The 72,089-nt window shown below is 41.5% G+C and overlaps 3 protein-coding genes across 9 annotated transcripts in view; 2 read left to right on the forward strand and 1 right to left on the reverse strand.

The window, feature by feature from the left end:
* Positions 1-4,176: 4,176 nt before the first annotated feature.
* Positions 4,177-52,073, forward strand: CSNK1G1 (casein kinase 1 gamma 1). 6 transcript variants are annotated; one of them, XM_053464746.1, is made up of 14 exons: positions 4,177-4,276; positions 29,185-29,591; positions 34,819-34,859; positions 37,067-37,136; positions 38,806-38,957; positions 39,659-39,893; positions 42,173-42,258; positions 42,419-42,503; positions 42,782-42,930; positions 43,062-43,169; positions 44,811-44,921; positions 46,175-46,281; positions 47,678-47,701; positions 50,028-52,073. In XM_053464746.1, exons 2-14 carry the CDS (start codon positions 29,411-29,413, stop codon positions 50,083-50,085), a joined length of 1,407 nt encoding a protein of 468 aa, XP_053320721.1. In that variant the 5' UTR covers positions 4,177-4,276; positions 29,185-29,410; the 3' UTR covers positions 50,086-52,073. The 6 variants fall into 6 exon arrangements, with proteins under 6 accessions (XP_053320721.1, XP_053320718.1, XP_053320722.1 ...); XM_053464743.1 differs by having other exon boundaries at positions 4,183-4,327; XM_053464745.1 differs by lacking the exon at positions 4,177-4,276 and adding an exon at positions 4,344-4,857.
* Positions 52,074-61,300: 9,227 nt separating this feature from the next.
* PPIB (peptidylprolyl isomerase B) lies at positions 61,301-64,219 on the forward strand. The gene is made up of 5 exons (XM_053464765.1): positions 61,301-61,488; positions 62,468-62,581; positions 62,899-62,992; positions 63,432-63,616; positions 63,739-64,219. The coding sequence occupies exons 1-5, from the start codon at positions 61,354-61,356 to the stop codon at positions 63,859-63,861; spliced, it is 651 nt and encodes a 216-aa protein (XP_053320740.1). The 5' UTR covers positions 61,301-61,353; the 3' UTR covers positions 63,862-64,219.
* A 1,788-nt stretch (positions 64,220-66,007) lies between these two features.
* The window catches only part of SNX22 (sorting nexin 22), a 26,045-nt gene continuing 19,963 nt past the window's right edge, over positions 66,008-72,089 (reverse strand). For both annotated transcript variants that reach the window (XM_053464767.1, XM_053464766.1), the window contains 2 exons: positions 66,748-66,815; positions 66,008-66,556 (listed from right to left, as the gene is read on the reverse strand). In XM_053464767.1, coding sequence (XP_053320742.1) covers positions 66,438-66,556; positions 66,748-66,815 — 187 coding nt within the window. In that variant the 3' untranslated portion in view covers positions 66,008-66,437. The remainder of the gene's footprint in view (positions 66,557-66,747; positions 66,816-72,089) is intronic.

Raw genomic sequence — 72,089 nt, forward strand, 5'->3', positions numbered from 1 at the left:
GGACATTTGTACACTTTAATGAAAAAGGGAGGTGTATGAATCAAAATGTGCAAGTCTAGCCAGCAGATTCATTGGCACTAATAGAAAAGTGGGGTTGTGGTAAATTTCCAATATATCGCACAAAATTCACAATAACATTGACGCATGGTGAGAGCTACTTGTACAGAAGAAGGGCCCTTATACTTTATTAGAAGCTAGCGGAAGAATGGTTGAGAACAAGAGAGACTGGATTGTAGTAAGGGTGATATGGTCAGTGCCGTGATAAGAGGTGTAGCAAAGTATAGCGAGCCCAGAACTAAACTCTGAGACACAACACAGAGCAGCAGAGATGAACAAGTGTGGGAGAAGGCGGCACTAAAGGTAGAGTTAGAGGTAGGATTTGTGTCAGGAGAAAGCCATGGATGTCATCAGAATGAAGGGTTTTTAGTAGAAGGGAATCAAACTGCAAAGATGTCCAAGAGGATAAGCAAGTCACATTGTTACATAGTACATAAGGTTAACCCATTAATGACAAAGCCCATACATGTACGGGCTCAAAATGCATTGTTTTCAATAGGTATTGGGACCGCCCATTGTCCTTAAGGGGTTAAAAAAAGATCTAAGTCCATTAAGTTCAACCCTTCTACCTAACCTTCCTACTCTTGATCCAAAAGAAGGCAAAAAAATACCCTTAATAAAGCTATTTTGAATTCTGTCATCAGGGGAAAAAATTCCTTCTTGACGCCAAGAGGCAGTCGGATTTCTCCTCGGATCAAAAAGCTCTAAAATATTAATGTTATTCTATTTATAGCCGTGTATGGCATGCCTTTCTAAAGTATATATCCAGACCCCTTTTGAAGGCATCTAGTGAATTCCATACCTTTATTGTCCTCACTGTAAAGAATCCCTTCCTTTGTCATCTATGAAACCTGCGCTCTTCCAGTCTCAGAAGGTGACCTCTTGTTCTTTGTACATTTCTGTTAATGAACAGGTTACCGAAGAGCTTGTTATATTGGCCCTGCATATATTTATATAATGTTATATCCCCTCTGAGAAGCCGTTTTTCTCGCGTATATGATTTTAACTTTTGTAGTCTCTCCGTAAATAGTATCTTCCAATCCCCTTATTAATTTTGAAGCCCTCCTTTGCACTTTTTCTAGTTCTATAAGGTCCTTTTTAAGGACCGGTGCCCAGAATTGTACCGCATATTCAAGGTGAGGTCTTACCAGTGACCTGTAAAAAGGCAAGATGATATCCTCCTCCTGTGAATCAATACCTCGTTTTATGCAGGTCAAGACCTTATTGGCCCTTGCAGCTGCTTGCTGGCACTGTGCACTGTTGTTAAGTCTATTGTCTACCATTATTCCCAAGTCCTTCTCATTGGTAGTTTTCCCCAAGGTTATTCCATTTGTAGGTTGCATTTTTTTTATTTTTACCATAATGCGTAACCTTGCATTTATCTATGTTCAACCTCATCTGTGATGTCCTGTTTTAGCGGTGAGGAGATCATTAGTGATTTGATGGAGGCTGTCTCAGTAGAGTGTTATGGATAAAAACCTGGTTGTAAAAGTTCATGCAGAGTTAGAAGAAAATTGGCAGTTCCAAATAAAATGTTCCTGTAGTTCGGAGGCCAGGAGCCTAAGAGACAGGGATGGGGATGTGAGGTCCAGGGAAGATTTTATTTTCCTTGTCATCTTAGCTCTTTGGAAATTTTATTTATTCATGTTATTTTTATATCAGGGCTCCAGGTGGCAGGACGCCATGGCGACAAGAAATCCCATTCAGGCACCTAGGGTTTTGCCGGGGAGCACTGGGTAAACTGTACAAAAGTACAACGCGCATCTTAGTGTTGGGCATATCTCGGGGCTGTAGGGCCCCGCTTCCTCAGGCCCAGGAGTCTGCTGAGTCTGAGCCTAGAGATATGATGTTATTTCTCAGCACAAGCAGCATTCGAGGACTGCAAGGGAGCAGGAAACAAGACCTGTACTGGGCTAACAAAGGTAGAAGTAAAATAAAGTGTATGTGTGTAATTATAAGGGGAGTTAAGCCTCTATCCCCAGAACCAAGAAGGAAGCCCTTAATGGGATCCCAGCCAGTTCTGATGGAGATGGCCTTATGCTGCCATGATCCTGAGGGCGGCAGTTTTGTAAAGCCCTGTTGCCTAAATAGCGCAGGGCGGCATGTAGTTGGGATAGGAGTTTGGGTTCAAGTAAAGGTCACCTATTAAGTCTATGGCAGGTTCAAAAGTTCAAGTCAAAGTTTTAAAAAAAAAATTGACTAGGTTATACAACAGGAATTTTCTGGGGTGCGCTCGTGCTGCTGAGAAGCCTCGCGCAGCGCAAAGGGCGCGAAACCACGCTATAAATAGAGGGGGTGGAAGGGGCAGCGTCTCAAGCGGCTTTTAGGGCGGTCGGCTTCGTATATATATACCGTATTGGCTCGAATATAGGCCGCACTTTTTTCCCCCACTTTAAGTTTTTAAAGTGGGGGTGCGGCCTATATTCGGGCTCTAGCGCCCGACGCCCGGGACATGCAGTCCCGGGCGCCGGGCAGGCAGCGGGGTTAAGATACAGGTCCCCCGCAGCGGTGCAGGGGACCTGCATCCTTCTCCCCGATACGCTCAGACAGCCTCCCCTGCCAGCACTTCCCACGGGGGGGGGGGTGCCGGCACGGGAGGTTATCTAAGCGCTTTACCTCTGCTTAAAAAAGCACCAAACTTTTAGGGTGCGGCCTATATACGGGGGCGGCCTATATCCGAGCCAATACGGTATATATTTGTGGTGTATATTGTATGAAGTTGAGACTCTGGGTTTGGGCCAAGAGTTTCGTTGGAAGAAAATGTTATGGTTTATTTAAACATGAGTTGTTAAAGCTTAATAAAAGTCCACGGCCTGGTTTTTCCAAATCAGTGTGTTTGTCTTTATTTCAAAACATTTGGTTAAAAAAAAGGTTAAATTATGTTGGTTACAATATCCCTTACAACTACATGTAGTAACTACATTGTTTTCCTTATCGTGGCTTTTAATTAGGTAAACGTTGTGAAGAATGCATGCTTTGGTGATCAACGTTTGAGTGTCTGCGTTTGCTTGGATGTTTTTCAGTTTAGTGTCTGAGTTGGATTATGCTTTTTTTGTTCTGCATGTGTGGGATCCATACCATAGTTCCACTGCTGCCTGGTAATGTCTGGTTGTATTCCAGGCCTGTTAAGGCTTCAAAAAAGTTTTTTTGCCTTTGATGTCTTCCTTTCTTGTTATTATTTTGAGAGAGGAACCTGGATTGGTTAAGGGGACGATGACATGTTCACTTTTTTGCTGTCCTATCACCCTGGAGGGTGACGTATGGTAAATATGATCAATGTTTCTTATCAGATACCACAATTAGATAAGTAAAATAGTAAAATAAAAGTGGTTTTCTTACTAATGCTCGTTTGCGCAAACTCCCACACATGGTCAATTGTCTTGCCAGTGGAGAATTTTGTTAGAAGTGATTAATAAAAATAAAAAAATAAGAAACAACAGATAAGTATCACAAGCGTTACTTTGAGGAGCATATGCAGTTGCTTGTGCCCTTAAATATGCCCCTTTGTCTTCATGGGGAATCCCTGATCACTGATATTTTACGTGTCAAAGCGAGCTCTACCACAGCGGTGCAGGTTCCACGATAGGCCACGATGGGGCGCTTCAGTGTTACTCGCAGGAAGTGGGGAGACACTTCCGCATGGTAACAGTACAAGCCGTTACTATGGAGAGATTAAAATACAGAAAGAGGAAGTCACCCGGAAGTAAGTAGCGCACGGAGGATTTAGGAAGCGCCAGCTTCATAGCTGGCAAATGGACTCGTTGGAAAGAAGGAAGGTGAGGCATTTCTTCCCAGTCTCCGTAATATGTGTCACTGATTATGCTTATTTTGCTTAGAGATATCTAATAAACGACAAATGCGACAAGTGAGGCGTTAGCGTACAAACTGATTGCACACAATATCAGTTTTATATCTGTATATCTGTCCTTGGTATCCCTCTACCCTATATTTAAAATCAAACCACCCGCCTCTCCATGCCTTCTTCTGTTTTTTGGAATAGAATGGTTAGTTTCCCGTATCAAAAATGGCCACCGTTAGGTTCCCCTACGATAATTAATGCGAACACACGTCATTCCGGTTGTTCCCGTAAATCCCACCCCTTTCCTTGTTGTGCAGGAGCAAAGGGCGGAGTCGTCGTTAGCGTTTCCGGCCCGGCTCCGCCGTGTGTGAGATAGAAACCGGGATATAGGAGGGCGGGCGAGATCCCGGAAGCCTCCAGGTAACAGAGGCGTATCGAAGAAGTCTAGAGAAGGCGGACAGGAGTAAAGGGGTAGGCGAGGGCGGCTTTGTATGAATTGGGAGGGGGTTATTTCCGGATTATAGGTGTCTCCGTGGTTTTGGAGTTGAAAAAAGCGATCGTGTTCATCACAGCCTGGTACCAAGGCGTTATCGGAGCAAGTCGCGCTGCTACCCGCCTCTAATAGGGCCAAGCTCCGGGCACCCACTGGTAGGAATCCCTTGACTAGCTGAGTATTGTAAGCCATTCATTAGCTTGTGGGGGACGGTGCTCCCGTTGCACCGAGGGACTTATAAGACCTAGCAGAGACCTTTCCGAAACCAGGGCTACGGCCGCATGCTTCATTAAGCTCCTCACTACGCCAAGTAGCCAGCAGCGGCTCTGCTTCCTGGGAGTATCGGGGCCGTGACACCCAGCACTTGGACAATAGCCGCACAGGCCATCGGCTGGGGAGACCCAGCACCGAATACTAAGCGATCTCGTACTGGAAGCAGAGCTATTGATTGAGCTGACGCAGCATAGAAGTTGGCACAGAACACCCGAGGGCCAATACAGACAACGAGGTGAGGGCACAACCCTTCCCCTGTAACAGAAGTCCCCCCCCCAATGCACACAGTGGCTTCTTCATGATGCTAACACACCCTAATCACTGCATGTATCTGACACACAGGGTATGGCATTGTCAAAAACCACGTTACCATCTGCTAGATCCAGTTCCTTTATGTCAATAAATAACCTACACGAATGTCACTGGGTTGTGAATACTGATCCTATATGTGAATATGGTAGATTACCCTTACCGCACCCCGAGTAGTCCGTATAGCCATTCATTAAACCCTCGCGTGGACAGCCATTCTTCTCACTGTATATTTGAGTGACCCATCCCAATGTCCGGTGCTAGAGGTTGGTCTGTCGTATAAGTGTGCTCCTTTACCATAGGGGGCACATAAGGCATAGTTATTGTCTGTGTGTATAGCGTACTTAAGCTTTTCATACGACGATAATCCTCCCAGTCTTCACGGCAGCCGGGTAAACCATGGAGGTGTCATGATGGGTGGTTATTGTCTGGACGGGGCATGGAGACAGCTGAAACATTTCTCAGGCTTGTGTTAATTTAGTTGGCTGTATCTTGTATATCTATATATCTGTGTATTCCATACCACTTTGAATTTGTTTTTTATTTAGAGACCTCTATACATTTGTACGTTGATATATTTTCCCATAAATAATGAGGCATTAGGGTCTTCAATAACCAGATCTGAAAATAGTGTTCTTCATGTAGGCAATATGACAAGATCTGTGCTGACATGCATTAATTCTACTATGACTTTGCACGTCGCGGATCTTTGGTATCATGTTGATGTGCTGTGGTCTATGTTCATTTTAAAATCTAATAATTAAAAAGGGTCATGCCGTTTGGAATGATTAGTTTACTGCATTATATCTGACCAGTTAAATGTAAAGTAGTATCAGCCTGGATCAGTGTTTCTCGGTGTTCAGTTTGGTTGTGTGTTTTGAAAACAGCGGAGGAAGTTCTTTCTTTCTTTGTTTGGTTTGATTACTAGTGATGTATAAGTGATCTATTTTGCATGCATGGTCATGATAACCATTTAAAAAAAAAATGTTTTTATGTAAAATAATGTACCTATATCTAAGCTATTTTCTGCTTTAGGACAACAAACCATTTGGGCTTCTTTCACCATGGAGGCCATTTGACTGTGGAGGGTGTACAGAGAAATGTCCTGTAGAGAACAAGACCTTGGTTAATTTCAGTGCAAATACTATGGTAGTTGGCTTTATTGCTGACTAACGTTGTATTTAGCCAATGTTTATATGCTGATAGATAGGATAGGTACTTTCCCATATTGCAGTGAATGCAAGCTGATGTAATTGAATCTCTATATTTGACAGTAATTTTCCTATTGTAATGTATAGAAGTAATTTCAATTTCTATTCAGAAGTAGACCTTCTCATTCACACAATTGAGGATGACCAGTTAACTTGCGTCATTCTCTTTGTTGCGCGATTTATGTGCCAGTTTTGGCTTCTTGAAGCAGCAAGTCACTGGCAAGCAAGTGCTCCCATTCAAATCAGTGGACGGACTTTCTGCGCATGCACACAGGGGTCTCATAAAACCCCATGGAAGTCTTGTGTGCACATGGGTAAGCAGGAGCTGTGTTCGGGCAGGGGAAGAAAATAATTTCACAGGGAGAATTCCGATGAAAGTTTCAATGTATTTGAAAGAGGATCGCTCTGCTGTATCATTATGTATAATGGCTGGAGCATCCCTTTAACTATCCACACTTTGGGATTTATTCACTAAGGAGTTACTAGGGGAGTTTGCTTGAGTCACTGGATACATTCACAGACTGTATGCATTATACAGGGCCATACTTGGCAACTTTCACCTGCAAAAGTTTTATCTGGCATTGCACAGTTCAATCAGTGAGCTGAATTTCCGGAACTCTTATTGATTTACCGATGTATTACGCATTCCTAACTCAGCTCATGAAGGAGCAGCGGAAAAGCTCAGTGGGATTGGCAATACGGTGACTTTTTACTGCATGCAAATTGGAGCACCCGTTTTTTGGTTAATGGAGTTAAAAATGAGACTTCTGTCTCAACACCTCTCCTGGCTACTGCTAATGGAATAAAACATGTGTATATAAAGTTGCACATGCTCAGTAGCTGTCTCCCCTCTCCTGAAGCTCAAGATGCTCAGTAGCACTCCTATTGAAGTCAGCCATGTATGCTAGCAAAGCAAATGTTCAGATAGTGTGTGTGTGTGTGTGTGCGCCCGCTCAGCTACCATTGACTATAACAAGAGATCTCTTGAGTTTGGGAAATAAGCATACTTGGGTATGCTTCCTGCTCTTAATAGAGGCTGCTTTGGGGCGGAGGGTATGGTTGATAAGCGAGACACAGGAAAAAAGCCTGCATTGGTTTGCATGCAGTGAAGGCAATGTGCATTTCCCATGGAAGTAAGACTAGAGTGCTGCTTTAAATAACAGGTTCAGTAGGTTTGCTGCCATACTTTGTGCTTTTGTTACACGTATTCAGAAAACATACACTCACAGTATAGGGGTCTACAAACCTTTCATATTGCTCAGATGTGTTTAATACCAAGGGACGTCCCTCAAAATCTGCAAACGCAATGTGATTAAGAATAAAGCCTTTATACTCTCATACTTTCATGATGGATTGCAAGACACAACAGAATCTCAGGCACCCCCCTGCTATGTAGTATTTCTGCCTTTAGGAATTTTTTTTTTCTCTGAATAATGTGTGCTTTGCAAGTGTTTGATACAGAGGAGGTGGAGAAAATGCTTGAGTTCCCCTTTTTCTTGTTACTATTCCTACTTTATATCTATTGGGCATTACGCGCCGATCATTATTTTGTTAGTTTTGTTCTGCGAGTTTCGTTCAGTGGTTGCTGCTAGAAGAGGCTTCTCTGCAGAAGGCTGTTAGACAGATGTGTGATTCAGTAAGAATGAGTAATCCCCCACTAATCTTGTATCCATGGACTCTGCAGATAATGGGCATTCATATTTTTAATTAATGTGGGTAGAGGGCTCATATTCTAACTGAAATAACTATGCTTGAGTTAGCATACAGTAAATGGCATTGGAGAACATGCATAATGCACTCCAACATAAGTTAAAAGTAAATGGGACTAGATTTTTCCCAGGGTACAATCTACTTAAAGCATGGCATAGTGATGTATGGAGTAATATAAATAAGTTCTAATGAACTTGATTTATCCGAAGGCATGGACATCTCCATTTTGGCCATTTTGAGATATTTGGGTGGCATATATCTTATTCATTGGTACTGATTTTTCAACCCTGAAAATTGCCATAATGGAGCCGGTCCCCCCAAAGATCCAGCTTTTTGGCAGGGAAGGTATGATACCCATTGTAGGGATCTGGTTTCCATTGTGACCTTAAACGGACATTTTGGCACCATTTTCCGTGTTTTTTTGTGTGTAATGTGGGAGTCGTTCTCGCTGAAAAACTGACCTTGAGGCTTAAAAATAAATATTATGTGGCATTCCATGCACAAACGCCACACTGAGATGATTTTTTTTTTGTCCTTTCCTTCTTAGACTGCCATTAGTCAGATGGTCCCTCTTGGGGAATTAAGTCTGGGCTATTGTTTCTCGCAAAGCTGTATGATAAGGAGTCAGGGTGTCTAGTAGACCGGGCTCGGATAACCGAGCTAGAACATACATGTCACAAATATGCCAAAAAAACATTGTATTATGTGAAAGCTGATGATTTTGAAACACACCATATTGTTTTAAAAGCAGCGTTATCAGTAGTAAAGAAAATGGTAGGCATTCCCGTAATTTTTTGTATATATTATGAATAGTGTGTGTGTATATATGTATGTGTGTGTATATATATATATATATGTGTGTGTGTATGTAAATATATATATATATATATATATATATATATATATATATATATATATATAAACAATGTATCGGGTGTTTGTAATTAAATCTATTTATTTTGGTGGTGTGGAGCTGTATGCATAAAGCCTTCCATTTCCCTGGGAATGAGTCTGTGTGTGACTGTTCTCTCACGCAGTGTGTGAGTGAGAGCGCCCAGTATCGTGCTTTCACATGGAGCCCCGCTACTCATTGTTCATCCACTAAGAGATTGGATTGTTCACTAAATCAAACCTTAACAAAGTAATGGCAAGCTGTTTGGAGGAGGAACATGTTTGGGGGGGACCAAAAATACTGTGCAGATGTTCATACGCATGACTATCAAGCGTTCCATGCAACTGTATTCCAAGCTTGGCGTACATGCCCGAACATGTTCCTGTGTCTAGCATTCAGGGGCTTGAAATCCTTCTGCAGATTTGTTCATACTATACTGATGCCCCCAAAATTTCTGTTGGCATTGGGATTTGTCTGTACATCAGGCTTTATATGTAGTTGCTTATATATATATATTTTTTTTGTGACATACTTGCTTGAATTAATTCTATTCATTTCTTGTTAATAAGGATGTTGTGTTGTGCTTTGGGTCCTGTATTGTATTTTTACTGTTATATAGGAAATTAACACTCCCACCAACAAACTCAGTTCCCTATAAGTGTTGTACATTTTCCTTTTATTTGCTGAAATGTATTAAGTCAAAACATTAGCCCACCGGCATTGTTTCACTTTTCGTCTTATTCTTTCCTTTTAAGGGTGAATTGGTCTACCTACTTCTGTATCACATGACCGTTAAAAGGAGCAGTCTAGTCTACAGAATTGTATTTCTTAATTATGTTTTGTGTCCGTTTCACAAGGACGCAAGCAATTTACTGCATGCAGATGGAAGTCCTCCCCTGCCTGCCACCACTGAAACTCAGGAAGTGTTGGTATGTAATCTGCTTGCACATGTCCAGTAGCACGCCCACTGAAACAGCAGCCAATCATATGTATGCTAGCATAACATCCATATCTGTGATTGGCTCCATGTGCTGCCACTGATTCTAACGGGAGCTTGGCTTTCAGTGATTAGAATTGGCGTTCTAATGATCACTTGCAAGAAGTATCAATGTATTGTCCTCGCTTTCAGTAGAGGCGGCTGAGGGACGAGTTCAGTGAGGCCGAGGAATAACCAAGCAATGCCTGCACCCAAGTTCAGCATGCATTTAACGTGAAAGCAGGGCCAGGTTGTTTGCAGCAGAAATGTAAAAAAGAGAGTGATAGCTCTCTGTGTTAACGTCATGGGAGTTGTAGTTGCTGTCTATTGGGTATCCCTGTCTTTAATGCTGTGAAAACTTTTGGGAAGACTTCTCTTTCCTTAATACACAAAAACCTGACTGGGCTGTGAAGCCCACTTGTAATTAAGCTTCTGTGGCAGCGGTCCCATCATAAAGAAGCATGTCTCATGTGACCACATGGAGACTCCCTGGGCCAGCTGCCTCTCAGATTTGTCTGTGAGCCGCCCCATCTGCCTACATAGACCCGTGTGATTGCCTTTAAGTAAGTGGTTTTCATTCTAGTATGACAACCAAAGTGAAGGGACCGATATTTATAGCGTGCATCGTCAAGGAAGATAATGCATAGAAAACGTACATCTTGTATATTGCTTCTGTGTATACTGTGACAGTGAGCTTTAGTGTCTGGGGTTACTCTTCTGTTTATTGGTACATAGAAACCTGTTTGCCCTTTAATGTTTTGATGTTGACGTACGCTAATGGATACCAAGTTAAAAAATAAAAATAAAATGCCTCTAGTCTTGTATTATAACCAATGTCTGACTTTTCCCAAAATAGAATGCTTTGCTATTCATTATGCTAACTAGACCTATATACTTGTTTATATTGGGTTAAATACATGCATCAGTGTAATAAAACTTGTGTATATCCCACTGAGCTATACGTTATTGGATCATTATTCCTCCCTTCTTCATGTCGCTGTCCTGCTTTGGTGGCAGCTGATTTTGGCTTCATTGGTATGGTGTGAAGACTAGAAGGGAGGAGAAGCTTTCACATTGATATGCTAATTCTGCCACTTCTATGCCACAGAGCTTCCATAAGGTGAAGTGTAAGCTCTTTCATAAATGGAATATCTATTGACCAAATTACTCTGATTATCAAAGAAAAATTGCACGTTTAACGCTACTTGAATGAATATAATATTTATATAAAACTTCCTCTATAATGGATGGTCATTGTGGTTTTTCTTAATTGTGCATTTATTTAAGATAATATTTTGCCTTACTGGCCTATTTCTTCTGATGTCTTATGATACTGTAGCCCGCTTCTCCAGGCACTGGAAAGTGTGTCGCCCTTGAAGGGGTTACGCGAATATAACTCTGAAATGTTATACTGTCATGTAATATTAATGCACTAGGGGGGTGAGGGGTTGTTAAAAGGCTTATATCGATTCTGTCTTCTGCATACACTAGGCCATTTTCTCCTCCCCCGCTGCACTCCCTTCCCAGCTCTCTGCTTGGCAATGCTGGGGGTGAGCTCTTTGTTTCTGTCATGCCGAGTGTTCGTCTTATAATATTCCTCCTATTGTGAAATCATGTGGGTAGGATAATTACCTGACAGCCCTTCTGTACGTTCTTCCTAGTCTTCCTCTGTGTGATGATTAACAGGGGAGGTAATTTCAGGGCCTTGCAATATTAACGCTGTAGTCCAAGGTAGAAGTAATGCCAACATATCTTTTGTCAAAGGGTATGGCTGATACCAAGCTGTGTGTTTGGAAGTATTGTGTTGACCCCATTCTGCTCTTTGTGCTATAACCGAGCTCTTGGGGTGAATGGCTTTCTGTTTTCGGACATGTGCCAAAATGAGACAACAGATGAGAAGCATTTGGCCTATATCGTCTGGGTGATATGGGTAAATAAGGCTTAACTAACAGAACACTGGCGGTATTAATTTCATCGTATAGGTACGCTCAGCCATCGGAGGCACGTTGATGCACGTGATAGCTGAGTGTTGCCTTATGTTTTATCCCTTTTTTTTTCCTTTGCAATTAAGTGCATAGCGAGAGTTTTTCAGAATCCCCTGTGTGTATTTGCGGTGTTTCCCTGCCCCCAGCCATTTGCCTTGCAGAGTATAAGCATGAATTTCCGAGGGGGTCTATGAAGACACTCCCACTAGTGCACATTTGGTGATCCCCTTGATTTCAGTATGAGTGTTTTAAGCAGCCAAAACTGGCTCAAGTCGCAGTATGCTGCTCCTGCTCGAGGTTGTAGAGACGGTGAATGATGTGGCTTTAGCGCTTCTTAAAATGCCTAGCAGTGGCTTGCTTTTCATGGAGATTCGAGCCCTTCCCTTTCCTGTGTGTGCTTCCCCCTGTGAGGCATCCATCTGGAGCCGCTCCTGTCACACAGCAGGGACTGTGCCTTTGTTCTCTTGAATAGACATAAAGATTGTTCATTTTAGAATAAAGTTTTGACACTGGCAATAACCCCCCCTCTTCTATTTTATGGCTCTCTATCGGTAAACCACGTGCATGTTTTCTCCCAGCCCCCAATACATTGCCAGCCTGGATCATGGGATATATTAAAGCTAACGTGAATCCCTAAAATCTTTGGGGGTAACATAAATGTGTGTGTGTGTTATGTAATTGGCGCCCTTAATAAAAGGTACAGCAAAGGCTTTAGGACATGAGCGACTAAACACGTGGTTCTGGCTGTTTGCCTGCGGTAAGTGCAGTTCAGTTTTTGTATTTAATTTAAAATAGTTTTATAAATGGGGTGACTTGTTTTAAAGATATAAATGTCTGCTGGTTTCCTGTTTAACGTAACGGTTTTCTTGCTGAAGAGTGAGATGGGAAGTTTTAGTTAGGGCTGTCTGTGTTTAACTACTGAGACATGCTTCAAGTGTAGAACTAATGGGTGGCCCAAATGGCCGGGGGGGGGGATACTAGCGTAGGCCGGTTATCAGTCCCTACACTGATTGACTTGGCTGTTTCATTTACATGTGTGGCTAGTCTCTTTTTTTAGTTGATTACATATCCTGTTGTAAGCATGCGATTGTGCGAAGCAGCGAGTATTAGACAGGAAGCGTTCTTGGTTTACGGAGGTGGAAGCTGTAGAGCTCTAGAGTTCAGGTGTAGGTCTTTGATGCCGTTTCTCTCAATCTGCTGACGTCAGGAGAGGCTTTTGTCGGAAGCCCTGGTACGCTGGTTAGGGGCGAAGTCACAACTTTCTGTTTGGGTGAAAGATCTTAGTTTTCATGTAGGCAGTCGGTGAATGCAGCGTGCTATTGATTGGTTGGAGATCAATTGTAGTTCTGCAGTCTGTTTCCTGGGCAAAGCTATATAGGGGACCTGGTCATCTTTACATGACGTGCCAAAATAGTCTGATAAAAGTATTTTAGTGGCATCTAGAGGTAATCCAGTCAACCTGGCATATTCAGTTGTATACTCCCTTACAACTGAAATATGTAAAAAAAAAAAAAATTCAATATATAATATATATATTATGAAAAAATGTAACACCGTTGCTGTATTCTTTCTGCTTTACATGAGTCCCCCCCCTTGTTTTTCTTGTTTTAAAGCAATTTTAAATTATTTTTAGACTACAGTAATAGATGTTTTGAACCTTTACAATAATGTCTTTCTTTTATTGAAATTTGTGCAATAAAACCTACCAAGACCCTTTCTTGCTGTATAATACACAATAAAGACCATGGAGGAAAATGTACAAAAATGTGTAAAAGGGCTGTTAGGAAACATTCTGTTATCAGTATTTCATTGCGGCAAACTGAACACAATTTTTGGATGTCCCATCTTTAACATAAGCGGTCCAATTAAAATTTAATTAAACTACTTTATTTCCAGCAGGGATACACAGAATGAATTCATGGCATGTTTGTGCCCCTTGAGGATTGTATTTGCGCAGGCCTGAGTATTTAGTGCTTTTTTTTTTTTTTTTTTCTTCTTCTTTCAAATCTAGTTACCTGATATACTGAACTGTAGCTGCACATTCCCCATTGTGATGTTTGAGCATTAAATACGCAATGTTATATTCAATATGCTGATCTGGGTTTTGCCATCTGTTGCTACAAAATCATCCAGCAGCAGGGTTCAATATAAACTCTATATATATATTTATATATATATATTAGCGCAAAATGGAAAGGCTTTCCTACACCTACATTTCTGTTCCGAAATCCATATTTCCTCTTTCAATCCAGAATTTTTTTCCCCCTTTATGGCACTCCTGCTTTCTTGTAACACAAAACATGTTATTTAGTCATGTGATGTGTGACCAACTGCTGCACAACATGATTTACATCCTCGCCATGCAGTGACAACACGGCTCCTTTCCTGTGTCTAATTCCCGTGTCTGTGTGCCAGTACGTTTAGCGAAACGGCAGTTGTTCAGATTGGGCCGCTTGGAGAGGATGGGCTCTCGCACCTGCCATCATCCATCAGTTTGTGTAGCTCGACCGTATCCTTTTTCATCCCACATTGTGTACTTCCTGTCCTTAAGTCTCTACCATTCCTGTCATTCTTCAACGCTAATCCTTCGTATTTCTCGTCTTCCTGTGCTTTGTACAGGCTGCCCAAACACACATTGAATTCGGTTGGCATCTATATCTGCAATAGCTGGTTGTAGGTGATTTAACTACCTGATACTTTTCCAATGCTCTCTGGATGCCAATTAAATTGTTAGAATGTTCTCTGTATATTTAGAGACTCCTGAAGGGTTCAGGGGGGATATAAATTAAAGGGACAGTCCTACTAAAGAAGAATGCATTTTAAGGCTCTCTCTGTACTTTATATGTATTTATAAAAAAGAAACACTGCTTTTCAGCTGTCCTCTGTTGTATTACGATGAAGGGACCTCCCGGTCATGATACACATTAAGGATCATATGATGGCTGGCAGTGTACTTTTAAGGATAGGTTTGTGTTCTTTAGGTCTGTTCTAAGGAACGTGTTAAAAGGTGTACATTTTTTGTATAAATACTCCATGATGTAAGAGAAAACCCTACCTCACCCCATCTCATACTGCCTGTTAGCAACCATCACTGATATTCCCAAATAGCGCATGTTTGACAAGGCCTTAGAGGTTCGCTCAGCTGCTGGCTGGAAGCATTTTTCACGAGTTTCCGGATAAACGGCACGTCAGCGCTGTCCCCTTTCTCATCTTGTTTATCATGAGATTTGTAGCTCTTTGCGAAAGCTCATTTCGCAGTTAACTTGTCTTCAATAGGAGGGAGGGTTACTATACACAGCCAAACAGGATTTTCAGGTACTACGAAGTGCAGAAACATCCATGTACTTTTTTGTGCACTTGCACACCTTTTGTGCAGTATTGTGGGATCACAAAATGCATTCTAATGTATACAGATGGCCCCCGGTTTACATATCTCCTACATATGTAGATCTAGACATAGATAAGAAAGTTCACTCACGTTTTCTCATACACTCTCGCGCTCTCAATGTCTACTAAAGGGCAGATCCTCCACAATTGGAGGAATGGGGGAAAGGCTATGCCCACAGTGCCCCCTCTTGAAGTACCAGTACTTTCTGGTCTTTTGGAGTATGTCCGCAAAAGGGTGGAGCCACTGGGGACAGCCCCCCAGTCCTCCAATAGGGGGAGAGGGTGTGTATGGAGACTCTGCCCTTATGACTTCATAGTTTCTTTCAAATTACTTTGAGGGTAATTGGAAAGATTAACGAGAACTATTAAAATGTACTTGTATAAATGTAATTTCCCACAATATAACATACGTGTCATGTACGTGGCTGCACTAAAAATAGGTAATAAGACTTTGGAAGGGCAAACATAGATGTTGCAGCATTAGCACTAAGACACCATTGGATGGTTTTAATGCTGATTTTTTTTTGGGGGGGGTTCGTGTGCAAAAATATTGTTTATTGTGAGAATGCTTGACTATTATACAGGTATTGTCTACTTTAATCTGTATACATTTAAGACTTTTATTTTCAGTATCAGGATCTTAATGTGGAGGAGTGATGTAGTTCATCAATGTTTTGTACTAGTCCTACCCTGGCTGTGGCTGCTAACAGATACATTATATGGCAGGGCTTGACAAATTTGTTTTGAATCTAGGAGCCAGCTAAAAAAGTTAGATTTGTTTTTAAACTAGCAAAGTTTTTTTATTTTCAACGACAAAAATTAATGATGCCCCAATGGAATCCCCCCTCTCCCTTTAAATATAGGTCCACTTTCCTAGAACCCCTATTTTTTTTTTTCTTTTTTCCTGCTCTCTTCCGACGTGATAATCCTCACCCCGTCGCGAGGAACTCTTCTGTGAGCCCGCCCCCTTGAGCATCATGTCTTGAAAGGGGCGGGACAAAGAGTCTCACTGAGGCACTGCCACTCAGGCGGCCAACTTGCACACACCTTGCTGCTAACCAGAGCCTGCGTGCTCTTACCACCTCACCGCGAGGCTGCACCGTGTGAACGTTGGTCTGCCAGCACACCCGGTGGGCCGGTCCTTGGGCTTTAATTTTACTAGGCGGTCGGCTTGCACACAGCGTGCTGCACCATGAGCAGGGCCAGTCCGGCCTTGCTCACGCGGGCCGCACATTGAAGTCCGGCGGGTCGCGCGTTGGGCGCCCCTGACCTAGGCGCCAGGACAAAATTCTCAGTCGCCATGGTGACCTTGCGTCTGGGATACGGCATATCTGGGGATGTAAGGCATATCTGGGAGGCAGTGTGGCAAGCGTGGGCTCAGATGTGCATGAAAACAAGAAAAGTACTCTCTTGTACATTGATCTGCCGAACCTCACTTCCAGCACACCTATCACAATGCACTCTCATTACTCCTATCATACCTCATTCCAATTACACACCACTCCTATGACCCCCAGCCAGCACATCTAATGCCCATTACACCCAGCCACCACACATCGCAACTCACTCCTATCATACCCCGCCACCACACATCCCTACTCACTCCTATCACACCCCGCCACCACACATCCCTGCTCACTCCTATCACACCCAGCCACCACACATCACAACCCACTCCTATCGCACCCAGGCATAACGTATCAGGTCCATCATACCCAGGTATTACACATTACAACTCACTCCCAGCCAGCTTCTTTTTCCCTCCTCCTTCTTCTTACCTTGAGCAGAGCGAGAAACTCCAGAAGATGCAAAAAAGGGCGGGCCAGGAATGGAAAGGAAGGGGTGTGTCAAGACAGACACTCAGGGGAGTGCTTGGAGAATGAGAGAGGTGGTAGATGGCAAGATAGTCCCTCCCCTGTGTCTCTATTGGTGCTGGCTGCTGCAGGGGAGGTTTTGCCTTTTTGAGCAAGTCTGTCACAAAACTGCGGTGCTCACACGGGCCGCATGTTGGACGCCCCTGGCCTAGGCGGATTTGTCGAGCCCTGCTATATGGGCAAAAGTACTGGGGCGCACCTTAATCAGTTCAGGTGTTTCAATCAGACCCTTTGCTGTCTGTATTTATGGGCATCTGTGGGGAAAAAAGGTGGTCGTTCTGAAGAGCTCAGTGAATTTTTAAGGATGGTACTGTGATAGGATGCCACCTTTCCAATAAGTCAGTTTGTGAAATGTCATCCTTGCTAGATATTCCACGGCTAACTGTTAGTGGTATTATTGGAAAGTGAAAGTGTTTAGGAATAGCAGCAACTCAGCCATGAAGCAGAAGGCCATGTAAAGTCACAGAGCGGGGTCACCGAGTGCTGAGGCGCATGGTATGTAGAAGGCGCCAATGCTTTGCTGAAGAATTCCAAATTTCCACTGACAATAATATCACCAATACTGTGGGGCGGGAGATTCATGCAATTGGTTTCCATGGGTGAGCAGCTGCATTCAAGGCTCATATAACTAAGTACAATGCCAAGTGCCAGATCAAGCGGTGTAAAACACGCCATCACTGGACTTTGGAGCAGTGGGAACGTGTTCTCTGGAGTGAGGAATCACGCTTCCCTGATTGGCGAGTCTGGGGATGTCAGGAGAATGTTGCCTGACTGCAACTATAAACTATGAAGTTTGATAGAGGAGGGATAATTGGTATGGGGCTGTTTTTTCAGGGGTTGGGCCCCTACTTTCAATTAAGGGAAAGCTTAATGCTTCAGCCTAGGCAGGGAATGAGGCTTGTGGGGACTGACACAGTTAGCCAAATAGAGCAGTCATGGCAAAAACAAATAACTTGAGTTTCTTAATGACATAAAGGTGCAAGATTTGTTACAGATACAGTGCTCCCTGTTTTTACAAGGACTTTACAGCCTTTCTGTTTGTCATAGTGTGCAACATACTGTCCATCACTTGGGACAATATTATTCCTTTTGTGATTTTTGTTTTGGAGATTCTGGTCATTATCTTGGTTTCTAGAAGACGTCTGATAGTTATGCACAGTGCTAGGTTACAACATGTGTAACATTTGTCATTTACACTATCAACTGCCCCAAAACATATTAATCTTCAAGTCCCTGGCTTTGTTAATCAGTAAAAGAATCATTGAATAGTCCTTTTAGCATTATAAATAGTTGTATACAGTAGTGTATTGCAAGAGAAGTGGAGTCTGGCTCATGCTGTCCCAATGAAGTTAATTTATCTGCCGACTTTGCCATTGTGGGCAGTCATCTGAGATTTGGATGATCTTCTCTACTTGAAGAGCTGCTGGAGACTTATAGTATGAAGTATATACCTTTTTTTATTACTCAAGTGGTCCCTGTCTTTTGTTTACAAAATGCAACATTAAGGGCATTTGTTTGTCTGGCCTAAAATGTTCTCAAATTTTGGACCAAATCGATTCAGGGAAACCTTTTCAAACCAGTAATGGAATCAGCAAATTGATACAAGCATGGGGCTTCTGCTACTGATGTACGCACTCAGACCCAGTATTGCGTATCATATCCAGGGGGCTGCAGGTAATAATAATAAAAAAAAAAAAGTCCTGTGAAACTTCCCTTTTCATTTCGAGTTTAAGTGGCAGTGGAACATGGAATGAGCTGGGGTTTCAGTGGTATATGTTGCACTCACCCCTGGCGCGGTGATGCCGGCAGCCAGCCGGTTCTCCTGACTTAATATTCACAATGCTTTCATTTTAATCAGAATTTAGATTTTAAAGGTTTAAACAATGGAACTGAAGTAGAATCCCCACTTTTCAAGCCGCTGTGCCCGTTTTAGGAAAATCTGTCAACGCCCTTTTCTACAAAGGGCCGTCCAGTGGGTTGGTGCAACTATACTATAGGTTTTTAGATATTTTAACCCAATCAAATTCTTGGCCCCATATTTGATGAATTATTTTCACTGTTACACATTAGTAGCGTTCATTAAAATGTTACTACAGGCTACTTGTGTGTTTAATTGGTACTGTTCTTATTTTGCTTTTGCCGTATAATCTGTATCTGCTCATGGGTGGAATATGCATATGTTCATTTAGATAATTGTGGGTTTTTTGTTTTTTTGGGGGGGGGGGTCTACAACTAAATTTCATCCTTCCGGCCTTAAGCTATAAAATGTGTCTATCAGTGGTATTGAGGAAACTGAAATTGTTATGGATGTTTAAAAAGGGGGCAGCCAAGCAAATTCAGTATTAGGCAAACGCCTCCAATCTTTCCCTGAGCTGTCCTGGGATAGCACGTTATTTATTTCAGTGTTAATGTGCTGTGGTATGGGGGTCCTGGTGATACATACATACATACATACATACATACATACATGCATACATACATACATACATACATACTCTAACAGCCCTCTCCATAATAAACCTACCCCTTAAACTGCACATCCATATTGGTAGGGAGGACTTGTACATGCCACAGAGAACAGTTATTCCCAGTGAATAAAGGTGTTTGTCATGTTGAAATGAGCAGCATTTCCTTGGGTCTGCTACCTGTTGCCCAACATGGCGCGCCGGTGGGCTTATGGATATGACGCTTCTTGCTCGTGGTTATTGGGGCACTATTTAATCACAGAATCGCTTTGCAGAGTTAAGTTGGTGAGGGGTTTTTACAGAAAAAAAATAGCATAGAACTGCCATGACTGTTTAATACTCATATCCTGTGGCTGCTGGTCTAATTTGCAATCACTTTGGTCACTTCCTTAAGATAATTTTAGGCACTTTCTGGACCTGAGGGATGTTAAACTATACTTGTGTATACTTAAGAAGTTTGTCTTGCTTTGGCTAGAGGAGAGCAAACTTTTTCTTACCGCCAGATATCCGTCATTGTGTAAACCCCCTCGCGCATTTTTGTTCTTGCAAGCCTAAATTATGTGATGTGTCCTATTCATGTATTGGACATTCATATAGAATGCTGTAGATACTTACATATTTATCCTATTGTTTAGTGTGAGAATGACAAAGAAAACCAGTGTAGTTAAATCAAAATATTCTTAAAATATGCTTCACTGAATTTCCCCCACTATCTGAAAATTAAACGAATAAAGGAAATCTGTCCACCCTCTACATGGTTACGGAGAGGCACAAAGCCATGTGCTGGGAGCCCACTGCTAGCAGTCTTGGTAGCTCGCCGCTCAGTCATAAGGTGTTATGCTCCATATTGTTGCAGTAGGTTTAATGGAACTTGAAAATGATCACGACATGGAAGAATATTACAGACTGGAAAATGTTACAGATCTCTTGTAGTCTAATTAGAAGATCTATAAACATGCACTTCCAGCAGGTGATGGTTTATTTTATATCATGTAGCAAATCACTTATGGTTTAGAAACCATTATTAAACAAACATTGTGAATGATATGATTTGTATTTCTTTATTCTGGACAGTTGATGGTAGAGATGAGGTTCCAGCATGGTCTGGATTTAGGAGGGACACTGGCTGAGGAACGCTATTCCTAAATTAACATTTCTTCCTTTTATATAATGGAAGTTTAGTATTTTTAAGGTTGAGCAGCCTTACAAAGCAGTGGGGGGGGCTCTTTTAGTAGAGGTGCCATGTGTTTGTATGGGGTGGGCTCTTTTAGGAGAGGCATCGGTGCAGTGTAGCTTCTTGATCAGTCAGCAGAGATTAGTGGGGTAAGATGCAGGGCCAGGGCGGTCATCAAGGAAATGGATAGAGCTGGGAAACCACCACCCAGGTTAATAAGTCCTTTTGATCTGTGGAATCAATCGGCGCTGCCTGCAGGGTAAGATTCAGAGGTTATTTATAGCTACACAAAAGGGAAGAATAAAGTGGCTGCAGCAGAGCTGCTATGGGGATGGAGTAGGGAATTATGTATTTATATAAAGGGAAAACGCTTGTATTTGGCGCACACTTGATCTGCACAGGAAAAGTGCAACTGAGCGTTTTATGTGTTAAATGGGAACAGTCGCGTTTATGATTAATCAACAATTGGATCCAGCACTCAAAAACTTGCTTTATCTCCAGTGTTGTTCAGATTCACACTTTTACCCCATCCGCGCAGTACAGCCATACATACTGTGTGTTGTCGGAAAAATGGCAGAATGCGCTCGCATTTGCAAAAATAGTGTGGGTTCAAGTTGTAGCGCACACAGAGAGCACTGCATGTAAATACCGAGAACTAAGAGGCTCCGATGCAAAACTTTATGAATGTTTTCCTGCCTGTCTGCTTGTAGTTACAAAGATCTACTTGGCAGACGTTAATGGCAATAAAAATATGCCACATACTGAGAAAACTAAAGATGAAGTTCCACTTTAGGTGGAGATTGCACTTGAAAGCCGGAAGTTTTTAAGTTGGAATTTGGACCCTACCTGCATTGTTTAAGCAGATTGTACGTGAGCCGGTAGCACTAGAGATTGGCTTTAGAGAGAGTGTTTACATTCTTGAAAAGAGGCAGTAATCATATATGTAGTTGGGGGAGTTGGGATTGATAATTTGTTGGTATGGAGAATTGCCGGTTTGCATATGTTAAGCACTTATATGGAAACGCAACATGTAATCTTCTTTATCTGAGAGAAAAATCCCCGCCTAAGGTTATTGACCTCGGCAAAAAAAAAAACTTCAATCGGAAAGGTTTGGTTGACGTATTACCGGTATCTAAGAATAGATTGCTCTCTCCCACTGGCCTGCAATGGGACACTGAGCAAGCATGCCGCAGTGAGGCGAGAGTACAGTTCTGTTATTTAAATCTTGTGTTTTACTTGTTTCAGAGATTGCAGGCAATGTGGATTATGGGCCAGTTTGGAGAATCTTCCCTGACTGGCCCAGGTAGCTGTACAGCCAATGGAGGTCAGTGCAGCACAGACCTCCATTGCAGCTCCTGCCTGGCCACCTCAACGCTCTACAGCTGAGTGCCTCAAGGTCGGTGACAATGCCTCTGGTCCCTCTTGCTCCTGACACTCTCCTGCCAACCTATGCTGCTGCTCCCTCCTTTGGTCCAACAAAGGTGTCTTGTTTTGGGCATCTGGAATGTTGGCCACAGGGATCGACAAACTTGGTTTGAAGCTTTTTTTTCTTTTTTTTTTTTCTTTCAATCATGTGTTTATTTTCCTTGCACCTGTTTTTTTTGTCGGGCCTTGCCATACAATTACACACTCCAGCACCATACAGTAGCAGACACATGAACTAACGTTCTTTGCTCATGCATACACTTGCTAACACTACGTTAATACTCACTCTCAACACTATATGCTGACATACACAATCATGCTAATGCCATGCTGGAACATAAACACTGTACTATAATACACATGCGCATGTACACACACTCACATTAAACTATATGTATATACAATTACACAAAGTATTACTATGGATGCATACACATGGAATCTGGCACTACGGTACAGTAGACACACTGACTCCAGCACTATACATTTACGCATGTACACATTGACTCTGACACTATAATGTACACACACTTGCATACACTATCCCCCACTCTCGCCTGGTGGAGACCAGGGTTTTTTTTTTGTTTTTCTTTTTTACATTGTGAATGCGGCACCCTATGCTTTCCTGTGAGGCGAGTGCTGTGCATTACATGCCCCACTTGAGACTCACTGCACCTTCCACACCATGCCCCATTCATGATGGCAACACTGCACAACATTGAGCAACCTGGTGCCCGAGGTTTGTGAAGGCCTGATTGGGTGTGTTGTGACATTTAAGCTTTGATAGTCAGACACAATATAACAGCTCTATTTTCAGCTTGGTTCGTGTGAATTACCCAACTCTCCATAAACTTAGCATTGAACTTTACAGGATCTCACCAACTATGCACTGCTGTCTGCAGATAAATTAACAAAAAAGGTATAAACTTAAGGAAATTGCCTTTCCAAGAATTTGGAATAGATTATGCATACCACTGCTGCTGCCATAGTGATTACTCAGGAGTCAAGGGGGAAGAGCATAAAAACTGCCTGTATACAATGGAGAAACGCTGAGCTATAAACTGATTTTATTGACTGCATAGTTGTGCCTTTTTCACCCTTTTTCGTAGGCTGGTAACAGTAATTCATGCGTCATGGTTTTTGTGGAAGCCGAATGATGGTTTTGACATTGTTTCAGGGAACAGTGCGTATCATTAAATGGAAACTTCATGAAGAAATCATTACTGGACTGTACTGCTCACACTATTACTTGTGCTATTGTCTCTTAAACCTGTCCCTGCTCTCCCTTTTATGTAGTTTGGTCTGCAAACAGCGGTCTCTTTATCTACCTGCTGTCTGTCTGTTATCTGTTCTTGTCAGAGATGTGAGATGATGGATGATGGTTGCAACCAGAGTAGGTGTATTTACTCTTACTCTGTATTCACAGCTTTGTACAATAAAACATGTCATCTGTAAGGGTGTTTTCAGTTTCTCTTTTATTTTTGTCTTTTGGCGTTTTTTTTTTTTTCCTTTTTTTCTTTAAAGCCTAAATCCTTGTCTCAGTACTTTCATATCTTTGAACAACTGTTTATCGGCAGTCAACGCACACTAGGGCTCCTAAATGAGAGATGCAAACTACAGTCCTATTACAGAATCTTCTGGTAAAGTAACCTAGTATACTGCACAATGCATATGAACTTTCCAAGCTCTACTGACAATCAAATGTTAAGGCTGGTTGAGCTGGGGTAGGCTCAATCTCCTTGTTGGGGGCAGCAGGAGATAAAAGTGATCTCCATGTCTAGCAATGGTTCCCCTCCATGTACTTCTGGACACCCCAATGACCTATGTCTGTCCTGGCTCTCTTCTGGTGGACTTTCTGGCTCCTCATCGAGCCCAAATTTGCTCTCCTGAAGTCATATCAGCTGTTAAAAGTGGACACCTATGAATTACACTTGCTGCTGGTTAGTTAATGAAAGGCTCGTCCTGGGACTTGATTTAACAATGTTACTATATATGAATTCTGCTTTCTTTGAAAATTACGGTTAGCTTAATTGCTTTACCCTTTTCATCCCCCTACACCCCCAGTCTTAACAGGGTGGACTGGGTTCAATGGCTACGCCTGATGCAAGGTGACAGTCCTTGGAAGCATGTGATGCCCTCTCTTAGTGCCATATAGTGCTGCAAATACCCCGATACCTGGCATCGCTGCCAGGCTGTCATAAGGCAGCTGCAATGTAAATTAACCAAAAAACAATAAGTGAGTCATTGCTTTGACAGAAAAGGTCTGGTTGAGGGTTGAGGTCTGGATTTTGACTCTCATTGCAACACCTTGATTCTTGTTGTGTTCAGCCATTATGTTTTAGATTTGCTGGTGTGCTTTGGGATTGTTGTCTTGTTCCACAAAGCTTTTAGCTGTTGGGTAAATGGCCACACATTTGACTCTAAAATACTTTGGTATATGGAGGAGTTTAAGGTTGACTCAATGAGTGCAAGGTTCACAGGTCCTGTGGCTCTAAAAGAAGCCCAAATCACCCCTCCACCACCATGCTTAACAGTTAGTATGATGTTTTTGTGTTGAAATGCTGTCTGTTTTTTGACTAGCATTGTGCTGTGCGTTATGGCCAAGCATCCCAGCTTTACTCTCATCTGCAAAGGAAATTGCTCCAGAAGTCTTGTGTTTCGTTCAGATGCAAGATTACAAACCTAAGCAGTGTTGTCATGTTTTTTTGTTTTAGAAAAGAGGCTTTCTCCTGGCAACCCTTCCAAACAAACCATTCTTGCTCAGTCTTTTTCTAGTTGTATTGTCATGAACGTCATGTTTATTGAGGCCTGTAGAGTCTGCGATGTATGTCTTGGGTTTTTTTGCACTTTGTGAGCATTGAATGTCCTGACCTTGCTGTGAGTTTGCTGGCACGTCCACTCCTGGGAAGATTGGCAACTGTCTTGAATATTTTCCACTTCTGAATAATCTTTCACTGTAGTATTATGGTCTTTATATTGTTAGGAAATGGCATTATAAAACGTCCCAGATTGATTGGCAGCAACAATTGCTTCTCTAACATCATTGCTGATGTCTTTCCCCTTTGGCATTGTGTTAACACACGCACACACCAACAAACTGCTAAAAATTTGACTTTTGTAGAGGTGTTCATACTTGCTGATCTATGAATCAGGGGCATTTGATTAGCAGCACTTTAATTCCTATGAAAGCAGTAAGGGTGTACTTAATTTTTCACACAGCTTTTCAATTTTCGCTTTATTTTTGTTGAATAAATCATGGCACTGTGTAATGTTTTATATTTTGTTAATCTGAGGTTGTATTTACCTAATTTTTACAACAAATTATGCCTTGACATGTAAAACCATAGAATTCAAAAAGGGAGTGCTTTATTTTCCTCATGACTGTGTGTGTATATTCTGCACTTTTTATAGGCTCTTGTGAGTATCACCAGGAAGCCATCAGGGCAGTGTGATCAATGTTGGGGCAAAATAGTTAGACTCATAATTTCCACTGGGTTGTAACTTGTATGTTTTCTTCAAAACAAAAGAACTTTAAGGTCTAACCTGTCTTAAAAAAATTTATAGTCATAATTATTACCTACAGCATTTGGTTATTAAGTTGAATGCTATATGATTTCATGTTCGTGTGTACAAGTAGCTGCAGGCTTAATGACACCAAAGCGTCTGTACAAATGATTATACAGTTAATTGCATAGTTATGTGATGGATATGTACACATATCACATTGTACATATTGTCCAATGCAATAAATTAGTCAGGGTATATACTAGATGGGACCTCAAAACTCCGTTCTTCAATTGAAAGGCCTATGTAGAACCCCTCTCCATTCATGCCAAGAGCTTTGATGTCTAGACGTGCCTTAAAGGGTGCTGTCCAGAAACCATTCTAGATTCCCTGATCAGATTAAAGTGCCTTGTTTGGTCGATATGGGTGTGTAGGCAACTTCTCGGATTTAAGAAAATATTTGATTCACCTCCATCATAAAATGTACGCAGTGCACCTTGTTTTCTTCTGTGTGTTCACGAATTCGAGAGTAATCCGGTACATACACGGTTATATGGGGTATAACGATGATCACTCGCAAAGTGACTTAATTGAACTGATGTGGCCATTTAAGGATTAGAATATTTAAGTAACTGAGTAAATTCTGTGGTTGACATGCCTTAGTTGTAGCTATGTATTTGTGGAAAAAGCAGGTTCTTTTGCTCCACAAGATATCATGACCTAAATGGCTGATGTGTGTCTTAATAGTGGGAATAGCACTATAGTGGACCTGGGCCTAACCTGTATCTTAAGCTATTCACCAACATTGTGTCTCAAAGCTTATGTTAAAGGGGCAATCCAGCTTTTTTCGTGGTTATTACTACTTTTTCAGTTTAAATTTCCAGAGGGATTTTTAAGAACCCCCTCTATGCATTTTCACTGTTTACCCACCCTAATATTTTACCTTGGCTTGCAGGAGATGCATTTGTGAGGTTACCGGGATCTTTGACAGGACTAGGGCTGCAACTAACTATTTTCATGATCAATTAGTTGGCCGATTTTTTTTTTTTTGATCGGATAAAAAAATGTACATTTTTCATTTATTTAAAATAATTGAATAAACAGGTTGTTAAAAACAAACCGCAGAATAAAAAAAACTTTGATAAAATGCATTTCTTGTTTTTATTTCCCAACCTCCTCCCCCCCTGTTATGCACATTTCAGCCCAGATATACCACTCCGTCCTCCCCCAGATATGCCACTCCGTCCTCCCCAAGATATGCCACTCTGTCCTCCCCCAAATATTAATTTTGTACTCGGTTAGATCAGTGTCTCCGCCATGTAGATGCTATAAGCAAATGGGCGGGGCCTAATCAGTGTGACTGCAGGAAGGGACTGGGAAACAAAGGGGTGGGCCCAGGGAGGGACTGAATTCACACTGAATGAACGGGATTATAAAACGAGGGGTGTTTTTCAGTGCTTTTGCTCTGAAAAAAACCCTCATTTTATAATCAATGAAAATCGATTCAGCTAATCGATAATGAAAGTAGCTGGCAACGACCTTCATTATCGATTTTTATCTATTTGCTAGACAGGACCCCATTCAGTTTCCACACGGCAAGCCTTTTTTATTTTTAAGAGTAATGTATTAGGGCTGAAACAACTAATCGATATAATCGATAATGAAAATCGTTGTCAACAATTTTCATTATCGATTAGTCGAATCGATTTTTATCGATTTTATCCTTATATAATCCGACCTCAAACAGAGATCGGATTATAACACTAGAATCCAGATCCCCCGCAACGCTGCAGGGGACCTGGATTCCCCTCACTGTCGGCCGGTCTCTCACTTCCATCTCTCTCCTCCCTCCCATACACCCCTCTGACTCCTCCCCCATACACTGCTCTGCCTCTCTACCTGGCTCCCTGGTGTTTTGTGAACCTCCGTTGCTGACAGGCAGTTTCACTGCAGCTTCATAGAAGCCTCAGTGTAAGTGAAGGGCAGTAACGGAGGCTGTCTGTGCGATGCAGACCCCCACCGGCTGACAGAGAGGATGATCCTCTGCAGGAGACCTCGATTCTCTGTCAGCCGGTGGGGGTCTGCACGATGTGCACAGTCAGCCTCCATTACTCACCTTCACTTAAGCTGCAGTGAAAGTGCCTGTCAGCAACCCTCCCATACACCACTCTGGCTCCTCCCCCTCCCATACGCCACTCTGCCTCTCTACCCGGCTCCCTTGTGTCTTGTGAACCTCCGTTGCTGACAGGAGGCAGAGTGGAGTATGGGAGGGGGAGGAGGCAGAGTGGTGTATGGGGGGTATAATGAATTTCAGAGTGGCATATCTGGGGGAGGCAGAGTGGTGAATCAGGGAGAATTTCAGGATGGTGCAGGGCATTTATGGGGAGCGGAGTGGCATATCAGGGTGCACAGTGGCATATAGGGAGGTATAAGGCATAAATGGGGGTGAGTGGCATATTGGAAGTTATAAGGCATATCAGGGGGGCATAAGACATATATCTGGGGGTAAAAGGTATATCAGGGGCCTCAGCTGGATATTACTGGCATATAAGGAGTATAAGGCATATTGGGGGCACAGTGGCATATCAGGGGCACAGTGGAATCTCTGGTATATAGGAGATATAAGGCATATATGGGGCAGAGTGGCAAGCTGGGGGTCAGATGTGCATAACTGGGGGCAGTTTGGTAAATAAAAGAAAATATAAACAAGGCATTTTTCTCAGTTTTTATTAAATATGAAAAATAGTTAACATATGAATTAATATTTACTAATAACTTTATATTATATATATTAATATAACGTGGCTTTTTGGCTCATTTACCTTAATATGGATTCCAAAAGGTCAAGTTTTGAATGGATGAGGAAATTGATTGAATAGCATAATGTTGATTGGAAAGCTGGCAAAGTTGAGCTTTTCTTCAGTTGCTATGCATTAATTACAAGAATCAAACCAAGAAAATCTTATTGAAGCACCAATGTTAGCAAATTGCGAAAAATCTTACTGAAAACGACCATTGAAACAAGAGTGAACTTAATAAACTTTGCTTCTGTCAACCTAAATTACTGTTAAGATAATGGGGGTGATGGCTCATGTAAAGGATTACAGAAAACAAGCTTTTGATGTGATGCAATTGCTCCCAGTGCATCAGATATGACTTAGATCTTTCTTTGTTCTCTGAACAGGAGATGACATCTAATGTTTTGTAAAAAATATGGAGACCTGTCCTATAGTCTGTATAATTTCTATCATTAGATTATTGTAACCCACACATGTTCTAGTCTGTCCCAAGTTAAAAATGAGATAGACCGACTGTTTTTGTTAGTAGAAAATGAACAGCTAGTGTATGCCGCTTCCCAGCAGTTTAATTACATGACTTGGTGCCAGATGAATTTTCACAAATGTTGTTGCCACCTTTCTTCGCTGTGTGTTGGTGGGTTTCTTTCTTTATGTAATTCCAGCACATGTTAATATGCTGTAATGTTTTATTGCTACTAATTTGGCTTCCGAGCTTGTCTTGTAAGCAGTAGTCTTTGAACATATTTCCCCTCTGAGTTTGCAGTGCACCTGTCACGGGGCATGAGTTCTGTCAATGTTCAGCAGTAACTTGACCTGTTCTTCAATTAACTTTATCCTTTCCTCTTTTCGTAGGCACGTCTGTGAATATACAATGGGATTCCTTTTGTTATGGAGTTGCTGAGTCGCTCTGAGACTTTCCTGTGTTAAATCTGCGCGGTGATGTGATCTGTTCCTCCGGCCCCTGAGGATACTCAGCTGGATATTTTTTCAACCACCCGTTATTTTTGTGGCGTGTGCGCATTGGGAACTCCCTAGCTTGCGCAGGGATCCCCGGATCTAGCTCTTATGGTATAGGAACATGGACCATAGCAACAGGGAGAAGGATGATAGGCAACGAGCGGCTAAAGCTATGCCTGTGCGGACTGGTCATAGTTCCCGCCCATCCAGCTCTACCACTTCCTCTGGGGTCCTCATGGTGGGACCCAACTTCCGGGTGGGGAAAAAGATCGGATGTGGGAATTTTGGGGAGCTACGGCTAGGTAAGATGCTCTCTGTTATAATGGGTTACATGGAAATGGCTTTAGCAATGTATCTTTCCATTCTTAAATTAAGTACTTGGTTGATGATGCACGGCATGCCATGTGTGTATGTGATAAAGTATATGGTAGGACACCATTTCAGCTATAACAATTTAGTGTAGCTCTCTGGTTAATTGTCACCTTTTTGCCATTCTTGGGTACTGTGAATATAGCATAAGGGCCAGAGTTAAAATATTTGACCAGAGTAATGATTTTTATAGGAGAGTGATATAACATCCATGACCGACAGATAAAATGCAGTGCTTCTCCTATCCGAACCAATTGTCTAACCTTCAGTACAGGAACAGCATGTGCTACAACCAGTGAGCAATTATTTAATTTTGTTATTTTATATATTTTCAACAAAATGTAATTGTTTTCATCCAAAACAAAAATGAGCCGCTCAACCAAGAATGGACAGCCGCTTCCTAGCCGGTCGTACTGTGCATCTCCGCATGTTCCGCATACTTAATTGTTTTGGCAGAGGGAAATGTCTCTGTCCTGAGTTTCCAGCCTGGGACCACACACATTTTATAGAATATATACAATGTATATTTTAATCTAAATTGTGGATATTGTTTTTAGACTCCTGCCTATTAATGTATTATAGTGTCTATGGTAACACTGGTGTTTAAGCTGAGGTCATCAAATTACCTGTCCTACATTATCGTATGCAGCAATGTATTTTATGGCCAAGGAGAAAAATATACTCCCCTTTTAAATTTTGATACTGTGAAAGCAAGTCATATGTTTTCGTACCAGAAATTCTATGGCCGCTGCTGTGTGATGAATGATGATGCTGTAAGAGGTATTTTGCATTACCCGGTGAGCCTGGTTGCGAATTAGAGATTCCAGATCTGACATCTGTGTAGGTCTCGGATTTTATATCCTTCCCTATCGGAACCAATTGTGTAATTAGCAACGGGTAAAGTGCTGCAGGAAACGTTAACTCCCATTATGTGACTTCTATCTTGCCAGTGTGATGATCCAAAACACCAGGCTAATCTAGAAATCTAATGTGTGATAACTTTGGTGCTGCCTCTTCTGGGGAAAATATTATCCATGTTATCACTCATTATTTCTGGTCCCCAAGGGTTAACTATAGTTTCAGTGGAAGTAGAATGTCTTAGGGGTTAGGAAAGACCTAGCCTTGCCCGATAACGGAGATTTCATTCACTCTTAGAAGTTAAACATTCACCTTGGATAACCACAGTTAAATAAAAAAAGTACATTTTTGATGGCTGCATTTATAGTGATGCTCTATCAATCCTGATTTCATTCTGATTTCACTTTCTGCAAAGTATAAGCATATTTACATAGCCACACCTTTGATTAGGAGTCACTGAATGTATGCCATAACCTATAAACCTAAAATGAGACTGTCTATAAAAGTCTCGCTAGTCATGTAGTTAACTGATATCTGTAACATGTTAGTTTTTTTGGAAGGTGTTAAGTTTTTTTCTCTTTAGGAGTGGATGAAATAACTTACTGTGTTTTATGTATTCTGAAGGTATTACACTGTATTATGTTACTGATGTAATAGTTCTTGCATATTCAACTCAATTTCCCCTTGAATCTATCGGTGACTGAAAGCATACACCGTAGCAACCTGTTAAATAAGTTTCCCAAGCAGTTGTGGGGAGTTTCGTTGCAGAGTTCCACATATGTAGAGCTTATATAATACATTGGCAAACCCTAGTCTTGTGCACATGGACCATCAACAACGTTCCCGGCAAATATTTGTTTTCGTTGTTTTCCTACCCGTTCATTTCAGACAAACTTCAGAGAGCTTTTTCAGATTTGGAAATGAAGTTTGTTGTCACTCACCCTCATTCACGCTCTTTCTCAAGGTCTTAATGTCTTCACTTCAAAACCCCTTACCTGTACCCCATGTCCTATTTCTCAGCCCCTCTTGTTCTTCGTGTCTGCTTCTTCCACAACAGGGCGGAGCCTCCATGCAGACACTCCCCCTATTCCAGGCATCCCAAGGGCTGAGGCCCCGCCTTTTTGAGGAAATACTCGGAGGCCGTAATAATGCAGACAAATCAATGGAGAAAAGGAAACCTTTCTGCATGTGAATCCTTTTGCATTGTTCTGGCCTCTTGGTGTACCTCTGCAAAGAGACAGAGCCACAGCCCATTCCTACAGTCAGGCGTGATGTCATCGTCTTGTGCGCCAAGGCTCTGCCCGGTTGTGGAAGCACTCCAGGGGGCCAGGAGTACATAGCAGGGAGCAGCAGAACAAGAGGAGGCAAGGCAAGAATCAGCTGCAGAAAATAGACGGGGACACAGAGATGGTTGCTACTTTTGTTCTTTTCTGTTGCAGACAGAGTAAAATTCTGTACCTCTTCCATACAGCCAAAAGAACCCTTTTTTTTGTCTCCAATGCTCTTATTATATCCTGGCATCTAGTTCAAACAGTTTTTAATATATATGTATGTATATATGTATATATGTTCATGCACAACCGTGTTGGTCCCTGCATCGACTACATGGGGATGTACTGTAAATAGCTTCAAAGGAAGATTAAAAGAAGACATTAGAAGCACTTTAGAAACCGTAATCTCATTTGAGCACGGCCCTCCTCACTTTTTGTGTCTAAGTAATAACAATATCTACCCATTGTACAGCACTGCAGAATATGAATATATTATAAATGGGTCATAATAAACTTTAAAAAGTCTTGATATCTGCAGTGATGTTGAATGTTAATATACAAATAGTAATTTTAGGAGGGGAGTCAAAAACGTATTAACAATGTGCTCCTGTATCGTAGTCTCTTTTCCTCAATTTGCCACTTTTTCCGAGGCATTGGGTTGTGTTCAGTGACAAAATGCTATCGATCCCCCAGGGTAATCGGCGTGATCTCCCAGATTGGATGCCATTTAATTTTCCAGTTAGGGTTGACCTTTGTTTTAAATATACCCTTCGTTTTTATCTTGCTTTATGTTTGAACGGAAGTGACGTGCAGTGCTGGTATCTGCTGTTCTCATAGTTTCTGGCCCGGGGATAATTTCAGGTCGCAAACATCCATTTGGTCCTATGGATTTATTAATTTTTTGTAGTGCATCTCATATAGTGTATACTACTTTTTGGTTCATGGATATTCAATAAGTAAGACAAAAAATAGGAGTAAAAGGAGGAAGTCTCTAATATCGGCATGTGCGGTGATATTTTGGTTGCTGTTTCCTACACTAACCCCATACTCCATAGTTTCAGTGTCCTGTTGGGTGATTAAGACCGAGCCATCTATTGTTTTTGCAGTGTAAGGACTCTGAGACCCTGCTAGAATAATGCCTAGCCCAAATACATGTAGCAAGTGTAGATTTTGTTATATTAAAATTGTTATAAAAGCGGAAAATCAGGAATTGGCGTAAACTGAATGTCAGCATATGATATGAGCACACGGATGGAAAGTGGTTTGTGTCTCTGACGTAAGATATTGAATTTTGGACTAGCAATTATCATATTTAACCTAAACTCCTTATTGTTTACTGTCCCCTATGTGGGATGCATTTGCAATCTGCATAAATATATATCCACATCTATTGGCTAAATTATGAATATTTTTTCTTTTTTTTTTTTTTTGTCACTTTCATGATTTGATTTGGTTTTGGAAAAAATAGGTTTTTGGGGTTTTGTTTTTTGCTTCTATAATTTGTGATATATAGTGTTTATGAATAGCTTAGTTGTCCTGGAAAAAATATAGGTTTCCATACGTAAAATGTACACAGTTTCTAAGCTTGTGACCTTTAAATGTAAATATACCAAAAAATTGTCCCAGCCCCCTACGGGGGGGGGGGGTCGAGAAATGTGCCCCTCACACTCATAGCATTAAATATGCAATAATGCCACCTCTCTGGCAGCAAGAGCACAGTGCATCCCCTCATTTTTTAGTTAAAGCGTTTATTCGTATGTGAAACAGTAAATATGTAAAATAACGCAATAACCTGAACAAACATAGCTCTTCATAATGAACATACTATTACTATATTTTAATAATTACTATTAACAGTCACTCAAGATCCCAAAACCCAGCGATTTATGCTGTTCCCTTATTCATCCTGTCGTCCCTTTTACGCCCCCCCCCCACACTTCCTCGGTTTACCTCCAATACTCAATTGTTTGTCATGTTTGTGGTCTTTGGAGTCCCACACATTCAGTCACAATCTACATTCAATAAGAGGAAATACATCCACTGGGCAGAGTATTGGTTAATGCAGGCATCTGCTACCGATATGTACAAGGCTTCATTTTCCATACTTTCATTCCCCTTTCCCATTTTCTCAAGTGTTTCCATTTATAGAGAGAGCGCACAAATCCAGGTGCCAGCCCCTTAGGCACTCCCGATCATGGTACATGCGTCTTGTAATCATTGCTTACTCCTACTCCCTTCCCTCAGGTAATGACTCATTGGAGGATTAAATTGCAGGCTTTTCCTTCTCTTTCTGATAATACGCATCTAAGGAGATGAATATTTTCCTGCGGGAAGATCTTTAATCTTTATGTTTTAAAGATACAATATCTCAGGGTTTGGCGTTTGGATTAAAATTGGGCAGAGTTTCAACTACATACAGCATGGAGGTGGCAAGAGAACACACACACACACACCCCTTGTGCATCTTAGTTAGCAAACCAATCTGTAGGTAGAATCCTTTATCTGAACTTTCATTTTCATGTCCTTCACACGCTTTGTATTCTTTTCACGCCTGTGCCAAAGGGTTTTAAACCCTTAACTCGAAGGCTGAATTCCTGCGATAGATTTAGGGGTTTCGGTGATTACCGTGCGATCCGAAAGGCGCATCGGATCTCTAAATGGTCTGCGTTTACACGCTGCCTTAATACCATGCATGGAATAGGCACATCAAAGAAAACCGAGAAGTAAAGCACGGGAAAAACCTGTAAACGCAAAATAACATTGTCGTACAAGTAATTATTCTTCCCATCTATTACGTATCTTCTGATGTAAGTGCTGTTTAGATGGTTGATAATTTAATGGAAATAATGCCTTTGTCATAATTATATTTTGAGAAAAGGGTAAAAAAAACATATCAAATCTTTGTAATTGGTAATTCACAAAAAAAATCTGAGTATTAGTAATTGTGTGAATATCAATGTGTGTAATATATATGACTATATTTTTACTTAGTGTTGTAACCCAGTGTGTTTTTTTTCTTTTTCTTTTTTAGGGAAGAATCTTTACACCAATGAGTATGTGGCAATTAAACTGGTGAGTGTTACTGCCTCCATCCGCAGGACTTTATCTGCTTCTTCCTGACATGCGAACATGTTTCCTTCCTCTTCCTGCTTATGTGTCTGTCCTGTCAACTTCCTCCAAACCGCCACATCTTCACGCAGGAAGTGCTAGGGCGAGAGGCTCGGAAGCCCCTCGGGAGTTTTGTATGCGCGAAAAAAGATCGCGGGGGAAATCTGCTTTTATTGGCTATCGCTATCATCAAAAGCTTCATAGCAATGCAACGCTTTGTTCTGCATTACCCTTCACTTGGTATGAAGTAATCACGGCGGTCTCAGCGTCTGCGTTGAGGGCATCCCCAACACATGCAGGCATAACAACGCTCCGAACAGCATTCTTCTGGCAGGAGGAAACCCCACCCGTGTGCACAATGCCAGTCAGCCATATAGGAATATGCAGCCAGGAAGTCATTTACGCTCTGCTTTGTTTACCTGACCTTGTACATGTTTTCTCCTCTTCCTCTCCCGGTCACCAGCCACCGTAAAACAAATTGAAAACGCTACAAGTTTGTGGCTCATTTAGGAAGATAACAAGCTTTAAATTAGCATGTTCTTCCTCTGTTCATAGTGTGTGTCTATATGATATAGAAAACCTCCTCCCTGTTATTACGTGGGTTGCTTAGGTTTGCTGATTCCACAGACACATAAATGCACATATGTTGCTATGGGAATTTGATTAAAAACAAAGCTGGAATGTGTCGTTAACACAATATTCCCTTCTGTTTTGCTCATTTTCAGCAGTATGTTATGTATGGTGAGAGATCACGGCGTAGACGTGCGGAAATGTTAAAATTGAAAATGAAATGATAATAAAACAGAGCTGTGGTCTACTGAAGCAAAATAGCCGCCCATAGCCAATGTAATTGTCATTTGTGTGATATCTTGTATAATGGAGAGGGGCTGATTGATCAATAAGGCTATATTAGAACTACCTTTGCAACACCTGTTGAATTAATGTCGCCTTGTCTTTTGTATATGAGTTCAAACACGTGCATATGGGATGTAATATGATAATTCTGGTAGGTTCTGTCATGCATGTTTAAGAATGTAACACACATAGCTTCATGTTATAGCTATGATTTTAGGATAGATATGTTTACCTGCATTAGACACAAACCCTTTTAATTAGCACTATGCCCATTGTACCCTGTGTTTTTGACATTATTAAAAAAAAAAAAAGGCTAGAAGCAACCTGCATTTCCTTTTCTTACACCCTTCTGCTTTGTCCTCACATCACTGAGCTTAGTTAACACGTTTCTGGTAGAATTCCTCCTGCTAGCTATATAACAAGTTCACAGTGCGAATTTCTAAGTAGCACAATGTTGGCAGGATGAATACATTGAGGCAACTCCACCTTATCTGAATGTATTTTTTGTTATTTTTGAAGCCTCCATGTCTGTGCATAACCCCCGTGAAATATGTAGATGTCGCCACAATCCATTAGCTTTGTGATTCTACAGACATGCAGTCGTTGCGTTGCATGGTTTTTTAAGAACTGATGAATTGGAACACCATTGAGATTGTCATTTTCTTTTGTGAGCTTAAGTACTATTGACATCATGGTATTTTTCTCCACCCTCTCCTTTATTCAATATTGTACTTCTTTAACTCCTGGCGTTTTCTTTTGTACATCATCTGACCTTTAAACGCATAACATGCTTGTTCAACCACTTAGTCTCGCTGCTTTGTAAAGACGTTGATCCTGCAGTACATTCTCTTCGTCATTATCAATGTAGTGAATATTTACATTGACATGTTATGTTATTTCAAAGTTGATTTATATAGCACCATCATATTCCGCAGTGCTTTACAGTGGACTGTGGTTTACCCGATACCTGTTGCTTTCAAGGGACCACTTTGCTTTTGAAAGAGCTTATCCTTGCTTGCTGTCCCTTTAAATAAATGTTGCATACGGTCTAAGGGGGCCATTGAGGCAACCATCATTGCATGTTAAAGCATATCACCAGGTCTTAAAATCCCTTTGACTTGATTTACTCTTAACCGTCCCAACATGGATTTTTAAAAAAAGCTTTAATACATTTAAGCCTACCCATTTAAGATTGCGAGCCGCTCCCCCATTTTGTTCAAACCCCCCCCCCTGTCGGTTTACCATACCTCATGTATTATTACAAGTGCTGTCTAACTTGTGAAAGCTTTAAAAGTAAAATGTTTGCTTTTGTTTAGGAACCAATCAAATCTCGAGCTCCACAGCTTCACCTGGAATACCGGTTTTACAAGCAACTTGGGAACACAGGTATGCTTATTCTGCGTAGTTCTATTCTCTCCAGATACAAAGTTTCTTGCACTGTTTAAATGCTGTCCTGGAATTAGAGAAAATGGCTACGGATTGTAATCCGAGCTTGTACTAAGGTTTCTAATACACCGTTGCACACACTATATACTTTATTCATCACTAAAACATAATGGGTACAAGGAAATCAAGAATCCTATTTGTCTGCATAATGAGCTGCATGTATCTCCGGATGTGAATTATTTTTTAATACGTAGCTTGGTGCTTTTCTTAATCAACAGTGTTTATTTTTATTGCGCTCCATTTTTCAGTGATTTCAGATTCTTGATATTTCTCCATTTATCAAATGGTGTAAATAAGCGCCACCTAGTGGTTGTCCCATAGTGTTTTTGGAGACTCCCACCAGCACATGCGTGCCTTTGGTATTTCTTATTTCAGTTACATTCTCTAGACACGATTCAAGCCTCATGTGTAATGGCCCAGACCATGGAAAAAAGCTTTCAATGTTACTATTAAACCCGTCATACTAAGTGTCTGCCGCTCACCCAGTATACCCTTGTCCTGTAACACTTTCATCTTGTATAGACCCCAGTTTTCAAAGAGGGTAGCATGGCACATTAGCGCACACACTACTATTCTGCTATACATAGGCGCTTGGATATTAATGGGAAAGCTAACCATGCACTAGGATATAAAATACGTTTCATTCAGCCCAGCTTGTTTTCTTTTTTAAAGCTAATTATGCATGTAATATGTTCTCTTTTAACGCTTTCACAATGCCAGTCATTCTTAAAACGTGGTTACGTTGTGGCTGCAAGACTACTTATGGTGGCTGGGCTGTAAGAAGAATGCAGTAATGGCCACGTTAGTGCCCAATACTCTTTCCCTTGTCTACAGCTTTCTTATCTGTTCACAATGTTCCTGTGGTTAGACATAGATGCTTTGTGGTGTTGCTTACTGTTTTTAATTACCGTTTCCGTCCAATAGTCGCAACTCAGTCAGATCTTTGGTAATCCTCAAAGGCAACATTGCAGTTTTGACTCCCACTCGTGTTTTATGTGGTTAATTTGTATATCTTTGTAGTGTGCTTAGCAATGTGTGCCAAGTAGTTTTTTGGCCTTCTTTAGGTAGAAGAGCAGGACAACTTACATCAGGTTTTGTATGTTTGTCCCTTAGTTTCTCTTTTCCCCTGGTGATTTATATTCAGCGTCGCCTTACCTAGCCAGACGTTCATGGTAATGGCCCGATTTGTCGTCAGACATGCCATATGTGAGGCCTGAATATTGTCCCATATAAAGACACATTTTGCTGTTTTTGCAACATTACATGGCTTGCGTAAAGGACCATTTTCAGCATTAATATTTAGGCTTTGTCACATGTAATGCAGTAGAGTACCATGTTCCAATCTCCGAGATGCTTCCAGCTCATGGGAACTAGCTTCTCAAATAGTAGATTATGAGTAGGTGAGGATTTGTGTAAAACAAATGATAAAATTTCTGCTTATGTGTTTGTGACAAATGTTATGTATTCCTTACCACCGTAAGCCAATAATAAAATGATCTAAAAGTATGGCAGGTCTTCACCAGGTATTCTTAACTTGCTTTCTAGTTAAAAACTGCTGATGCATCATGTCGTTCTTCCTGTTGATCTTCTATGCATTGTCTTGTTACAGCTGACGGGCTTCCTCAGGTCTTCTACTTTGGACCATGTGGAAAGTACAATGCCATGGTACTGGAGCTTCTGGGCCCAAGTTTGGAAGACTTGTTTGACCTTTGTGACCGGACTTTCACCTTGAAGACTGTGCTGATGATTGCGATTCAGCTGGTGAGTAGAGTTTGCCACGTCTTATTTCATGGTTTTAAATGGAGGATAGAAAGCAGTGTTTCCTGAGTGCTGCGAGCTTTTGTTACACTGCTGGTCTTTTGTGCACAGTCAGCAAAACAATGTTGTATTTCTTACCCACAATGCTCTTTGTAAAATCTGTAGATCCTCACATACCGTGCACACTCTTTGTAAAGTGTTACAGGAAAGATGATTGTAATGGTGCTTGATGAGCTAGATGGTCCATGTTGCCGTTATCTGCAACCAAATTCTGTCCCAAACACCCAATAATCTTTGTCTGTTTGTAGCTGAGACCACAGTATTATAGGCAGACATCTTAGACGCTGATAAAAAAAAAATTGGCATTTAAATTTATTGCACTGTTTAAAATTCATTCTTATAGCAGGAAACAGTCAAGGTTATTTATTAAGTGATTCTGGGGCAGCTTGAGCCATTGTCACCATAGGAACTAATAGTGTTTTTTTTCTTTTACTTTTGTGTTTTAGCACACTGTATTTTTAGTTTAACTACTCCAGTAACCACCCCAGCAATTGCTTGCTAATGATTAATGACAATTTGAACAGTGTACATGTAAAGTAATAAACAGGAAAGAGCAGTCTGCAATTGAGTGCTTTATTTTGAAATATGGAATTAAGTAATTCTAATGATCCAGTCTTTTTTTTTTTTTTTTTTTTCCTTTTTAGATTTCAAGGATGGAATATGTACACTCCAAGAACCTCATATACCGGGATGTCAAGCCAGAGAACTTCCTGATCGGCCGCCAAGGCAACAAGAAAGAGCATGTCATCCATATTATAGACTTTGGGTTGGCCAAGGAATACATTGACCCAGAAACCAAAAAGCACATACCTTACCGCGAACACAAGAGCCTGACTGGAACGGCCAGATACATGTCCATTAATACTCACCTGGGGAAAGGTTTGAAATGTTCCCTTTTATTTGCTTTTCCCTGATACTTTACAAGGAGCGAGGGCGAATCTAGAAGAAACCACTATGGTTTAGTGCTAGTTGGGGCTCATATGTGATCATGGATTAAGACATCTCAGCAAATTGATTAGAATTGTTCTTTATTCACAGTACTATTGCCAATTTACTTGGTGCAAAACATTTTAATTAAAAGTCCCTAAAATTTTTCTCTAAAACATGAATTGCTCCTAATATGGTTTGGCGTCTCCTGTTATGTTGTACAGTTATATGACCGTTAATATGACACTTTCTGTAACAGGAAGCAGGTGATACATGTCTGTGTTTGTCTTCACATAAAGTATGATTCAACCTTAACTGACAATTCTATTTTTGTGTTTAAACCACTTAATCCATCATAAATTCTGCTGAGTTATAGAATGCTGGGCTCAAATGCCCCCATCTGAGGAGCAACAGCAGCGCATAATGGGTTTTCTAATTACACTTTGAAATCCTTTGTCTCTTGGGACCAAGATTTAAAATAGAGCCCTGTAGAACTAAAATGCCAAGCATCGGATGAGATCACGGGGACTCCCTCAGTGTGGAGTAGACCCATGGGGAGCTTGATTAGTGCCTTGTTGCTCTCATCTGATTTGTGTAAACAATCTGATCTTGTTTCTAGGAACCCCTCTGCAGCTTTGTCACAGGCTGCCGCTCCTTGCCACCATGATGGCACATAAGTTTAAACCTCTCTTGACAAGACATACCACCTCGCTTAATAGTTTACAGATGTAGCTAGGTCCCTTTGCCTGCTGCATAGTTAAATGCAAAATATCTGGCACTTGTGTCACTGTTCGGGCACCGATCTTACTTTACCACAGTAAAGCAGAGTTCTGCAACAAGTTGTGCTAGAATCTACGTAGCCCTTTCCTAAACCCTTTTCCTTAGCCCTTGATCTTAAGGCTGGGAGTTAATTACAAAGTAATAATGTTTTTGGGAGAAATGATCATGCAGATATTTCACTCTTTCCAGAACCTGCATTTTACAGTTTCATTTACCAAGTAAAACTAATGGTTACACTGCTTATTTTAATCTGTATCTAATCTGCATGATTATTTCTCACCTGCTATGTTGGTGATTTGTTCAGGAAGCTTTGGGAAGTCTGGGGAGAAGGACTCGAGCGTCGGCACAGGAAATTGATTACATAATGCTGCTCCTGCCACAGACTGCTGCCGCCCCCCAAAACTGTTGCACTGGCAAATAAGACAAAACTATATGAGTAGTTTTAATTGAGCCAGTGTTTGTCCCATACATGACCTTAGTCTGAAATGTACACAGCTTTATGGAATTTCCTACAACATTGTACGACCACTACTTTTCACCCTAGAAACTGTCACCGCTGCAGTAAATTGAGTTTCAACATAGCTTCGTTTAGCTGCGGTGGTAAGATGCACAGAATAAAATGACTTTATGGGTATTTCTCGGCGTGAGTTAAACCATACCCTGAGCTGCTTCCTTCCTTGTTTGCTAAACATGGCTTTTAGTAAATAATCTGTGTGTTCCTCTCTCCACATGCATTCTCGGTTTTTACTAGAAAACTGGGGGCTTCTGAAAGAACATAAGGCTTGGTTTACTTAGTGTGTATTTGCTGGCAATATCAGGCTGCGTTCGATGCGACATTCAGTACTCTTGTTATTGTCAAACCTCTTGTTATACTATATTCTCGCTGTTCTGTTTTTGTGGCGCATAGAGAATTGCATAACCGGAACATTTCTATGGAAACTGTTATGTAAATTGTTATTGTATCGGTGCTGTAATAATGATTCACTCTATCATTAGCCCTTCCTCCTTCTCATATGTTCTGTTCACCAGAGGCTTCTGCTTATAATGCCCCACCGTGCAGAGGATCAGTAAAGATGTGATCGCCATGTTAATCTGTAACCTTTACCGCAGAATCTTACTTCTAAGTCTTTATTGACTGATGTAAATCCAGAATAAGTCATTCTCTGATCCATGTATAATGTAGACCACTTTCTAAGTACGTTTGGGTTCTATATTACGTTCTTGTTGAAAGGACAGAGCTGTATACCCATACATATGAGCTACATATGGGTTTATGAAATCCATAGATTTCAGTTGGTGGGGAGGAATGTCGTATAAGGGAAATCTGCAAAATATACCTTTTTTGGTTTAATATTTTAACCTTGTAATGGCATGATATCCCATAGGTCTCCTATGACATGATTTTAAGACGGGATGATACAAATAAATTAACTGATATTTGTTTTGTTTAGAGCAAAGCCGGAGAGATGACTTGGAGGCCCTGGGACACATGTTTATGTATTTCCTGCGAGGTAGTCTTCCATGGCAAGGCCTTAAGGTATACTTCTGTATGTGTGTGTAGTTCAATGTCCTTCTGTACAAAGCTGCGGTTCTGCAGGCATTCATAATGACAATAATAATTACTTGTCTGAGTAGATGCCAAACCATGTATATTGCATGTTTGCCTAACTGTTACCCTACCTTTGGTTGTTTTGCAGGCAGACACGTTGAAGGAGCGTTATCAGAAGATTGGCGACACAAAACGGAACACTCCAGTTGAGGTTCTCTGTGAAAACTTCCCAGGTGAGAAAAATGGTTCTATCTGATTGGGCTTTCTGCTCCTGGTCATAATCTTCCTTCAGTTGCTCATATCTTTGCCTCTGTGACCTTTTCACATATTTACATATTTTTAACAATATTTGCAGTGTATTTGTATGTGCAAGTATATCTTTGTCACTTACACCTACGTTTTTCCCTACATTGGCATTTGCTAAAACTACCAAGAGGTATGCTTCTTGTTTTCACTACATTTATGTTAACGCGCACATGGGTCTCACTTTTCCGCTCTCCTTTTTCTGCAGAGGAGATGGCTACTTACTTGAGATACGTAAGAAGATTGGATTTTTTTGAAAAGCCAGACTACGACTATCTGCGAACACTTTTTTCGGAACTCTTTGAACGGAAGGGATACACATTTGACTATGTTTATGACTGGGTTGGCAGGCCAATTGTGAGTAAGCTAGGGTTAAACACCATATAACATCTCCAATATACAGTCAGCCTTTTCGTTACCTATCCTTTTCCATCTAGGGCAGAAGCAGGAACCTTTAATTTTATGGATTTTATTTTTTCGTTCCCCAGCCTACCCCTGTTGGATCCGTCCATGTTGATTCTGGGACCTCAGCGATAACCAGGGATAGCCATGTCCACAGAGAGAGACCGTCGCAAACACAGCCACTAAGAAACCAGGTTAGTTCTTTGTCCAAACATGCAGAGGGATCTAAGACCCCTGTGTGGTGCTCATTCAATTGGAACCCTAAACACCAGACTATGAGTTGCTCCTCTTTTTCAATATATCACTGTAGTGATGATGAAGCAAATAGACAATATGTGAATGTGCTGACAGACATCTATCCATATTTGTCAAGGGGAAACAGAAAAATATTCAGTTCAGGCTCTTATTTAAATATATAATCAAATTTTTAAATAAAAATACAGTAAAGCTGCTACCCCACTGGGTAGAGGTTAAACAATCTAGTCATAGTCCAGTTACGTGTTTTTACACAAGGTGCTTGTCAATGTAGAGATCGTGCTGCATAACTGATGCAACCTCTAACTTTAGAGGTAAAAAAAATAGGTCCCTCACCTTGCGTAGAAATCCTGGTATAATCCCATGTACAAGTTGACGACATCTCTCCAGGATGTTTGTAATTGTTACCTTTGGCTATGATTGGTTACTTCTAATTAAAGGGAATGGTCTTGGACCTGATTTGTCAAGTTTTATTTGTGATAGTGGTTTATTTGTGCTGTGGGATTTCTACATGGATGAGCAATGCCGCATGGGCATTCCCTAAAGCTGTTACTGGACATCAACAAATGGGGTATGAGGTTACTCCATTGTTCATATATGCAAATTCCTATAAAAGCCTCTAGAGCCTGTTATGTATATAGCATATATTTGTAACTTCTGGATAGATGGTTGTTGGTGCTTCATATCTCTTGGTCATTTCTGCTTTGTCTATCATTTAACCCCCTTTTGCTGCCAAATAGGAAGATCTTATAGTCCGGCCATTTGGTAGCAAAGGACTTTTTTTTTTTCTTTTCATTTTGCATTGTTTTTCTAAGGTTAAGTACTCGACAGACATCATAATCTTTCCAGTTACTCAGTGGGTATCCTAAATTATTTCTTGATCCCCAGAAAAGCATCAGTGTGGTGGTAGTGGGCAAACATTTTGGGACGCTAACACCACAACACATACTGTTTAAGGGGGGGAACCCCTAACATAATCCTTGTTGGTGTTGGACTCTTGTCTTTCACAATCAAGGCTTTTAAAATACAAATATCTGAATTAAAAAGCAAGCCTTTAGATTTGTTTGTCGTATGTCGGATCTGTAGATTTTATTATGATTTGGACAGCACTGAAAAGAAGTACATTTGCTGTAAGATCTATTAATTATTTCCAGCCTTCCATCTTGCCAGTCAGATATTTTGAGATCTTTATTTTACTGTCAGGGTTACCTGTCTTTTAAGGCCCTTCATAAGGTTTTCAGTGTGAATTCCAAATGTTACTATTACCCAACTGATGCTTTGGGTTTTTTTCTGTTAACGGAATGCACATCACTATGGTTTATATTGCATTTATATACTTGATTTGCTTTTCTCAGCCCTCTCATGTCTGGCTGCTATATTTTTGCACACGTTGCATCCAGCACTGCTGGGAGGGCTGACTGCAAGGCTATGCTAGCAGCACGCAGCCACAGCTTGGCTTTCTACCCACTAACACAGTGATCTGTTTCCATTGCTTTGGCCTGGCTGAACCCCTTTTCCATCCAATACCTACCTCTCCTACCTCATCTCGCAAACGCATGCTTCCTAACGCCTCTGCGCAGACGGGCGCCACAGACCGCCGAGGAGCATGGGAATTACAAGCCAGCCGACAGGCTCACCCCGCTTACTTGGCACCTCACCTGGCATCTGACCGGCATGGGGGATCTGTGCAGGTATTAGATACTCAACATGAGGATGTTTTTTGCACTTGTGGAATAGTGTTATAGACTTTTTGAGCTAGAACAAAGATAGTTCCCAAAAACCCCTTGTAACTTTAGTATTAATACTGACCTGTTATGAAGTGTATGGATGGACACTTATGTTTTTTTTAATTTAAGAAGATATTGGATATGTTGGCCCAAGAAATGTTTGTCTTTCTGAGTTGGCCGAATAAAAAGAATAGTTACATGAGCTTTCCGAACCCCAGAGATCTGTCCTGCAGATATAACTTTTCATATAAAGAGACCATTGGGGTTCCAAAAGCTTGTGTAAGTGTGCATCCTTTTCTATGTTTTCCGAATAAAAGGAATCGGGTTTGACTAAACTTTTAATTAAGGGGTATTAATCTTATCATGCGCGGTTTCAAGGTTCACAATTTCCTATATAAGCCACCTGAACATGGCTAAAAAGACAAACGTCCTTTGTGCCAAATAAGACCAATGATCCAGTACAATTGCAAATTCTATTAGTATTTCTGCAGTTAATGAGATATTTGCCATAGCAGTGTACATGTTCCTGTATGTTGGATCATGCCCTGCATCATCATAGGGTAGCCCCTTTTGTCCGGAGCACATTTCACTAAAGAATGTTGGTCCCACCCTGGCTTTTGGTTATCACACTCTTCGTATCCGGAAGTGTTATGATATATAAACTATAGTCAATATTGTCTCTGGTTGTTGGTTTCATCCCCATATGGTATTGCTTCTCAAACCAGAACCCCAATTGCCTTTAAGGTTGATTCTCAGCCTTTTTATGTCTGGGAAGTATTTAAAGTTGTATTGGTATGTTCTCATCCAAGAACATTGGGTATCAGTCTGTTTTGATTCAAGCAATATGCATAATGACTACTGCTCGGCACCGGCAATAGTTTTTTCTAAAATTAAAAATTAAAGTTCCCAGTAGAGACAACACGCACAACTCGTACAACAACCTTGAAAAACCTCTCTAATATATCAGATTTTCGGACAACGTTTTAAGGAAGATAGTCCGTGCGCTACAGTCGCCATCCAGGCTGCTAATAGAAAGTATTGCAGTCTAGAATCTGCAACGATTGAGTGATTGTAGATCGGCTGGTTTGAGTGCCTCACTATTTCCTAAATGTGTGTTCTCGTAAACTTGGAATATATGCATATAATCAATAATATAAGTCATTGTTTAAGACTGTTGCCTGTCTACCTCCTAACTGATTTGGTCTTTGATGTCTCAGGTGATGAGTTCAACAAATGGGCAGCTGAATGCCGATGACCAAACGGGTGGTCACTCCAACGCACCAATCACAGCGCAGGCCGAGGTGGAGGTTGTGGAGGAAGCTAAGTATGTGCCCCTTCTGTTCCAAGAGAAACTCTCACCCTTGCACGTCTCACTTATTTATCCTTTACTATGTACCTCATTTGTCCCATATTTACCACCTTGTGTCTTGAACACCTACACCCATTTACAACCACCTCTTGAAATGCAGCCGCTTATGCATGCGGTCGCTTAGGCTCCCTCGGTGAGACTCCCAAGTATACTTGGCACAGATCCGTGTCCAATAGTGATGCAGTCCACAAAACCACGGCAAGCTTATTGACCTGTGGCTTAATAACGACTCTTGTTGACACTTGCTATTGGGGTTTAGTTGTTTTTTTCTTTTTATGGATTGTATTAGTCTGATTTTCTTACTTTACTGTAAATAAGATAACGTGTCTAGGTTACTCTTCAGTTACTTAAAGGCCAGCATTCGGTGCATAATCTGCTACTTGGTGCTTTGGACAGGTGGATTGTCAAAATTATAACTTATAAATGTTACGAATGGTTTATAAATAGGGTCATCACAAATCATGATTAGCTCAAATACACTTGGAAATACCTGATGTAGCAGGAGTTGTTGATGATCTCATGGAATCTGATGCGGATTTATCTTTTCTATCTGTGGCATAGAAAAAATATGCCTGAACAGTTTTATAGATTGTATTTACATTTCTCACCAGTTGTAGCCATAGACCCTTACTTTATAGGGCTTTCTTATTATTATTCACCTTGATATTAAACTGCTGGGATAACCGCATAGTACCGTTCTGAGCTAGAATCTCTTAATCTGCCAGCCACTCGTTGATATTTATAGTACCTCTGACACTGCACCCAGCGAGATAAATGCTGATAATACTCTTTTAGCCTTGCCGCCATATGTCAGAGGCCCTATGTTGTCAATATGAAGGTTATATAGTTTTGTTTTTGATAAGACATCCAGCTTTTGGCTTTAGATTATTATATAGCCAACATCGCCCACCCTATCTTTGCTAGTCAGGCTTTACAGGAGTTCTAGTAAATCCAGTTTGTGCATTTCTGCTTGTTGACTAACCCTGCTTTAACTGTAGTGTTATGGGCCAGAAAATAAACATAGCAAAGCATAGCCATAATAAAAGTAAATCTGGTAATGTAACAGTACCTCCTGTAGCCTGGCTTTTAAAAATGTCTGAAATAGACCAGAAATTATTTTTTTAATTGGATAGACTTCCTTGTCCTCTTGGGTTTTCTATTTTTTGGTGAAGTGTGGTTCAGCCTGAGTGTGTCTGGAAAGTCCCAACCTTTCTTAACCCCGATATATTTCCCACTTACAACCAGCAAGGCATGTTGTCTGCATGGCTACATCCCCCATCCTCTCCCTCGTGTCTCTTGGTGTATTAATATTTATTTCTTTCTCTCTCTCTGTCTTTTTAACACACTGTAGCTGCGTGAAAATGCTCAACTTGTGGTGAGTCTCTCTCTCTGCTGAACATACACCAGGGAGAGGACCCCTCCTAATTAGGCACTTGGGACACCTCTCACGAGATATAGTATTCTGGTTAGCCAAATACTGGAGAGGTCTTAAGGGTCGGGACTCTTACCAGCAGTATAGGGGGAGAGGTGCACAGAATGCCATGTCAATCCATCTTCATCAACAACTGTACATTACAGTCGCTTGCGCTTTATATATCTATATATTAACACAAGCCTTGTTTTCACTTGTCAGATCTGTCTTCAGTTGCGTTCATTTTTGTGAAATAGTTTGGGATGTTTGTATAGCTACTGCTGGCCACCAATCTATATCTAGGTAGTTGATGCCCTTGGTGGAGCATTGTAACATTAGACCAGTGCAGTGGAATTGGCTGTACTTAACATGGTGAGCTAGAAATCATGTCTTCTCGTCCAAGCAAAATGATGTTCACGTGGAGAAGAAATATTAGTGGTTTAAACATTTATTTCATTAATATTGGCCAGAAACATTTTAACCTATTGTGGGGTGATGTTATTTATAGGAAGTGTCCTCCAAGTGAAGGGTTGTTTGAGTGTAAACTCTTCCGCTTGTAGTATGGTGTTTTAGGATAATCCAAAAGTGTTTTGCTTTTGCGAGGGGAGCTTCTCTGTCCTTCAATTTTAAATTTGTGACCTCTGGAAGGCTGTTGGAACCACAATTCTTTCTTTTGCGGTAACTCTTAAAAGCACTCAAGTTAGTGTTATATACCCTATATGTATGTACCTTAGGCTGTATACTTTTTTTAGTGTAGCGTGTGTGTATGTAAAATGTTATTTTGGTTACAAAGTGTTCACATAAATGTAGAGCGTTGTAAGAGGTCTCTAAGAATACGGATAAGAGCGTGTGTGTTGTGGAAGCATTTTGTATGTTGGGGCACGTACGCATGTGGCTCTAAGGGTAAACGTGTGTGTGTGTGTATGGGCAGGCATTTGTAAGTGCAATGTATATGTGTGAATGCGTCATTTGTGATATATATATTCTATCCAGGGGGACTCTTCAGTATTGTGTTAAACTGAAAAAATTGCTCCTTTTGTGGAGTTCAGCAATCGTGAAGATATCTGTGCCTATCTCTGGTTAAAACGAGTTGGTGTGTGGGTGTCAGAATACAGGGTTACAATAAGTGTGTGTGGAGGTTGCAGTGTATGGTGTTAGAGAAGCGTGTGTCAGACTGTCGGTGTATGGCGTTTCTGTGTTGTTGGACTCCAATACTTTATGCAAATAAATGCAGGCATTGTTTACCTATAAGTACGAAACTGACACTGCATTCATGTGTGACTGCTTGCCTGGCTGCCTGGCAAGTGTAAGCAGGAAACATACTAATGCACCTGCTTTGTTGCACTCCATTAAAGTCAATGGTATCTCAACTTCCATTGACCAGGATGGGAGTTAAACTGAACATGCGCAAGAATGTGTATGGTATGCTCACTGTTTGCTGTAGAGTGAGCTTGGAAAATGTCTATTCCCTCTAATATCACTATTTGCATACCTGCGAGTATCTTTTGCATAGGGGCTCATGTGGCTGCATAATATAAAACAATTGCCTAGTGTTGAATAGATTGTTTGTTCTCTGTAAATGTCTTTTTTTCTGTTTAGGTGACACGTGATATATGTTGGTGGCAGCATTACTTTGAAGAAATGCCTAAAATGTATAATGTCTTAACTTTTTGCTTATATTTGCTGCCAGCCTTCGAGCCAAGTATAACATTTCCCAATCAATCATCTTATCACTTTTAAATACTTTTTTCATCTTTTTCTGGCTTGTGTTAATGTAACTCGTATACTAGGTACAAGGATGTGGCTTGTGTATAGTAGTTCGTTTTTTCGTCATAAGTAGGTAGCGTGCAGAACAAAATATTCAGTGTCATAGTAGCTGTAAGAATTGCAAAAATCGACCAGCATGCCTGATATTCTTTACAGCTGAGGTGCGAAGCTTATAAGTAATATATCTATATCTATATATATCTATATCTATATATCGGTCAAATGAAAATGAATTGGCTTTGAAGCACTGTGACCTCCTTTTGAACAGATGAGATCTGTCTGTCGTTTCATGTCTCTACTTTTTCTTTAATTATATCTTTTTTCTAGTCTCTTCCGGCTGTTATTTGTTAAATGTCGTGATACGTGGCTGGTATTTTCTAAGTACATTTTCATCTGCATAAAAAGACCCATCCATGCAAGTTCTGTTCATCCATACATATCTTCTGCATCAGTGGTTAACATTGTTGAATGGAATAGTTGTCAGTGTCTGAGCCCTACTTGTTGTTTTTGTTTTCTGTGGCAGGTGCTGCTGCTTTTTTAAGAGGAAACGGAAGAACCACTCTCAGCGACACCACAAGTGAACTCCCAGAATCCTGTGGGGAAGAAGTTGCGTGAGCTTGGCACCTGCAGTGTTTGCGCTGCCAGTGACTCTAGGGCTTTGGGATGAGGATGTGGGTTCTACTTGAAGTAAAACCCAAGGGGATAAAAAAACAGAAAATCTAATGCTGTTGGCATCATTCTGAGGCTGACCCATAAATGGTTACAGAGACCAGGTGCAATAAAGCTTAGCCCTTTGATGTGAGAGTCCCAAGAGGAAAGCCACCACCTTTGAATCAAAAAAGGCACTGGCAGGGACCATCCCTTCCTAATCCTTTCTATTATCTGCATTGGTTACTGCGCTCCTACATTGCTTGAATGCAGCAAGATTCCTTCCCCTTTGTAGCCATGTCTGGGCCTGTGGCATCTCTGCTACCATCTCACCCCTGCCTCAGTCATGGTGGCTGGAGGGATTTAAAAAAAATGACTACTTTTTGTTATTTTAATATTTGTGTTTTTGTTTCTCCTATGATTCAATGTTTTTTTTTTTGTTCCCAGATCTTTTTTTTTTTCTCTCCATTAGAAATAAACATAGAGAATTAAAAGCATTCCACGGTAGATGGGCCGCTTCCTGCATGGGTAAAATGCCTCACGGGGTCTGTGTTGCACTACTGGCTTTAAACTAAATATACCTTTTTTTAATAAGAATTGTGTGCATTCTCTTGCTCTGCATGTACACTTCAGAGTGACTTTGGCTCAGGATCTGCGATGACGGAGCTTCGTCTCCCTGCTTAGCTTTATGTATACAGCAGATCCCACACAAACTGAGAAGTAAATTGTGTTGCTGCTTCAGGGGAAAAGAAAATCATAAAAAGACTGAATTACTATAGTAATAGTTTTTTTTATGCTTGAATTCCTAATCTTAACCCTTTTGCAATGTCATAATTTTAATAGTGTTTGTCAAACCTCACATTTAATTTCTTGTTAGCTTTTAAAATGCTATTGTATACCTTTCCTACAAAACACCACGTTGTTTTGTCTGTTTAAATTACTGTGGAGGGTAACACAAGTTCCCTGTTTTATAACATACACTGAGTTTTGCTGCAGAAAACTGTGAATGCATCACCCTTGCTTTTATATTAAATCTCCCAGTTTTTTTATAAATTGGATTACTGTTTACTGTAACCCAGCTGGTTATAGGCTTTTTGGTCGTGTGAGCAGAATTCAGTTTTGGGCACCTGGACAAACATAAAAACGCTTTGTAAGTTCTACAATGTAGGCGTACATATCAAGAGCAAGAAGAGTGGTGTCAAACTGGTACAAAGGAGTGACTCCATCGCCCATACATGAGATCCTCAGACTAATCTTCCACACTGCCAAAAATTCATCATCGAAGATGCCTACAGCCTGTCAGATTTTACCATCATTCCCCACAATACTGCAGATGGAATATCGCGCACTAATCCTATGCTTAGAGCCAGCCTTGTACATGAACCCTGCCGCCATCAAATCATAAGGAAATACTCTTAATCTAATATTATGAACACTGAAGGAATGTTTATCTCGCCCTATTTACATGTCTGATTGCCGTAAGAGGTGATTCCCAAATGCACTGATGAGGCTGGGTTACCTCATAGTGGTGTGCGAATGAAGAAAGGTTTCCCTACTACTCCAGTGCCTTTTGTGTTTGTTTTTTTTTGGCTGCTCAGTCTTTCAATCTTCCAACTGCTGAAAATATTTGTAATGAAGACTTGCCTCATAAAGAAGCAAATCTTTGGGTTTAGAGGTAAACCTGTCATTCCAGCCAATCCTCCTTTTAATTCCTCCTCTTTTTGTTCCATGCTGATGGATCACCCCTCAGGAATCTTTCCACTTAACTTGTAATGTACAGAGACCTCCATTATTTTTTTTTGTAATTTGATTTTGAAGGTATATTTAATTTAGAGAATTGCATTGCACTGTAGTTACAAGGAGATTTTTTTAAGATTTTTTTTTTCCTTTCAAAACTTTAATAAATGTTTGTCTGTAAAAAGCTCTTGTGAAGATTGATTGCTTGCTTGAGAGGTGCTTTATGAAGTTCATGGAAAGAAAAACAGAATAATTGGGGCACACTTACATTAATATAGTGTACTTTTATTATAAAATAAGTCTGTTGCCATGCTTTATTGGTGTATGACATTGCAATCTTCCAATTACATGTGCTTGTTTATTGCTGCTTGGAACATCTCTCATTTTTATTACACAGCAGTTGGAAATAGAAATTGTTTTATAACTGCAATGTTTACAGTGAGAAGGATAATAATATATGAACCCGGACCTTCGATAGCCCATGTTGTCTCAGTGGCTAATTTGCACCCCTGCAGAGCTAGTCACTGGTTTACAAATTGGTTTGATATGACCCATTAGACATACAACCTTGTTGACATCCTACTGATATAGATGCATAGAACTTGCTGATAGCGTCCCTTACAAATCCTTCAAATTGTTTCACAATATGGATATTCGCCTTATCAGGCTATAGTTTTCTTTCACGGAATTTTTTTTATAAAAGAACATTATTGTTGAAGAGAGACAGATCACAATATATAGATAGATGTGCTGTGGATCTTCCAGACATAAGTTAAGGATAGAGTGCAAAATGCAGAAGCCAAAGTCCACCATAGGTTAACAGACAAAACTTTAACAACATTGTGTAAACTGTGGGAATATCCTTGGCATTCACGGTCAGACGTGTGATCACTCAAATGTTATTTAAGTATTACTTCTCTTACGTTTTTATCTGTACTTAACAAATAGAAGAAACAGCAAAGATTTTTTTTTTTTTTTTTAATACATACTTGTATGATAAACATTTGACCGTTAGTGCCCCCTTTTAAGAACCCTAACATCCAAAAAAGTGGACTGTATATTCCGCTATGAAATCAATAGTCGTCTAAACACATTGGCTGAACAGTAGGGAATGTGTGGGCTATGAAAATACAGATGCAGTATTGTGGAGCTCAACATTAACGTTTTCAAAGTCTCCTTAGCTGCTTGCTTCTGTCAGACTCATGGGCGACCTCTAAATCAATACTTTTTATTCTATATAGAACCATCATTTTCCGCAGCCCTGTACAATGGATGAACAGGACATAATATATAACAAAACAATTTGTCAGGTGAGGAGGGCCCCACTTAAACAAGTTTACAATCTAAAGCAAATTAGGGTGTATTACACTAGGAGGTGTAAGTGCTGCTGCTGTTAGGGATGGACCAACCACACTATTTTAAACCTTGCAGGAGAGGGACTATGAAAGATGAGCTAAGGAATGCGGGAGCAAATGTGTGTTTGCAGGTGTCCTTTAACAAAAAAAAAACTTTTTAAGTGTCAAGGTATTTTTGACTTTTGCAGAAGTTGGATAAGTGGGGCGGAGGGCATTCCAGAGTATAGGGGCAGCCCTAGAGCCATCTTGTAAGTGTGTTTGTGAACCTGAAATCAGAGGAGAAGACAAGTGGAGATTATTGGATGATTGAGAGACCGGTTAGATTTGTATTTAGAAATGAGCAAGGAGATGTAGGGAGGGAAATTGCTATAAAGTGCTTTGAAAGTAAGAGCCAGGATTTTTAAATGAATCCTAAAGCACACAGGCTCCTAGTGAAGAGGGGAGATGTTAGTATTTGGGAGAGGAAGATATGTCTGGCAGCAGCATTCATGGTGGATTGTAGAGGGGCGAGATGGCTAAGGCAATAGTCAAAGCTGGTGATAATGACGGCACATCATGTTAGGGACAAATGTGGGCAATGTTTTCAAGATGGAGACAGTAGTTTTTTGAGATATGGGGGTGAATGAGAGCCAAGGGTAGCATCAAGTGTGAGGGTGGGGAGATAATGGCACCATTAACATTCAGGGAAACAGGGAATGAGCAATGGAAAAATGGACTATGAGGAGATACATTTTTAAGATTACGTTTTAGGAAACGTGCAGACATCCAGTTATAGACAAAGGTGAGTCAGTTTCACAAGCTAAGACAAAGGGAGAGAAATCAGGAACGGATAGGTAGATCTGGATGTCGTCAGCATACAGGTTGTATTGAAAGGTTGAGATTAGTTTGCTAACTGAGGTTGTGTAAAGTGAGAACAGAAGGGGCCCTGCACTTAAGACTTGGAGTACACCAAAAGGGTATGGGGAGAGGAAGTGTTGCTGAAGGGACTATCAGAAAGGTAGAATGTAAATTAGGAGGGAGTGTCACAGAGACTAAGATCATGGAGAGTTTTTAGGGGACAAGGGTGGTTTACAGTGTCAAAAGCAAAAAGGTCCAGTAGGATTAGCATAGAGGCCCTTGTATTTAGCAGCGAGGTAATTGGTAACTTTAGTAAGGCCGCTCTCAGTAGAATGTTGAGAGTGGAATCCAGGTTGAGGAGGGTCAAGTAAAGAGTTGGAGTCAAGAAACTTGAGTGTAAAAAAATAAAAAATAAAAAAATAAATTTCAAGAGGCTTTGGGGTGGGAGGAAGTAGACTGTATAATTGAGGGAGGATGAGAGGGAGATGTTGAAGAAATATGGTAGTGTAGGGAAAAGAGTACATGAGAGTGACAAGGGGAAATATCGGTAAGAGGAAAGGAGAGCATGAACCCCATCTTAAGTGATGAGAGAATCTGTTTAATATAGAAGAGAAAGAAGAGTTCAGTGCATGGGAGGGTGCAGAGTCCGAGAGAGGGCAAGGGGAGTAGGGAGTCTTTGCGTATATCACGTAAATCATCAGTTTTATTATTGAGCTATGTCTGAGGCAGGAAGGCTGGTGGAAGGGGTAGTTATGATAGGGTTAAGAAGGGAATTGAAAGTACTGAAGAGGCATTTATGGTTGAGACAGGGAGGAGATAAGGGAGGTGAAGTAGTAGGAAGCAAGCAATAATTTATAGCGTAGGAAGTCGGACATAGAATGAGCCTTCCGCCAACTATGTTCAGCAGTGTGGGAGAAACGTCAAAGGGGGAAAGCTTCTTAAAAATTTCCCCTTTCATTGTTGGTACACTAAAACCCTATCTCCCTGAGGACTTAAGTGGGACTTTGGGAAGGTGGGATAAGAAGACAGTAGTGTCCTATGGCTACTATAATCTTGTGTGTGGTTTAATGTTAAATGAGCTGCAGCAAAATGTAGGATATTGAACTACGGTAAATAGTATTGAGTGCTAATAAACAGTTATATAAAGGAGGCAACATGGCTTACTTGTGTAATGGCATCAAATCTGAAATGTGGGCATAAAGTTCACTGTGTCTGTTGAATAATACACCTAATCAGCAATTCTTCTTCTCTGGCTTAAAGGGACACGCCAGCTATTATTTGCACCTTTATGCATATATTAGAGCGGGCCATTTTTGTTGTGTTCCTTTTGTGATGCATTCTGCAAATACCCCCCCCCCCAACACATCTCCCTGCATGGGATATGCTTGCAGCATCTCGGCTCCGACGCGGGCTCAGTGAATGCTGCGGGTGGTGGTCTATTTTAGACGCATGTGCTGAAAGTGCTCCCCGTAATTTGAATAGGAGGGCTTTCCTGGCACTTATTAGATGCTTCACGTAGCATCATCTGATCACAGATGAAAATGGCATTACTGTACCTTCTAAGTGTTCTAAAATGCACCATTTCACAGTGTTTAGGCCTAAACAAATACACGGCAATTTAAAACAAGAGCGGCCTTGCTCAGTGACAAACGTATGGCAAGTGCGCCACCTGCAGCAAACATGAAGCTATGAACTATAAATGGCAAATCTGCACATATCAATAACCTAAGCGTGCGCACAGTCATTTCAAACAAAAATATTGATTTGGGACCATAACAGCATGCCCCCCAACTGTCCCGATTTTGGGTCTCCGTACCGCCTATCCCTTCCTCTGTCCCGCTTTGCAGGGGCAGAGGAAGGGTGAGACCAGGGCCGGACTGGCCCACCGGGATACCAGGAAATTTCCCGGTGGGCCGAGCGTCTGCAAGCGGGGTTGAAAGCCTCTTCCGGCCGCCGGCGCCCAATGAAATTAAAGGGGCTGTCATGCACGTGCCGCGCCGCACTATGGCCGTGCCTCAGCTGTTTGTCCCACCCTTTTTTGAGGAGCAGTGCTCACCCGGCAATCTCTGGGTCAAACCCGGAGAGTTCCCAGGTTTGTTGGTATGAGGTGTATGTGCTGATATGCTGTGTTTGGCCATAATGCACAGCCTCACATTTGGCAAAAACCAAACATCTCCACTTCGGTTTTGTCTGTCCAAAGGAAGTTCCAGAAGTCGTTTGGTTTGTTCAGATGCAACTTTGCAAACCACAAGCCGCGCTGCCATTTTCTTTCTCCCGGCAACCCTTCCAAACAAACCATACTAGTTCAGTCTTTTTCTAATTGTACTGTCGTGAACTTTAACATTTAACATGCTGAGTCTGAGATGTACCTTTTTTTCTTTTTTTTTTCTTTTTCAATTTCTCTGACCATTGCATGGTCTGACCTAGCGGTGAATTTGCTGAGACGTCCACTCCTGGGAAAATTGCCAACTGTATTGAATGAAACACATGGTTTCAACATTTTGGCTTTATTTTTGTCAAATCATAACACTGGTTAATATGTCATGTGGTGGTCTTCATCTGAGGTTGTATTTACCTACTTTTTAGACCTGCTAAGGAACAGATGATTATTATGTCCTGATGTGTAAAACCATAGAATTAAAAAAGGTATACTTTTTGTCACTCGACTGTACATACACTACATGACCAAATTTTTGAGTTTAGGTGATCAGCTACACCCGTTGTTAACAGGTGTATAAAATCAAACACCTAAACATGACGTACAGAAGACCTCAGTGACTTTAAACGTGGCACTGTCGTAGGATGCCCCGTTTCTACAAGTCAGCTCATGAAACTGCCATGATCCACTGTAAGTGCACAATGTACAATGCCAAGTGTTGGCTGTGGTGTAAATCACACCATCACTGGACTCTGGAGCAGTTGAAACATGTTCTGTGGAGTGATGGACCACGCTTTACTTTCTGAAAGTCTGATGGACAAGTCTGGGTTTGGTTGATGACAAGAGAACACAACCTATCAGAATTTATGGTGCCGTCTGTAAAGCTTGTTGGAGGAGGAATAATGGTCTGGGCTGTTTTTCAAGGTTGGGCTAGACCCCTTAGTTTCAGTGAAGGGTAATGGTAATACTACAGCATATCAAGACATTTTAGACAATCAAATGCATCTGTGCCCCTGTGCAAAAGCAAGGTCCATACCTACATAGAGCTCTCTCCTTAATCCCACTGGACACCCTTGTTATGAAATGTAATACAGATTGTGAGCAAGGTGAACCAGCTGATATGTGCTCCGAATAACGTTGCAGTTGTTCTTCAGGTAAGAGGTCCGAGAGTGGTGGTGGCGGTAGTGTTCCATTTTTGTGTGAAAAGGGTACACTTAGTATTGTTTTTGTATTCGGAGAATGTCTGTCTTTTTGTTTTAACTGACCTATTCTGGTTTATATTCCATGGGATTTACTGCAGTGCTTTCAACTAATTACAGTATTTGAACATTTCATGATAAGATTCATAAAAAATATGTATAATCCAATAATTGTGTTAATCTCTAGCTTTTATTTAAATGTCATTTTAGTGGCCAAGTTTACTTTCTCATAATCTCTAATATGGATAATTTGAAAATCAACTATGCTTTCATAACTTTGTTTTGATTAGGACATAATGTATTAAATATACTACTACTGCCTATACACTTAGTTAATACATTAGATTATTAAATGTTTCTCTCATGCATGTGTCTTTAGGTTTTAAAGATGGACCATGATCAGGAACAGCAGGGTCTATTTCTGTGCATTAAATCTCTATAGAGTTTCCAGGAAGGGGGGTGCATAGTCAGCCAGAACTCCCCCTTACTAAAGAGGAAACAGATGCACTGGCATTCACCTTGCTCAATCACTGTCATTGTTACAGATTATGTTGGCTTTTGCCAAGTGATTAATCCAATGTATTGTACCATATTGACCTTTTACATCCTATAATTTAGAGATTTTCTCCTGCAGATATGAGAAAATGAATAGAACTATTTTCTAGGCGATAAATTGTCACCTCTTCTTACATTTCTTACAAACTTTCCTATGCCCAACTAGGAATACTTTTTTGTTAGGAGATGTGGCTAGCGTGCATGTGCAAAAGTGTGTATATATAAGAAGTAATCTTATATATTTATTTGCATTTGGTCCATATTGGTTCCTGGGGCATTCCACTATGGCTGCCTGGATGCTGTGTGTGCAACCACTGAATTCTTTATGTTGTATGCGTGATTTGCCACACGTTATTCTGCAATATAATGGATTGTGGATGTGTGCCCAGTCCACTCAGCCGCCATATTTGTGGGGTTTTTTTATCTCTCTCTATGCTGGAGAGAGTGCTACTCAATAAAGAACACCGGACCTATCACAGACTATCCAGTACATAGCATCCAGTAGGACAATTTGTGCTTCCAAGGATTTCTCCCCTTTAAATTTAGTATCCTGGTGTGCCCCCCAGCCCCAGCACCACACACTCTACTGGCCTCTAGGATAGGTAGGAGATATGAGGTAATTGTCAAACTAACAAATGTATTTTTGGGACTAGGTATCTAAAACAATAGGCCAAGGAGTAGAGGTAGATATAGCCTATTTAGCTTTCAGTAAGGCAATTGACACAGCCCCACCTAGAAGACATTTAAATAAATTGCATTGTTTGGATGATAAAATAGTTGAATTGATAAGCCAATTAATGGTGTATATTTAGAAGAAGGTCTCGTTACTAGTGGGGTACATCAAGGATCAATACTAGGAACTATGCTTTTTAATATTTGCATTAGTGTTCCATTTTCGTTATGTTACAAATGGTAAGAAATGTTTTTTTGCAGGTGATACACATGGCTGCAATATGGTAGAATTTTGGGGTGGAACACAACAAATGGCAAATGTCTTAAGTAAATAAGAAGAAAGATTGAGAGTGTGGCATCTGCAGTTTATAAATGTAAAATAATGCACTTAGCGATGTAAACATTCCAAAGCATAATATAGCAATGGGGACACTGTCCTGGCAGTGACCATGGAAGAGGAACTAAAGAGTAATTCTTCCTGAGAATTTTAATGTAAGCAGTAAAGCATTGGGAAAATCAGGCGAAGTTCCGGGTTGTATAGGGAGAGGAATTAGTTGCAGAGAAAGGTGGTTCCCTGGTCAGGCATTAGCAAGCACATGGTGTACTGTTCTGTTCCATCTCCAGAAGGGCGTTCACATGAGGACTACAGTGAATGGTTTCCAGGATAAAAATTATAAGGAAAGATTAACAGATGCCAATATGTATAGCATATGTATTATTTTTTTTTAGAAAAAGATCACAACATATAACTAGAGGGTAAGAGGTTTAGATGTAAGGAAGCTTTACTTTACCTAGAGGGTGGTATATAAACAGAACAGCCTTCCATCAGAAGTAGCGGAGGCTTATACAGTGAGGCAATGTAACCATGCATGGGATTGGCACAAAGCTACCTTTAATAGACAAGACCAAGGGCTGGGTCTTTCCATCAGTAAAATGGAACTGATCTTATCTGCCGTCAAATTCTATGTTTCTATTTGACCGGTATTCCTGTTGACCTGAGAATTATATAACCACTATGTGTATTGCTTAAAATGGCACTCTACCCCCACCCAACACTGCATAACACAGCTGACGCCTCTGTTTCTACTTAGTATATGTCCAATAACACTGAGCTAAACAGAATGCGATAGTTCATAGTTCAGCAACTGCACTTTAACTGGACCTTTGCTTTAAACTATCCAGAATTCCCTTTCCCATGCCACATCTATCTACTGCACATTGTAATAGAGCAAACACTTCATAAAAGTCTCCTGATGAGAGGACCACCAAGCGCCGAGGAGGAGAGGCTGCATTCTGTATACAGCATATGGCAGTGGGAAACTTATTGCAATGCTCCAATCAGTCCAGCAACTGCACCGTAGCTTCACCTTTGCCTTAAACCCTGCTCAGGGTGAATGACGATGGAATTGTCATGCTTTTCTTACGTATAGCGGTTCAGTGTCTGTTTGTCGCCATTCTTTTTAGGGTTGGCCCTTCACAATGCATGAGCCCATATTCGACTCTCCTGCAACCTCCCGGCCCAGTTACAATATTACTGCAAGTGCATTGTTTTGTACAACACACACGCACACTCACTCTCTATCACTCACTCACTCACTCACTCTCTATCTATCTCTCTCTCACCAGTTTTTCAGTCAAAGTTATCTACAAGCATGGATATTTTGATGCAAAAGGTATGAGGAAGTATGGGTTTCCATTGAATGCTTGAACTGGTTAAAATGAATTGTGGAAGATGGTGTGTTTTAATAGCTAATCAGTCTCTCTATCGTTTTTCTATCAGTAATGTATATTTGTGTATTAGAGTACAACGTGTCATGCTCTTGTATGCAATCCTAAAGGAAATGTATTGATTTCGTCGCTGAAACCAACAGAACTTTTTTTCTAAAATTAGTTGTAAATGTTTAGTAACAGCGTGTAGCGGTTTTTTTTTCTTTAATACTCTTATTTTAGCCTAATTTATCCAGTAACGGGACAGATATTGTTCTCGATATGCAGGCAGCTGCTTTCCTCAAACACACCTCATTTGCCGCTTGTCATAACTTAGCCAATCTGAATAGACACAGCTTTGCTATAGACATGCTTCCAATTGGTCGTATCGTCTGGCATGGCTTACGTTGATTGGCCGCCTAGGAATCCAATGCCGAGCTCGTAACGTGGCACTGAGTTGTGTAGTGCTTAGAGGGGTTTCGTGAAGTTTTGGTACAGTCCTAACTGTGGAAAAATGCCATAACAAAATCTACTTACGTTCACTCCATTATATTTCGCTCAGAGCACCGAATTAAGATCTTTACAACCAATAACGGAGATTTTAAAATCTGTTACTGGTGTTTTTTGAAATAAACATTTAATTTAATGTTTCGTGAACGCCCGCTATCAATTTAGTATGTTCCAGTGCTGCGAGACTGCAATTAAGTAGACGAAACTATTCATCCGAGAGTAGGGGAACTTGTTTACTAATCTGACCCTGTAATTGCTGCATATTGCTTTACATACGGACATATTATGTAACCTTAATCCACTAACAACTAGGTATATGAAATGACCCAGGTATGTGAAATGGCACTCGTTGATTAAGCTCTTAATTAATGGTTATCCAATCCTAAGAAATGGTATGACCGTCCTTTCGATGTGACGTCACGTCGGTGGTCTACCTTTTTCTTCCTTCCCCGTGGTCTGTTCTCCTCGTTCATGCTGCGGCTGCTCGAGAGAAACATGAAGTTGATTTTTGCCGCCGCTCTCATCGCGGGCTCCGTTATTTTCCTGCTTTTCCCCGGCGGTTCGGAGGCAGACGAGAAGAAGAAGGGCCCGAAGGTTACAGACAAGGTATGAACGATGGCCGGGGCGGGTCTGAGTAATGGGTCTGTGTGTCTTGGACGAGCCTCGCTGGCAGGCTTTGTCACCCTGTCTGCCGCTGTCACTTGTGGCGCTGATGTGTGAATGTATGTCAGAGGGCAGCTATTTCGTGATTGCCGGGGACGGTGGGAGTCGTACAGCTTGATTCAAAGCCGTGGACCGTATTACCGGGGAGCTTTCCATCTTTATGTATTCCGCCTCCAGAGGCCGCGATCAAGCTGTGTCATTCATTGCACACAAAAGCACGATAATGATAACCCAAATTTTGGCAGCCGATGTCTGTTTTAAATGGGATCCCCTGTGAAATAAAATAAGCCCGAACAATGAATTGTGTGATTTGGCACAGTTTTTGTTACCCTGAAATGTCTTCGAGTTGTGGGAGCAAAGCTGTGAGTAAATGGTGGGGGTGGGAGGGGGATACTTTAAGCAGCCGGGTAAATGGAGTCCCCCTTTAAATGGGAATCACCATGTGCTGGTTCCGGGGCTACAGCAGTCCGCTAGAGTCTCGCATATGCTGTCTGTTAGCCTGATAGCTCCTAGTCACACTCAAATCCATACGATCACCATATGCAGTGTATGTATAAGTGTATAATATGTATATTACAGGACCTGCTGGGTAGAATAGGCTACCTCTACTGCCAGGTCATAGAAAGTCTTTATTGCTCTGTAATGACTGGTCACACTTGCATGATGAAGTCCGTTTATTGCACCAGGTGCTTCTGGCACTTGATGCGCAGAAACCACAATAAAGACCATTCTAACCGTTAAATAGTCACAGTTGGCCTGCATCTGTCGCTTGGCTCTTTCATGGTAGTGAATCCCACAACTAGACATTTCTGTTTTCTGCAAACATCATCTGTGTGTTTACTAACAAATCGGTAAGCATGCTGTATTGATTGTGCATTTTAATTATAAAGTATGACATTTTGTAATTTTTTTTTTTCCATAGGTGTATTTTGACATCAAGATCGGCGATGAGGAAGTGGGACGCATTGTGATTGGCCTTTTTGGAAAAACTGTTCCCAAGACCACTGAAAACTTTGTTACCCTAGCAACAGGAGAGGTTAGTTTTGTTAAATAAATGGTAATGCGGTTTGATTGAAATGGTAATCACAATTTGATGTAGTAAATGTATTTGGAGTACGTGTACGTAGATATTCCGATACCTCTGTGACATTAGATGGTCTATAAAGAAGCAGTGTTACATATCAAAGCATTGCTTGGCTTCCATTGAGGGCAAGTAAATTGACATGGTGTGCTTAATTTATTCTCAACTCCTAAAAATGGGACATAGCTCTTCCTTTCATAGTATATCGGTCCACAATTTCAGCAGCACTGATGGCACTTCCAACTTTTCATGAATATCCTATCTCGTTTCAGAAAGGATTTGGTTTCAAGGGAAGCAAATTCCACCGTGTAATCAAAGATTTTATGATCCAAGGGGGTGACTTCACAAGGGGAGATGGTACTGGAGGTGAGTATTTTGTGTGTTCATAGTAGTAATAGCTTTTCTACTTTTAATCCCCTTGTATAATTGGCGGAATTATAAAAGTACTGTGACTCCTAACACCAGCAAAAGTTGGCAGTATGAGTTTGTTGTACTGACTGTAACATGTAATCCATCCTGTTACTGAGCTTGCTGTGGCCGAATACAAGACTAGACGTGGACAATAGTGTTATACAGATTTTGGTATTCATTAATTTTCAAGAGATGAAAATAAGACATTCATTTGCAGAAATGAAAGTTTGACATTGTTAGAAATTGTTTGTTTGGGACATATGTAATTTTGTGGCACCTTCAGTGTAGACTGTTATAAAATGAGATAGTTATGCTAATTTAATTTGAATTGTATAAATAGTGCAATGGTCATGATCACATATTCACACACAGTATCTGTCTTTGCTTAAACCAGGCAAGAGCATCTATGGAGATAGGTTTCCTGATGAGAACTTCAAGCTCAAGCACTATGGTCCATTCTGGGTGAGCATGGCCAATGCTGGCAAAGATACCAATGGCTCTCAGTTCTTCATCACCACTGTCAAGACGCCTTGGTTGGATGGGAAGCATGTGGTGTTTGGCAAAATCCTGGAAGGAGAGGTAAAAAACACACACATACACCATGGCTTTCACTGAAATACACTTATAATAAATATATAAATTGTGTCCCATTAGCTGGTACTACAGGTGTTGCCTGACTTCACATTTCCTTTTTCTTATAGGATGTAGTACGGAAGATTGAATCTACCAAGACAGACTCTAGAGACAAGCCTCTCAAAGATGTAATCATTGCAGACTGTGGAACAATTGCAGTCGAGAAGCCGTTTGCAATTGCCAAAGAGTAAAATGACTGTAGATTATCTGCAGCCAACAAAAAGCCCCCTGGTGGCTGCTCTTTAAATCACTGGATCCGTTACAGACTTGAGGACTTGGTGAGATCGCTCCCTGCTCTGTAAAGTCATCCGACGCTAATGGCTGGAAACAGCCCCACTACTAGAGACATCTGTCTCTAATCAAGTCTGAACTGATGTAGCATGACATTTGAGTCTACAAAAGTGACCAAATAATGGGATAACCAATCAAAAAAATCAAGAACAAAGAATAGTTTTACACATTCCATACATCAAAATGTTTAATGTGCTCAAATTGGACACGAGGCTGTACTATGTAAGAACAGATTAAATAAAACCAGTTTCTATAAAACTACTTTGCAGTGTGTGCTCTTCCTTGTCCGGGTTTTTTTTTTTTGTTTGTTTTTTTTTTTGTGGGTCATTTTTATGTAGTGTTATTTATTATCATCAGCATCCGCAGTTATGTATGTAATGACTTTTTTGTTACCACTACTACTTAAGACCTGCATTTAGACCTATTTAAATGTGCACAACATACGTCCCATCATTTAAAAATGTGAAACCACTTTTTTTCTTTTTTTATCGATCTGGCGCAACCAGGGGAGGGCTAACAGCTTATGGGCTGGGGGGGGGCTAAGTTTAATTAAGTGGCCTGTTGCACCACCCAATCAGCCCACCATCCATTCCCATCTTTTCTTGATTTTCTAATGTGTATTGATGTAATATGACGGAACTGGGAGTAATCGGTACACAAAAAAAAAAAAGTCATCCACCGGATGCTTAAAGCCACAATTTAGTGCCACTAATTCTTATAAAATATGCAGATTGAAATAGAGTAAATAACACAAAAGCTTTACTTTTTCTCACTGATTTCTGGGCCTAGAAAGTTTGTCCTCTGAAGTGACTACAAATTCAGGAGGTAAAAATTAAAAAGTTCTATTTATTTCTAAGTAAAGTGCCAGGAAGCAGATATCCAAATACACACCAGGACGGGCTCTGCCACACCGATACCCAAACACACACCAGGACGGGCTCTGCCACACTGACACCCACCTCTGAATGGGCTAAACTACAACAAATGATGTATTTGCCACACTGCTTTGTTTTTGCCCGCTTGTGAATCTTTCCCAGCCATTCCCTCCCTTTAGTATTGAATTATCATGGAACAGCCCCAGCCCACCCCCTATTACAGGGGTTCTCAAACTGCGGCCCTCCCGCTGCTGCAGGACTACATCTCCCATAATGCTCCTTCAGCTAAGGGGCTGGCTGAGGAGTATGGGAGATGTAGTCCTGCAGCAGCTGGAGGGATGCAGTTTGAGAACCCCTGCCCTATTATGTACTCATGCCCCCTGCCAGCCCCCCTTTTAGTACTGATTTATGTGGTGCCCCCCATTGTGTATTTATACTACCAGCCAGCCCCTTTAGTATAGATGTAAGTGAAGCGAGCCCCCCCTTGTGTATTAATGTGTATGCATGCCCCCAGCCAGCTTTAGTCTTGATTTATTTAATGCTAATGCCCAGCCTTCTCCCAATTGTGTATTGTTGCCCCATCACCTTGACTACTCATGCCCCCAGCCAGCCTCTATTTTTTTTTAGTACCATAATCATTACCTTTTTTCTGACTTTCCCACCTGCTCGGTGCTCTCCTTCATGGGACTGACTGCCACACGAGGAACTCTATTGACTCTGTGACCCCCACCTTCAAGGGGGTGGGACGAAGAGCCTCACTGAAGCATAAGGGGCACGGCCCACGCAAGCCGGCTGCTTAAAAAATTTCGGATGGCAATTGTGGGAGCGCGTGCGGCCGCAATTTCTGTGCTACACCGGCCTGCCCACATGACAGGTAGGGACAGAGTCCCAAAATCAGGACTGTCTCGCCTAATTCGGGACAGTTGGGGGGCCTGGCACAATGATGCCACAACTGTGCACACGTTAAGACAGGGGTGTCCACTTGGTTTGCCTGTTTTTCAGTTGCGCAAAGAGAGCCATAAGTTTAATAGAATTGAAATGCAGCGACAGAAGAAAACATTTCATGCATGTGAATTTGCAGCTGTGTCCTCGTAGCTTTGGCTAGCTATTATTAATTAAAACCATGGTCACTGCCCCAAATGGCACCAAAAATACAGATTTCCTGAACATGTAAAGGCAAAAGATTTATTCCAAAACATTGGATTCGTTGATCCAGTTTTTCTTTTACTGAGGAAATAATAGAAGCCCCGCGTGCACTTGTAATATGCTTATATGGACGATTGTTTGCAAAACGGCTGGAGGATTAGGTGACCGATCTCGATTGGTTTTTATTCTTGCTTTGAATAAAATATAAAATAAGCTTGCTGTGAGGTATCTTCTCTCTAGACTTCTAAGTACCCTATTAATTTTGAACACAAGATGACTATCAGGGATCCAGGAAGAAAAACATCTTGTCAGCATGTCAGTTCTGAAAATGACTATTTTCAATAGTTTGTGTATTTCCTGGATAGGAACCCTTCTTAAGAACATGTTGCTTGTGATATGGACCAAATATATTAAACATCAACCCTGGTGAAAGTCCTCCATCTTCATCATCGCTCTTAAGTTACGGAAACCTGGGTCCTGGCAGGGAGCTTGTGCTTGGATCTAGGTGGACTTTTGTGATCCTCCTGGTAAATCCCTCTCAGCACTCCTTCTAAGACCATGTCTCCCAGTATCTCTGATGTGGAAAGCAAATATATAAAAGTGAAATTAGATGTGAACATGGTGAAAGAGGCACATTCTTCTGAAATGTGCCTCAGATTTCATTTTAAGGGACATGTGACATTCATACTTTCATAAAGACCTTCGTTATTTGCATTCAGGTTTACCGAGGACTACCTAGATGGATTGAATGGTGAAAATTCTTACCCGTTTCAGGTGGAAGAACGTAGTGATCTTTAAAAAATCCTACCACAGCTTTGTGTGTCAACTGGGAGCTACAAAAAAAAACACAATGAAAACCATTTTCAGCTGCTTGTGTCGAACACTGAAAGCTAATAGCACAGTAATAAGTAGACTTGTGCATTCGTCTTCGGGCGAACATGGAAACGAACACGAAGAGTGCGTTTTCGTGTTCGTTCCGAAGACACGCCGAAGAGAAGACGGCGGCGGTAAAACGTAGGCGAAGACGAAGACACACACCACGAAGATCTTCGTGATTGTCTTCGTCTTCGTCTACCATTCCCCCCCTTCATCTTACCTTGTCTTGGCGGCATCGCGGCTTCGCGGCTTCGCGGCATCGCGGCAGTTCCCGGAAGTGGAAATCCGCAGGTTCGCCGTCACGGGTTACAGGGCAGTGCGAATGAGCCTATTGGTCGCCTACAGGGACCTCCTCTGGCATCAACCAATTGGTTGATGCCAGAGAAAGACCCTGCAGGTGACCAATAGGCTCACTCGCACGGTCTTTCTAGCCCCTGACAGCGAACCTATGGATTTCCGCTCCCGTTAACCCCTTCGATGCTGCGTTATCTAACACAGCATCGAAGGGGTTAACGGGAGCGGAAATCCATAGGTTAAAGGGCCGTGCAAGCGACCAATAGGCTCACTTGCACGGCCCTTTAACCCTTTAAAATAAAGTTAACCCCTAACTAATTGAACAGGGAGGGAGACCAGTGGCATCGGCAGTGCCGATGTCACTAGTCTCCCTCCCTGTTCAATTAGTTAAATGTCCGTACGAGCGACTTTATTGGTCGCTCGTACGGACATTTAACCCCGCACGGACTAACTAATTGAACAGGGAGGGAGACCAGTGACATCGGTCTCCCTCCCTGTTCAATTAGTTAAAGACCAGTGGCATCGGCAGGGTAAGTTGCAGCTGCAACTCACCCTGCCGATGCCACTGGTCTCCCTCTCTGTACAGAGTTAAATGTCCGTACGAGCGACTTTATTGGTCGCTCGTACGGACATTTAACCCCGCACGGACTAACTAATTGAACAGGGAGGGAGACCAGTGACATCGGTCTCCCTCCCTGTTCAATTAGTTAAAGACCAGTGGCATCGGCAGGGTAAGTTGCAGCTGCAACTTACCCTGCCGATGCCACTGGTCTCCCTCTCTGTACAGAGTTAAATGTCCGTACGAGCGACTTTATTGGTCGCTCGTACGGACATTTAACCCCGCACGGACTAACTAATTGAACAGGGAGGGAGACCAGTGACATCGGTCTCCCTCCCTGTTCAATTAGTTAAAGACCAGTGGCATCGGCAGGGTAAGTTGCAGCTGCAACTCACCCTGCCGATGCCACTGGTCTCCCTCTCTGTACAGAGTTAAATGTCCGTACGAGCGACTTTATTGGTCGCTCGTACGGACATTTAACCCCGCACGGACTAACTAATTGAACAGGGAGGGAGACCAGTGACATCGGTCTCCCTCCCTGTTCAATTAGTTAAAGACCAGTGGCATCGGCAGGGTAAGTTGCAGCTGCAACTTACCCTGCCGATGCCACTGGTCTCCCTCCCTGTACAGAGTTAAATGTCCGTACGAGCGACTTTATTGGTCGCTCGTACGGACATTTAACCCCGCACGGACTAACTAATTGAACAGGGAGGGAGACCAGTGGCATCGGTCTCCCTCCCTGTTCAATTAGTTAAAGACCAGTGGCATCGGCAGGGCAAGTTGCAGCATTGGGGTTTTAAAACCTCAATGCTGCAACTTACCACGCCGATGCCACTGGTCTCCCTCCCTGTTCAGATAGTTAAATGTCCGTACGGGGGACTTTATTGGTCGCTCGTACGGACATTTAATTAATTGAACAGGGAGGGAGCCCAGTGGGATGTGCCGGGTAAATTGTAGCATTGGGGTTTTAAAAGTCTGCACGAGCGACCAACAGAGTCGCTCGTGCAGACTTTTAAAATCCCAATGCTGCAACTTACCCAGCAGATCCCGCTGGTCTCCCTGTTCTATCAGTTAATAAATGATAGAACAGGGAGACCAGCGGGATCTGCCGAACAATTACGGCACCAGGAGTATAACAGTCTGTACGAGCGACCCTATTGGTCGCCAGCAGGGGGCTCGTCTGCCATCAACCAATGGCAGACGAGCCCCCTGCTGACGACCAATAGAGTTGCTCATACGGACATTTAAACTCCTGGCGCCAGAGCGGCTTTAACTCCGTTTTAACCCCTTAACCGGGGAAAACGAAGAAAACCCGAGCACGAAGAATGTCCGCGAATATTCGCCCGAAGAGAAGACAGGACCAGGCGAATATTCGCGGAATACGAAGTTTTTTTTTTTGCCGAAGACGAGCACGAAGACGAACACGAAGAGCCCCCTGGTGCCCAAGTCTAGTAATAAGGATCGCCGTCTTGCACTTCCTAATAATTGAAACAGAGGTGCACACACTGTGTATATGATAAACGTCCCTTGTGCCTCACAACCGGAAGCAAAGTATACAAAACAGAAACGTGAAGATCTCCGCTAAAAACGATCAAACTGTGTAAGAGAGAAAGCAGGCGCTCTAAACTCATCTTGGCTTGTGCAGCATAAAGCAGAACTGATCCTGCTAGACAAGCTGAGATAAGTTTGGAGTGCCGCCTTTCTATCTATCGTATTTTTACTGTTGGACATTATTTGATCATTTTTAGCGGACATCTTCACGTTTCTATTTTGTATACTTTCTAACAGTATGACGTTTACATTATAGAACAGAGGCGTCCAACATGCGGTCCGCGGGCCAAATGCGGCCCGCGGGACCTCGAGGTGCGGCCCGCGTGAGATCGGCAGCCAGGATCGCAAGAGCCCTGCTACTTACTTGTGGGAGGGTCTATTCTCTGCTCCAGTCCTGCCTCCTCTGTGGAGAGAACGAGGGAGGCCACGCCCCCTGCTGAAGTCAGTGATCGGCATTGAGAGAGCTGTAGTGGTAAGGGGATGGGGGAGTGTGTTTGAATGAGTATGCCTGATTGAGGGAATGAATCTGTGAATGAATGGATTTGTGTGTGTGATAGCATGGATGTGTAAGTGCTGGAACCTAGGCATGATGGGACTGTGATTGCTGTTAACAATCCCACTCCTATCATGCCAAGTCAGCCAGTACATGCTGAAACCTGGCTAGCTGCCCCCTTGTGTATTGATGCTGCCAGCAGTATGGGGTCTGCACATCACTTACAGCCACCCTGTACCAGCATGTACTGGCTGACTTGGGATGATAGGAGTGTGATTGCTAACAGCTAACAGCAATCTGCTAACAGCAATCACAGTCCCATCATGCCTAGGTTCCAGCATTTACTGGTTGCCTGGGTATAAAAAGAGCGTGTTTGCTGTTAGCAATCCCACTCCTATCATGCCAAGTCAGCCAGTACATGCTGAAACCTGGCTAGCTGCCCCCTTGTGTATTGATGCTGCCAGCAGTATGGGGTCTGCACTTACAGCCACCCTGTACCAGCATGTACTGGCTGACTTGGGATGATAGGAGTGTGATTGCTAACAGCTAACAGCAATCACAGTCCCATCATGCCTAGGTTCCAGCATTTACTGGTTGCCTGGGTATAAAAAGAGTGTGTTTGCTGTTAGCAATCACACTACTATCATGCCTAGTCAGCCATACATGCTGAAACCTGGCTAGCTGCCCCCTTGTGTATTGATGCTGCCAGCAGTATGGGGTCTGCCCTTACAGCCACCCTGTACCAGCATGTATTGGCTGACTTGGGATGATAGGAGTGTGATTGCTAACAGCAATCTGCTTACAGCAATCACAGTCCCATCATGCCTAGGTTCCAGCATTTACTGGTTGCCTGGGTATAAAAAGAGTGTGTTTGCTGTTAGCAATCACACTCCTATCATGTCAAGTCATATTGTTGATTTTTTTTGTCCAATTGTGGTGTGTTACTTTTAATAAAAGGGTGGTTACACACTAAAATTGGACAAAAAATACCGGTACAATGCCCAGCCAACCAGTACATGCTGGAATCTGGGTATGCCTGAGATTGCTGTTAATCATAATATATAATTTTTTGTACAATTTTGGTGTGTAACTTACTTTTATTAAAAGTGTGTGGGGGGTCATTTTCAGTTTCGGCTAAGTGAACCCTGAATTTTCAGTTTTGGTCCAGAATTTTAATTTTAGTGCATCGCTAAAATAAATAGAACTATTTTATTTTTACTTATACAGAATCCTGCATTTGTAGTCACAAAACTTTCTAGGCCCAGAAATCAGTGAGAGGAAAAGTAAAGGTTTTGTGTCATTTAATTTATTTTAACCTGCATATTTTATTAAAGGCCATATTTTCTCACAGTGAAAAATGAGTGCGGCCCGCGCACGTATACAATTCTGATGAAGTGGCCCACTGCAGAAAAAACTTGGACGCCCCTGTTATAGAATGTATGTGTGTGAACAGTGGGGTGCAATAACACATGAAACCACTAGGGGGAGGTGTAATCTTACATATATATACATGCATACATACCGGGAACAATTTACCATACATGCATTGATATGAAGAACAATTTATCACCACCAAAAAAACATATAGAATATGTATGTTATTGGTGGTGATAAATTACGAGTAGCGCTTCATTTTGATTTTGAAATGACAATGCGCTGCTCACATTAATGCATTTTTAAGTTCAGTACCATGTGCTAAATTTGGTCTATGTAAGAAGCCACATAACTCACTGTCAATATGCGGTGGAACTCATTCACATTAAGAAGTATTGTTTTTGTTGCAATTTACAGTAAATACACAGCCTTCATAAATCTTTTCAAACAGATTATTTTCCTATAAACTGCCCAGTCCAATGTTAAGGTTTGGTTACTTCATCTAAACTGCTCACTGCTGAACCAAACAAGTCCTTGTTGAAGTCGACAGAATATCTGTTACCAAAATTACCCTTGACATAGTTTGGCCAGTGGTCAGTTCCACAGAATTTGCCCCTTCCCCCATCCCCCAGCTGTTTGCAGTGCTGGAGATGTGTCCAGTCAGCTGCAACACTGGCTTGACGAACACTGCGCATGCATGACACATGTTCCTATTGATTTCAATGGGAGCACTTTTCTGCAGCCGGCTCATGGAGGAGGAGGGAAGCTGCTGCAGCTTCTAGGTCAGTTATTTCTTTCTTTTCCTCCAGTTTTGAAGAATACACACAGAGTACTTTAATTTGCATTCTGCTGCATGGGGGGAGGGGTGTCAGTGGCATTAGCCTGTCCCCTTAAAAGTCCTTATTTTAGTTATTAAGCTCCAGGCATATAAACTCTGAAAAGGTAAAGGCATAGTTACTA

The sequence above is a fragment of the Spea bombifrons genome, chromosome 4 (genome assembly GCF_027358695.1).
Source record: "Spea bombifrons isolate aSpeBom1 chromosome 4, aSpeBom1.2.pri, whole genome shotgun sequence".
NCBI classification, from domain to species: Eukaryota; Metazoa; Chordata; class Amphibia; order Anura; family Pelobatidae; genus Spea; species Spea bombifrons.

Excerpts from the sequence above, each read along its gene's own strand:
- CSNK1G1 (XM_053464746.1), top strand. The coding sequence starts at position 29,411 with ATGGACCATAGCAACAGGGAGAAGGATGATAGGCAACGAGCGGCTAAA. Across the intron at positions 29,592-34,818 it reads TTTTGGGGAGCTACGGCTAG|GGAAGAATCTTTACACCAAT; the intron begins GTAAGATGCTCT and ends TTTCTTTTTTAG. Across the intron at positions 39,894-42,172 it reads TAATACTCACCTGGGGAAAG|AGCAAAGCCGGAGAGATGAC; the intron begins GTTTGAAATGTT and ends TGTTTTGTTTAG.
- PPIB (XM_053464765.1), top strand. The coding sequence starts at position 61,354 with ATGCTGCGGCTGCTCGAGAGAAACATGAAGTTGATTTTTGCCGCCGCT. Across the intron at positions 61,489-62,467 it reads GCCCGAAGGTTACAGACAAG|GTGTATTTTGACATCAAGAT; the intron begins GTATGAACGATG and ends TTTTTTCCATAG. Across the intron at positions 62,993-63,431 it reads AAGGGGAGATGGTACTGGAG|GCAAGAGCATCTATGGAGAT; the intron begins GTGAGTATTTTG and ends TGCTTAAACCAG.